Raw genomic sequence first — 72,089 nt, 5'->3', positions numbered from 1 at the left:
TGCTTGCCTAGATTGTAAGGTGGTACCTAAAGAGAGTGTTGTCCCTCAGCATAAGCTTGTGGTGGTTGACTACTGCTTTCGGATCCGAGTACAGCGGGATAAGCATGCCAAAGTCGTTAGAACGAAGTGGCGGAATCTCAAGGGGGAGGTAGCTCAGGCGTTCAAGGAGAGGGTCAGTAAGGAGGGGCCTTGGGAGGAAGGAGGTGATGCAGACAATATATAGATGAAGATAGTGACTTGCATTCGTAAAGTAGCCTCAGTGGAGTTTGGAGTGTTCAGGAAAGTAGATGCGAAGCTAAAAATACCTTATGATGGAACAATGATGTCCAGAAAGCTATTAAGGAAAAAAATATTGTTTCAGGCGCCTTTACTATGATAGGAATAAAGATGATACAACCCTCGTAAAATCTATGAAGAATTTTATTTCAGCTGATACAGATAGTTATTTGGCCATGAAGTCCGACCGAGGAAAGGAAAATGGTGTCATGGATGATTTAGCACGTGAGGTACAAGAGCAAGCTATGCATGATCTAATTGGTGGAATCAAGGATCCCATACCAGAAGCTATTAAACCTACCTTTCGTACACCTCCTGGCCGGTTAAAAATCGGATCAGTAGAAATACGTATTCTGTGAGATTATTGTTAGGAGTAGACCTCATCGTAGAAGGAAAGTACTAGTTGTCTATCTAGGAGTATTACATAGTCGCTTTTGAGTACAGGCTGGTTTCCTAGGTGATTAAGGTGTCCGGTACTTAATTAAAGATATACTCCCTCCGTACACTAATACAAAAATATTTAGATCACTATTTTAGTAATTTAAACATTTTTATATTAGTTTACAAAGGAAATACATTTGATTAGTTTAAACATGAGAGAGAGAGTTCATATCTAATAGGTTTATTTGCTAGTCGGTTGAGAAACGGAAGGTTCATGTCGCCTATAAAAGAGGCTGGCTACGGCCATTGTAAGAGAGTTGATTTTGTTATAATAAAACGACCAGAAAACACCCATGTCGGGGTGACCAAATACCATGCATGGTTTTCAGTTTTTCCCATCTAGGATTTGTGTGTGTTGGTGCAAGCTAGGGGAGTATCTGTGAGAAAGGCTGGGAACGTCGTGCCTTTGCCAGGGCCGACGGCTTTATGTTTATAAGCAGGATCGCGACCTCCCTGATAGCGTACAAGTTGTTGGGATTACAAACTTGGAGAACAAGGGATAGACTAAGAGATAGATATCTAGTTTAACAGGAAAATAAACCATAACAGATTCCTAGTCTATCCTATACTAGAAGCTTCGGTTGTTAATCCCGCGCATACGATGAGGGCTGTCACGTTGTTTAACACCCTTCCTTAATCACAACTTTGCAAGTTGAGATTACGCTTGAACTCTTCAAGATTTCTTGTGGGTAAAGCCTTGATGAAGCCATCTGCAACCTGGTCCTTTGAATGCACAAAACAAATTTCCAACTGTTTGTTAGCAACACGTTCTCTTACAAAATGGAAATCTATATCAATGTGTTTTGTCCTTGCATGAAAGACCGGATTAGCAGACAAATAGGTGGCACCAAGATTGTCACACCATAAACAAGGAGCCTGAATGTGTTTTATACCAAGTTCTCTTAACATGAACTGAACCCAGATGATCTCTGCTGTGGCATTTGCCAGTGCCTTATATTCAGCCTCTGTACTCGACCTTGATACAGTTGCCTGTTTCCTTGCACACCATGATATAAGGTTGGGTCCAAAAAATACTGCAAACCCACCAGTAGAGCGTTTGTCATCTAGACAGCCTGCCCAGTCTGAGTCAGAAAAAGCACTGACAAGTGTAGATGAGGACTTGCTGAATGTGAGACCAAGATTCATAGTATGCTTTACATATCTCACAATACGCTTTGCAGTAGTCCAATGAACTGTGGTAGGTGCATGAAGAAACTGGCATACTTTGTTAACGGCAAAGGAAATATCAGGTCTTGTCAGAGTAAGATATTGAAGTGCTCCTACTAAACTTCTATACCTGGTACTGTCTTCTTGATTCAAAAGATCTCCTTCTGTAAGAGACAATTTTTCTGTGCTAGACAAGGGAGTTGGAATAGGCTTACACCCTTGCAAACCAACCCTCCTTACCAAATCATTAGCATATTTTTCTTGGGAGAGATGAAGACCATCCTCAAGTTTTCTTACTTCAATTCCTAGGAAGAAGTGCAAGTCACCCAAATCCTTGAGAGCAAACTCAGCACTCAGATCCTTCAACAATCCTGCCACTGCCTCATCAGATGAACTAGTGACAATAATATCATCAACATAGATAAGCACAAATATAGATGTATTTGCCTTTGTATAAATAAATAGTGAGGTATCTGATTTTGATGGAACAAAGCCAAGTGCCTGTAACTTTTGACTGAGACGTGAGTACCATGCTCGGGGTGCCTGCTTCAGTCCATAAAGAGCTTTATCAAGTTTACAAACATGAAAAGGTGAGTTTTTATCGACGAACCCGGGAGGTTGTTTCATGTATACTTCATCTTCTAGAACACCATGAAGGAACGCGTTCTGTACATCTAGTTGTCTGAGACTCCAGCCCCTGGAAACAGCAATAGATAGCACAAGATGAATAGTAGCAGCCTTGACAACATGGCTAAAGGTATCTTCATAGTCGACGCCATATCGCTGTTTGTAACCCTTAGCCACAAGTCTGGCCTTATACCGATCAATGGTTCCATCAGTCTTCCTTTTAATTCTGTAGACCCACTTATAGTCAATTAAATTTTTACCTCGTGGTGGGGGAACCAAATGCCACGTTTTGTTCCTCTGAAATGCCACATGTTCTTCTTCCATAGCTTTCCTCCACCGTGCATCTCCTAGGGCCTCATCCAGGGTGCGTGGTTCACCTGTGTAGCATGCAAGACCAAACTTGGTTTTATAATTTATAGGTTGAATCACTCCCTTTTGTAGACACGTGCGTGGAAGGCGTGGAGAAGAAACGGGCACAGAAGATCCAGGCGAATCTGCATCAGCCGATCCCGAGGCGGATTCTTCTGGTGTTGCAGCCGCATCGGTTTCGGTGGGATTTTCTGCGGCTGCTGTAGATGACGGAGCGGGCGCTGGAGGCACAGAAGATATCGCACCAGCTCCTATGGCCGCGACAGAATCGGCCTTGGATCACGCGCCTGGGCCCCTGACCGAATCAGCGCCGAGTCCTGTGCTGATTTGCTGGCGGCGAGCGTAGCAGTGAGGCCCACTCGCTGGCCAGCGGCCCCCGGCCTGCCGCGTGGGGGAGCCAGGTTGGCGCGGGCCTGGCGGAGCGTCTGGGACGGTCAGTGGCGACCACGTGGCGGCTGCGGAGTCGTCGCTGCGGCCCCTGGTAGGTGCGCGTGCGGGCGACACGTTTTCTGGGTTGCCGCCGCCCTGCTGCCGCACGGATCCCGGGGCGGATCCGCTGCCAAACTGCTGCTGCGCCGATCCCGAGGAGGATATGTCCCCCCAGGGTTTGTGTAACACCCCGGATGTAACTTTCCCAATTTATACTCCAACTCTTGCCGTTTCCGGCGTTAAGTTATTTTATTTTCCCGGGTTCGGGTCTTTGTCTCTGTGTGTTGTTGTCGTTGTCATGCATCTCATATCATGTCATCACGTGCATTGCATTTGCATACGTGTTCATCTCATGCATTTGAGCATTTTCCCCGTTGTCCGTTTTGCATTCCGACGCTTCGTTCTCCTCCGGTGGTCATTTCTACCTTTCTTTCATGTGTGGGGATTAAACATTTCCGGATTGGACCGAGACTTGCCAAGCGGTCTTGGTTTACTACCGGTAGATTGCCTGTCAAGTTTCGTATCATTTGGACTTCGTTTGATACTCCAACGGTTAACCGAGGGACCGAAAAGGCCTCGTGTGTGTTGCAGCCCAACACCCCTTCAATTTAGCCCAAAACCCACCTAAACCCTCTCCATCATCTAGAGCGTTCGATCACGATCGCGTGGCCGAAAACCGCACCTCATTTGGACTCTCCTAGCTCCCTCTACCTATAAATATAGCCTCCTCCCTGAAAATTTCGGATCAAGTCGACCATAACCCTAGCTCCCCGCTCCTCTCCACGCGCCGGACGTGTCCGCCGGCGCCGGACAACGTCCGCCGCCGCTCGCGCCCTCTCAGCGATCACCACGTGGCGCGCCGCCGCCTCCCACCGCGGCCCTCCCGGCCCGAGTCCCCGCGCCGCTTCGGCCGCCTCCCCGCCGCCCGAGCGCTGCCTCCGCCTCGTCGCCGGGACCCCGCCACCACCGTGCGCCGCCACCTCGCCGGCGCTGCGTCCCGCCGCCCGCCGCCGTCAACGCCGGCCGACTCCGGCGCCGCAGGCCGCCGCCCCGCCACTCGCCGCCTCGGCGCCGTCTGCCGCCTCCCGGAGCCAGATCCGGCCGCCCCCGCCGGAGTCCGGCCGCTCCCCGGCCTCCCTCGCCGTGTTCGGACCTCGCCGTCGCCGGAGAAGACGGATCCGGCCTCGACCCATCGGAGTTGACTTTTTCTGCGAGGTGGTTTTTTTCTTCTAAGTCCCAGAAATCCCAGATCCATGTGCTCATGTTCATAGCCTCGACGCCACCCAGTACTGGGGCGGGAGTTCGGGAGTATCGCCATAACTTGTATAACGGATGCTTTTCGAAGGTTGAGGTAGATGTTTTCCGAAGGTTTCTTGGTTATGTGTTGAAGGATGGATACAACTGGATGTAGGATTTGCTAGTTTGGGTGAGATATTATGCTTCCCCTGTATCCCCAACACCTGATTGCATAACCGGAAAGGTTCGGGAGTTTCATAGGTGGGAATTCTAGTAGCTCTAGTTCTTCTTCCACGGATATTGGTTTGAGATTGGGATTTCTTACCGATTATTCGTTCTTGATCCGTACCTTGTTGATTTATTTCTCTACCTTAATTCTAAGTGGCTTCTCAATTTATGGATATGTGACCATTTCAAGAGGAATGCATTCGTTCATTTTGTTCGGATGTGAAGACTATATGTTGCAATTTTCATTCCGTTGGATTCAGCTTCAATATTTATCTGTCAATGTGCTAATGGTGGTCAACCTCTTCAGGATGGCTCCTCCAACGCGCATGACTCCGAATCCTGATCCGCCACCACCTCCACCTCCTCCAGAGGCATGGCAAGCTGTGATGGCCGCAACCAATGCAAACACACAGTTGATCATGCAAATTCTCCAAGAGCGCAATCAAGGCAACCAAGGGAACCAAGGCAACAATCAGAATCACTTTGCTTCACTCAACCAGTTCCTTGCTAACGGGCCAAAGACTTTCAGCAATTGTGTTGAGGCAACCGATGCTGACGATTGGCTAGTGGATCTGTGCAAGCATTTCGAGTGCAGTAACGTCAGGCATGAGGACTTTGTTAAGTTCGCTTCCTTCCAACTCAAAGATCAAGCTGCAGATTGGTTCCAGCAATACAAGGATTCCAGAGGTGGACGTGTTATCACCTGGGATGAATTCCGTCGAGATTTCCGAGCTCATCATATCCCTTAGAGCGTGGTTGAAAGAAAGCGTGAGGAATTCCGCAACCTGAAGCAAGGCTCTTTGTCTGTCTATGACTACAACAAGTTGTTTCAGAAGCTCGCCCGCTTTGCCAAGCAGGACGTCCCTGATGAGAAGAGCATGATATACCAGTTCAGGGGTGGTCTCAGAGAAGAAATTCAGCTAGCTCTTGTTCTCTTTGAGCCCTTGAGGTACGATGAGTTCTACAACATGGCATTGAAGCAAGAGGCCGCTCAATTGAGGTGTGATGCTTCCAAGAAGCGAGTCAGAGATGTTACTCCTTCTTCCTCTACTCAAGTGGCCAAGCAGCAGAAGTATTGGCTTCCTCCTCCTCCGTTCCGTCAGCCGTATCAGCAGAAGAGCAAAGGTGGCAGTGGATCTTCCCACCCACCCAACCCTGGCTTTCAGAACAAGACTTCGTCTCAAGCTCCAAGATCGAGTGCTCTGTATCACCGTCCGCTTTCAGAGGTCACATGCAACAAGTGCCAACAGAAGGGTCACTATGCCAACAAGTGTTTCAACCAGAGGCGTCTTCCTCCTCCTCCTGTCAGATCGGCAAGTACAGCTGTGGTCAAGCATAACCCCAAGCACGCCAAGGTCAATTTGATGAATGCAGCCCAGGCAGAGGACTCGTCAGATGTGATCATGGGTAACCTTCCTATTAACGATGTTCCTGCAAAAGTTCTTTTTGACACTGGTGCATCGCATTGTTTCATCTCGAAGCCTTTTGCATCTAAGCATGAGTTGACTTCCCAAGTTATGCATAAACCGTTAGCAGTTGTCTCTCCGGGTAAATGTTTGCTCGCTAACCACGAAATTCCGGATATTTCTATCATGATGGGTGATTTCAAGTTTCTGGCTTCTCTAATGGTTCTTGGTAACTCGGATATTGATTTTATTCTCGGAATGGATTGGCTTTCTAAGCACAAGGCTCAGCTTGATTGTGCTGCCAGGGAGATTCAATTGACTCATTCGTCTGAGGATGTAATTGTCTTTGCCACTCGGGATAATACCATCCGTCTGTTTTCTCTCAATGAGAAGGGTGAACTGGATGCTATCTCGCAAATTCCAGTCGTTTGCGAATATCAAGACGTCTTTCCAGAAGAGCTTCCAGGAATGCCTCCGCACCGGCCAGTTGAATTCGTTATTGATCTTGAGCCTGGCACGGAACCTGTGTGCAAACGTCCTTACAATATCGGACCTGAAGAGTTGAAGGAGCTGAAGAAGAAACTCGATATTCAAGAGAAAATGGGTCTCATCCGGCCTAGTTCTTCTCCGTGGGGTTGTGGTGTTCTTTTTGTGAAGAAGAAGGATGGAACGGACCGACTTTGTGTTGATTACCGTCCATTGAACAAGAAGACCATCAAGAACAAATATCCACTTCCTAACATCAATGAGCTGTTCGAACAACTCAAAGGTGCTCAAGTATTCTCCAAGCTTGATCTCCGTATGGGTTATCATCAGATTCGAATCCGTGAGCAAGATATTTCCAAGACGGCTTTCAAGACAAGCTATGGTTCATATGAATACACTGTCATGTCTTTTGGTCTCGTCAACGCTCCTCCGACGTTCTCTCATATGATGAACTTCATCTTCAACGTCTACACCAATGACTTCGTTTTGGTCTATCTCGACGACATTCTGGTTTTCTCGAAGAACAAGGAAGATCATGCCAAGCACTTGCGTTTGGTACTCGATAAGCTCAGGGAACATCAGTTCTACGCCAAGTTCTCCAAGTGCGAATTTTGGCTCGATAAGGTTCTTTATCTTGGTCATATCATCTCTGCCAAGGGCATTGCCGTGAATCCTGAGAAGGTGTCTGCAATTGTGAATTGGGAACCTCCTCAGAACGTGAAGCAACTCCGTAGCTTCCTCGGTCTCGCAAGCTATTGCCGAAGATTCATTGAAAACTTTTCTAAGATCGCGAAGCCTCTCTCTAATCTTCTCTAGAAGCACGTCAAGTACGTTTGGTCTTCGGAGTGTGACATTGCTTTCAACACTTTGAAAGAGAAATTGATCACTGCTCCAGTTCTGACTCAGCCTGATGAATCAAAGCCGTACGAGGTCTTTTGTGATGCCTCTCTCCAAGGTCTTGGCGCAGTATTGATGCAAGAGAAGAAAGTTGTTGCTTATACCTCTCGCCAGTTGAAGCCTAATGAGAAGAACTACCACACTCATGATCTCGAGTTGGCGGCAGTTGTGCATGCTCTTTTGACTTGGAGACATCTTCTATTGGGAAGAAAAGTGAACATTTTCACTGATCACAAGAGTCTCAAGTACATCTTCACTCAGCCTAATCTCAACCTCAGGCAAACTCAATGGGTCGAAATGATTCAAGAGTATAATCCGAGTATCGAGTATACTCCAGGCAAGGCCAATGTGATTGCTGACGCATTGAGCAGGAAAGCTTATTGTAACAGTCCGATTCTCAAGCCTCATCAACCCGAGCTTTGTGAAGCTTTCCGCAAACTTAATCTGCAAGTTGTTCCTCAAGGTTTCCTCGCCAACCTTCAAGTCTCTCCTACCTTCGAAGACCAGATTCGCCAAGCCCAGCTTCTTGATGCTATGGTGAAAAAGGTGAAGATTGGGATTGCCAAGAGTCAACCCAAGTACAAGTGCTACCGCCTTGATGACAAGGATACTCTCTTCTTCGAGGATCGTATTGTTGTACCCAAAGGTGAACTTCGTAAAGTGATCATGAACGAGGCTCACAATTCTCTCCTGTCCATTCACCTTGGGAGCACGAAGATGTATCAGGACCTCAAGCAAGCTTATTGGTGGACTCGAATGAAGCACGAGATTGCTCAATTCGTGAATGAATGTGATGTCTGCAGAAGAGTGAAGGCAGAACACCAAAGGCCAGCTGGTCTCCTCCAACCTCTTGCCATTCCAGAATGGAAGTTTGACCACATTAAAATGGACTTCGTGATTGGGTTTCCAAAGTCCAAGCATGGCAATGATGCTATATTCGTTGTCATCGACAAACTCACTAAAGTGGCTCACTTTCTGCCTATCAAAGAGTCAATCACTGCAGCTTAATTGGCGGAACTCTATACCTCTCGGATTGTCTCTCTGCACGGTATTCCACAAGTGATCTCTTCAGACCGTGGAAGCATCTTTACGTCCAAGTTTTGGGATTCTTTTCAGAAGGCCATGGGCACTAACATCCGCTTCAGCACAACTTTCCATCCTCAAACTAGTGGTCAAGTCAAGCGTGTCAACCAGATTCTTGAAGATATGCTCAGGGCTTGTGTGATCTCCTTCGGCATGAAGTGGGAGGATTGTCTTCCTTATGCCGAATTCTCCTACAACAACAGTTTTCAAGCAAGTTCGGGCAAGGCCCCATTTGAAATTCTGTATGGCAGGAAGTGTCGTACCCCTCTCAACTGGTCTGAAACCGGCGAATGTCAGCTTTTGGGTAATGACTTAATCACAGAGGCAGAGGAAATGTGCAAAGTCATTCGTGATAACCTCAAAGCAGCCCAATCCCGCCAGAAGAGCTACTATGATAGTAAGCACCGTGATTTGGCTTTCGAGATCGGAGATCATGTTTACCTCCGCGTCTCTCCTATGAAAGGTACTCGTCGCTTCGGTATCAAAGGGAAGCTTGCCCCTAGATACGTGGGACCTTTCAAGATTGTCAACAAGAGAGGCGACCTTGCCTATCAACTCAAGCTTCCTTCAAACTTTGCAAATGTTCATGATGTGGTCCATGTCTCTCAGCTCCGAAAGTGCTTCAAGACTCCTGACCGCACCGTCAACTTCGAGGACATTGAGCTCTAAGAAGATCTCTCTTATCGTGAGCACCCAGTTGCTATTCTTGAAGAAACTGAACGCAAGACTCGCAATAAGTCAATCAAATTCCTCAAAGTCAAGTGGTCACACCATTCCGACCGTGAAGCTACCTGGGAATGCAAGGATCACCTCCGTTCTGAGTACCCGGCATTCTTTCAGTCCTAGATCTCGGGACGAGATCCTTTCGTAGTGGTGGAGGGTTGTAACACCCCAGATGTAACTTTCCCAATTTGTACTCAAACTCTTGCCGTTTCCGGCGTTAAGTTATTTTATTTTCTCGGGTTCGGGTCTTTGTCTCCGTGTGTTGTTGTCATTGTCATGCATCTCATATCATGTCATCACGTGCATTGCATTTGCATACGTGTTCATCTCATGCATTCGAGCATTTTCCCCGTTGTCCGTTTTGCATTCCGGCGCTTCGTTCTCCTCCGGTGGTCATTTCTACCTTTCTTTCGTGTGTGGGGATTAAACATTTCCCGATTGGACCGAGACTTGCCAAGCAGCCTTGGTTTACTACCGGTAGACCGCCTGTCAAGTTTCGTATCATTTGGACTTCGTTTGATACTCCAACGGTTAACCGAGGGACCGAAAAGGTCTCGTGTGTGTTGCAGCCCAACACCCCTCCAATTTGCCCCGAAACCCACCTAAACCCTCTCCATCATCTAGAGCGTTCGATCACGATCGCGTGGCCGAAAACCGCACCTCATTTGAACTCTCCTAGCTCCCTCTACCTATAAATATAGCCTCCTCCCCGAAAATTTCGGATCAAGTCGACCCTAACCCTAGCTCCCCGCTCCTCTCCGCGCGCCGGACGTGTCCGCCAGCGCCGGACAACGTCCGCCGCCGCCCGCGCCCTCTCAGCGATCGCCACGTGGCGCGCCGCCGCTTCCCACCGCGCCGGCCCGCGGGGCCCGACCGCGGCCCTCCCGGCCCGAGTCCCCGCGCCGCTTCGCCCGCCTCCCCGCCGCCCGAGCGCCGCCCGCGCTGCGCTGCCTCCGCCTCGTCGCCGGGACCCCGACGCCACCGTGCGCCGCCACCTCTCTGGCGCTGCGTCCCCCCGCCCGCCGCCGTCAACGCCGGCCGACTCCGGTGCCGCAAGCCGCCGCCCCGCCACTCGCCGCCTCGGCGCCGTCTGCCGCCTCCCGGAGCCAGATCCGGCCGCTCCCCGGCCTCCCTCGCCGCGTTCGGACCTCGCCTCGCCGGAGAAGACGGATCCGGCCTCGACCCGTCGGAGTTGACTTTTTCCGCGAGGTGGTTTTTTTCTTCTAAGTCCCAGAAATCCCAGATCCATGTGCTCATGTTCATAGCCTCGTAACTCCTCATCCGTAACTCCGTTTTGGGCATATAGCATATTAAAATGTTCATCTCAGAGAGTACATCATTTCATTCCATTGCATCATTTTCATTTGAGTTCATGTTGATGCCCGAAATGCTGTTAGAAGAGGGCTACTTGAGATATTTGTCAGATCTGCTACTCCATTTAGATATTTGTCATTTTTGCCATGATTATTATGTGCATGATATGCCCTGATGCTCTACATATGTTTTGTTAAGGGTTTTGCCATCTTTCCAGAGGTGCAACCCATGTATTTTTTGTGATGTGTATGGTGACTAGCACAAGCTTGCAAGTGGTGCACTTGGTAATTCTGATTTCAGGGACTTAGCATCTCCACTAAGTCCCTGATTTGTTTATCTCATGTGGCCATATGTTCATGTTGTTTCCTTGAGATACGTGCCTCTTTTGAGGATGATCAGTAAGGATGTTTTGTTAATCTTTTAGTGCTCTATCCATCCATGTCTTTGTTTGCAATTATGGAGCACCCTAGCTTGAGTCAATCGAGCTCTACTTTTGCTACTTTGTGAATCTGGGCAGATTGTCAACTTGTTTGCAATTTTGCCGATGATGTTGTAGTTGATCCATGCATGCTATGCTATTGTTCTTGCCATATCTAGCTTGCATTTTGTGTATATTTGATGGGTGTATGCTTATCTTGTCATGACTTGCACCGTAGTGAGTGCATCGAGCTCGTAAACATGCCTACTTGAGATATGTTTCAGCATGCTCCAGTTTGCACTAAGTCTGTGATCTGATTATGTTTTTGCTATGTTCACATGCTTGCAATTGTATTTTCTGATCCCTTTTGGCTCAAGGTCACTAAGGGACTTTTGTTAAGCTCTTTGAGTAGCTCCATGCCATGCTTTACTTTGTCATGTTTGGGTCCTGTAGCATGTAGTTTTGTTGCTCCGAAGAGTGCTACCTGATCTGAAATTTTCTAGACAAGTGTTAATTTCACTAAGTCTGAGATCTGTTTGCCATATGCATTTTTGCCATGCTTGTTTGAACCTATTAATGGATGAATTGGCCGCAGCTCAGTGCTAGACTTTTGTTAAAAATCTTGAATGCATCCCGGCCATGTATTTTGTTGTCTTGTTTGGGTGCTGTAGCATGTTCATCTCATTGCATTTAGATGGCTACTTGCTGTAAATCGCAGACCAGTGTCATATTTGAATCGCTTGCCATTTCCAAACCGTAACTCCGATTCCGGCGTTCTTTATATCGTTTTCAAGCAATTTCATCTCATATTTCCAGTGGCACACTTGGATTTCCAAGCTGAGGCCAGGTTCTTGCATTTCCTGTCATGTCTTGCATATGCATCCCGCATCGCATCCCGCATAGCATACCATCCTTGCATCATATTGTTGAGTCTTGCACGTGGTTGATTGTGTCCTTGTTGCTTGTTTGTCTTGTTTGGGTAGAGCCGGGAGACGATTTCGCTAACGAGGAGCCCGTTGAATTTGCTTTCGAGGATCCAGTCAACTCTGACAACTGTGCAGGCAAGATGATCATACCCTCGAAATCACTACTATCTTTGCTATGCTAGATTGCTCGCTCTTTTGCTATGCCAATGCTACGATGCCTATCACTTGCTTTCAAGCCTCCCAAATTTCCAATTTCAAACCTCTAACCCACCATTGTCCTATTAAACTGTTGATTGGCTATGTTACCGCTTTGCTCAGCCCCTCTTATAGCGTTGCTAGTTGCAGGTGAAGATTGGAGGCCGTTCCTTGTTGGAACATTTATTTACTTGTTGGGATATCATTATATTATCATGTTATCTTAATGCATCTATATACTTGGTAAAGGGTGGAAGGCTCGGCCTCTCACCTAGTGTTTTGTTCCACTCTTGCCGCCCTAGTTTCCGTCATATCGGTATTATGTTCCTGAATTTTGCGTTCCTTACGCGGTTGGGTTATAATGGGAACCCCTTGATAGTTCGCCTTGATTAAAGCTTTTCCAGCAATGCCCAACCTTGGTTTTACCATTTGCCACCTAGCCCTTTTTCCCTTGGATTTCCGGAGCCCGAGGGTCATCTTATTTTAACCCCCCCCCCCCCCCCCCGGGCCAGTGCTCCTCTGAGTGTTGGTCCACCTCGTCAGCCGCCGGTGGCCACCAGGGGCAACTCTAGGCTGGCCTACCGGAAGTTTGGACAATCTGTGTGTGCCCTGAGAACGAGATATGTGCAGCTCCTATCGGGATTTGTCGGCACATTCGGGCGGTGTTGCTGGTCTTGTTTTAACCTGTCGAAGTGTCTTGAAGAACCGAGATAGAGTCTGATCGGAACGTCTTGGGAGGAGGTCTATTCCTTTGTTGACTATGAGAGCTTGTCATGGGCTAAGTTGGGACTCCCCTGCAGGGATTTGAACTTTCGAAAGCCGTGCCCGCGGTTATGGGCAGACGGGAATTTGTTAATGTCCGGTTGTAGATAACTTGAACCTTAACTTATTTAAAATGAATCAACCGAGTGTGTTACCGTGATGGCCTCTTCTCGGCGGAGTCCGGGAAGTGGACACGGTGTTGGAGTAATGTTTGCGCAGGTTGCTCTCTAGTTTCTCGCTCGCGCTTTGCCTCCTCTTCTCGCTCTCTTTTGCGAATAAGTTAGTCACCATATTTTTCTAGTTGCTTGCTGCAGCTCCACATATTTACCTTGCCTTACCTATAAGCTTAAATAGTCTTGATCGCGAGGGTGTGAGATTGCTGAGTCCCTGTGGCTCACAGATTACTATTACACCAGATGCAGGGCCCGATGATTCTGCTCCAGGAGACGCGCTTGAGCTCAAGTGGGAGTTCGACGAAGACTCTCAACGTTACTATGTTTCCTTTCCTGATGATCAGTAGTGGTGCCCAGTTGGGGGTGATCGGGACCGTGTCGCATGTTGGGTTATCTTTTATTTTGGTGCCGTAGTCGGGCCATGAGTGTTTGGATGATGTAATGTTATTTATGTACCTTGATTGACGTGGCGAGTGTAAGCCAACTATGTTATCTCCCCTTTATTATTTATATTACATGGGATGTTGTGAAGATTGCCTTACTTGCGACATATGCCTTCAATGCGATTATGCCTCTAAGTCGTGCCTCGACACGTGGGAGATATAGTCGCATCGAGGGTGTTACAGTTTGACACATAAAATGTCGTCTGTTTGGATTGATTTCTGCATCATTTTCGACGATTTCTTCACTATTTTCTTCATCTGCTATTGTATCTGCATCATCATAGGACTCATGCACCGGGTTATGAGGATTAGTCAATGTATGATCATCACAATTATTCCCCCCCCCCTTGATCAATACCAGAGAGATGCGATGGAAGAAGGAGAATTTCTTTCCTAAGAAGTGCACCGACATTGGGATGAAGATCAGCAAAAGGAAATTTGGTTTCATCAAACACGACATCGCGTGAGATGTAGACACGGCCGGTGGAGACATCAAGGCACTTGACTCCTTTGTGGTGTGCACTGTATCCGATGAAAACACATTGTTTAGATCGATACATGAGCTTGCGGTTGTTGTATGGTCTAAGATTAGGCCAACAAGCGCAGTCAAACACACGAAGAGAATTGTAGTCTGGCTTGACATGGAGGAGTCTTTCAGTGGGGGTGTCATTATTAATGACACGACTAGGCAACATGTTTATAAGGTGAACTGCCGTAAGGAACGCTTCGTCCCAAAACTTAAGCGGCATGGATGCTCTTGCCAGAAGAGCGAGGCCAACTTCTACGATGTGCCTGTGTTTGCGTTCGGCTAACCTATTTTGTTGATGGGCATGTGGACACGACACATGATGAGAGATGCCAAGGTTTTGGAAAAATGAGTTTAGCTTCTCATATTCGCCTCCCCAATCAGATTGGAGGGCGATGATTTTGGTGTCAAATTTTCGTTCAACGAGAGCTTGGAAGTTAAGAAAAACTGGAAACACGTCGGATCTTTTCTTGAGAAGATAGATCCAAGAGAATTTGCTAAAATCATCGATGAAACTCGCGTAATATGTATGTCTACCAACAGAAGTAGAGGCAGGTCCCCAAACATCAGAAAAAATGAGTTGTAGTGGTTTGGTAGAAATACTAGTAGAAATTGGATACGGTAACTGATGACTTTTAGCTTTCTGACATGAATCACAAATTGTTTCGACATCACGCTCTCCAACATATGAGAGTTTATTCTTCCTAAGCAAACGTTCAACTAAAGGAAAAGTTGCATGCCCTAATTGATCGTGCCACCGTGTTGAAGATAGCTTGGTGGCACTAAAAACTTGTTTATTGAATCTTCTAATCTCCGGAATCAAAGGGTAGAGCCCACGAATGCATCTACCTCGATAGAGCACTTTCTTCGTTGCTTGATCCTTGATCAAAAAATAAAAGGGGTGAAACTCAAGGAAGACATGATTATCGATAGCAATACGATGAACGGAGAGAAGATTTTTGTTAGCACTAGGAACATGTAAAATTTTCCGAAGATGAATTTTCCTATGAGGGGTATTAATGATCGTGTGACCAACGTGACGAATCTCCATACCTTCTCCACTGGCAGTGTGGATGTGGTCCTTGCCGCGGTACTTCTCATGCATGGTCACCTTCTTGAGTTCACCGGTGATGTGGTTGGTTGCACCGCTGTCCACTGTAGCGACCAGACCTCAAACAGTCTGATCTCTGTGCTCCGGTGTCATCCCTGGATCAGTAATGCTGACACCACACAGTACTCGGAGGATTTATAGCATAGTAGCAATCACACACTTATTACATCGAGTGTCTCATAAGAGAACTTATTACAATAAATATGGCTTAAGGCCATCTAATAACGATAACAGCGGAAGGCTTGGAAGATAAGTGAGTCCATCAACTCCAACGGCATCACTGAGTATAGAACCACGACCTAAAACTCCTTAATCGTCGTCTGAAAAGTCTGCAACATTAACGTTGCAGCCTGAAAACGGGTCAGCACATGGAATATGCTGGCAAGGTAACACATAGAGAGTAATGGAATGGAACAGCTATACTATATGCATATTTGGCTGGTGCAAAGCTATATGGTTACAGTTTTGCGTAAAGCCAATTTTTCCCTACTTTAAAGGAATAAATTATTTAACTATCATGGTAGTTGTTAAACATTGAGAATGGTTGACAGCATCCTCAATCCCAATTAAGCATCATCATTAAACATAACCCAACAAAATTAATTTAGAGTAACATGTTGAGATTCACATGAAAATCCAAGTACTAGATACTCAAGATGTCCATAACCGGGGACACGGCTAACCATGATTAGTTTGTTACACTCTGCAGAGGTTTGCACACTTTTCCCCACAAGACTCGATCGCCTCCGTTTGGTTTCTCGCACTACAGGGTGTTTGAGAAGACGGATGACCGAGACATAGTCTTTCAGAAGCGCTAGCACCTTACGATCGGGTAGACCGTACTACCTACATCCCTACATCTGCTAGTCTACCATTGTAAGAGTTCGCACAACTTAGTCAACTATGCTAGAGCCCATAATAGCTTGTGGCTGCACACGGAAGTTTCTAGTATGAATAGTCTCATGATCCCTTTGAGCCTGGGTGGCGGTCCAAAAGAAAACAGGCAAGTCCTGGAATACCCAGGTGCCTCAATCCACCCAGATGTATGTTTAAGTTGCCACCTTAGATAAACCATTAATTAACAATCTCACATCTGTCATGGATATCACTCACCCAATCCACGTCTACTAGCATAGCATGGCATAATAAGCAAACGTAGAAGTAACTCCCAAAGGTTTGATAATAACAGGTAATAGGTACTACCTCAACTACTTCCCATCCCACAATTTAATTAGATCCTAATCATGCAATGTGTGAGGATTGATCTAATGCAATAAAACTGGGTAGTAGAAAAGGTATGATCAAAGTGTTACTTGCCTTACTGATGATCCGCGAAACCTAATGATTCGAAGTAACAGGTGGCGCACTCCGGGTATTCTATCGCAGACAAACAAACAAGCATACAATAAGTACTCATCTAATGCACAGGTAAAACTCAAATAAAAGATCTAACTAGAAGGTTCAACTTAAGAACTCCGGTTGGCAAAAAGAATCAAATCGAACGAAGCAATGAAAATCAAACGGCGAAAGAAAACAACTTCGTTCTAGTAATCTGGATCTAGGGAAAATTTTATAGTAGCAAAATCTTGTTTAAGTTGGTTAAACGGATAGAGGGTTTCGAGACGAATCCCTAGGCGCTTGAATCGCCTGATTCCGATAAACGAGCGAAAAGTTATACTAAAACGAAAATCGGATCAGGAATCGCGATCAGAAAAATCACGGATTTAATCCGAGAAAAAGAAAAACGACGAACGCCGATTTTTTCTCTTTTTTCGGCACGGAAATCGAGGCGCGACGAACCTCGGCGGCGGAATCCGGCGGCGGCGCTGGCTAGGGTTTCCCTCGGGGTGGGCTGCCCCGGCTTATAAAGGCCTCCCGGGTCGGTGTCCAGGTCGGACACGGCCCGTTAAGTCGGTTCATTTTTTTTAAATTATTCCGCTCGGAAGAAAAATAAAAAGAAATACTAAACGGACTCCAAAAATTTCGAAATAAATTTTCACGGACTTCTAAAATCAAGCCGCACAAGGTGAACATTTATTTGGGACCTAAATGAAATTTTGAAAAATGCACTTTTTTCCTAAATTCAAATAAAAACAGAAAAACTCCGAAATAAAAATCTTATTTGATTTTATTATTAAATCCTCAATATTTCTTTATTCTGGGAAAGTCATTTTATTCCCTCTCTCATATTTTTGTATTAGAAATAATTGACGATAAAATAATTAAAATCAAATGATCCTATTCTCAAAATTTGAGAAAACTCAAATATGAAAATAACGAAATCCCCAACTCTCTCCGTGGGTCATTGAGTTGCATAGAATTTCTAGGATCAACCAAAAAGCAAAATAAAATATGATATGCATTGATGATCTAATGTATAACATTCCAAATTGAAAATTTGGGATGTTACAAACCTACCCCCTTAAGATGAATCTCGCCCTCGAGATTCGGGTTGGCTAGAAAATAGGTGAGGGTGGTCTTTGAGCAAATCTTCCTCTCGCTCCCAGGTGGCTTCATCCTCCGTGTGGTGGCTCACTGAACTTTGCAAAACTTGATAACCTCGTTGCGAGTAACTCGGCCGGCAAATTCGAGGATCTTAATTGGTTTCTCCTCGTAGGTCAAATCATTATCCAACTGAATAGTTTCCAAATGCACTGTATCTCTCAACGGTATGTCAGCCATCTCCGCGTGACACTTCTTCAACTGGGAAACATGGAACACATCATGTACTCCTGACAATCCTTCGGGAAATTCCAACTTGTAGGCCACTTCTCCCATACGCTCCAAAACTCGATATGGTCCTACAAATCGTGGCGCTAACTTCCCTTTAACTCCAAAACGCTTTGTTCCCCGAAGCGGTGATACTCGAAGATAAGCTCTATCTCTAACTTCGTAAACTGTCTCCTTGCGTTTAGAATCCGCATAACTCTTCTATCTGGACTGGGCTACCTTGAGCCTTTTGCGAACCAACTTCACCTTCTGTTCAGACTCTTTAATCAAGTCAGGTCCAAACAACTGGCGGTCTCCAACTTCGTCCCATGACAACGGTGTCCTACACCTCCTTCCGTACAAAGCTTCGAAAGGGGCCATCTTCAAACTGGTTTGGTAACTGTTGTTGTAAGAGAACTCTGCATATGGCAAATTATCGTCCCTACTAGATCCGTAATCTAGCGCACAAGCTCTCAGCATATCCTCCAAAATCTGATTGACTCTCTCGGTCTGTTCATCTGTCTGTGGATGAAAAGCTGTACTGAATTCTAGCCTGGTACCCAAAGTTTCATGTAACTGCTTCCAGAACTTTGAGGTAAACTGGGTTCCTCTATCTGATACGATACTCCTTGGAACTCCATGCAGACATACGATCCTGGTCATGTATATCTTTGCCAACTTAGCACTGGTGTAAGTGGTCTTTACTGGGATGAAATGAGCTACTTTCGTCAATCGATCAACTACAACCCAAATCGAGTCATAGCCTGAACGAGTCCTAGGCAATCCCGTGATAAAATCCATGCCTAGCTTATCCCACTTCCATTTGGGTATCGGCAATGGTTGTAACAATCCTGCTGGCTTCTGATGCTCTGCCTTTACTCTCTGACATACATCACAAACTGCTACATACTCCGCAATATCCTTCTTCATTCAGGTCCACCAGAAAATATCCTTCAAATCCAGATACATCTTGGTATTTTCTGGGTGAATTGAATACATTGAGTCGTGTGCCTCTTGCAAAATCAACTTCCTGATCTCCGGGTCATTGGGCACGTAAACACGGTCTTCAAACCATAGGGTGTCGTGCTCATCCTCAGGAAATCCTTTAGCTTTTCCTTTGCTCAGTTTCTCCTTTATAGCGGCAATCTCTTTGTCAGCTTTCTGAGCTTCCCTGATTCTATCCATCAAAGTTGACTGAATCTCCAATGCTGCTACATAACCTCTCGGAACTATTTCCAAACATAGTTCACGAAGATTTTCTGCTAACTCCTTGGTATTTCTCCCATCATTAACGTGTTGACATGGCTCTTACGGCTTAATGCGTCAGCTACTACATTAGCCTTTCCAGGATGATAATGCAATTTCATATCATAATCCTTGATAAGCTCCAACCATCTCCTTTGTCTAAGATTTAACTCCGTCTGGGTGAAAATGTACTTCAAACTCTTATGATCCGTGTACACCTCACAATGATTTCCAATGAGAAAATGTCTCCATGTCTTCAATGCATGCACTACGGCTGCTAACTCCAAATCATGCGTAGCATAATTCAACTCATGAGGCTTCAGTTGTCTTGAGGCATATGAAACAACTCTCCCTTCCTGCATAAGCACTGCTCCAAGTCCTCGACGTGAAGCGTCATAATACACCTCATAATCCTTGGTCTGGTCTGGCAAGATCAATACTGGTGAGGTAACTAAGCGTTTCTTCGACTCCTGGAAACTAGCCTCACATTCCTCTGTCCATATGAACTTGGTATCCTTCTTCAACAACTCAGTCATAGGCTTCGCAATCTTTGAGAAATTCTCAATAAATCTCCGGTAGTATCCTGCGAGTCCAAGAAAACTCCGGATCTCTCCAACTGTTGTTGGGGCTTCCCACTTGGTCACAGTTTCAACTTTAGCGGGATCTACTGCTATACCTTCTCCAGATATAACATGTCCGAGGAATCCTACTTCCTTCAACCAAAACTCACATTTGCTGAACTTGGCATATAATTGATGTTCTCTAAGCTTTCCAAGTACCAAACGCAAATGCTCCTTATGTTCCTCTTCATTCTTCGAATAAACCAGGATATCATCAATGAACACTACGACGAACTTATCCAAAAACTCCATAAACACTTTGTTCATCATGTTCATAAAATAGGCAGGTGCGTTAGTCAGACCAAATGACATAACGGTATACTCGTACAACCCATATCTGGTGGTAAAAGCTGTCTTTGGAATATCCTGTTCTCGAATCTTCAACTGGTGGTATCCTGATCGCAGATCGATCTTGGAAAATACCTTAACTCCTTGCAATCGATCAAACAGATCGTTGATCATTGGTAGTGGGTACTTGTTCTTGATAGTTACTTCATTCAATCCTCGATAATCAACAACCATCCTTAACGATCCATCTTTCTTCTCCACTAGAAGTACTGGCGATCCCCAAGGCGAAGAACTTGGGCGAATATATCCTTTATCCAGTAATTCCTTAATCTGCTTCTTAATTTCCACCAAATCCTTTGCTGGCATCCTACATGGTCTCTTTGATATTGGCCCTGTGCCTGGCAATAGCTCAATCAAAAACTCAATATCTCTATCCGGTGGCATGCCTGGCAACTCCTCTGGAAATACATCAGGGAAATCCCTTACCACTGATACTTCCTCCTGCACAACTCCTGTTAAGCAATTTACTTGAGTCCTCTTTGGCACATGCCGGGATACATACTTGATCCTTCTCCCTTCTGGTGTGGTAAGCAAAATTGACTTACTAGCACATTCAATATTCCCTCCATACTTTGATAACCAATCCATGCCTAATATCACATCCAATCCTTGAGATTCCAATACTATTAGGTCTGAGGGAAAAACATAGTTACCAATCCTTAATGGTAACTGATCACACCATAGACTAGCCACATACTCTGCTCCGGGCGAGGTTACTAACATGGGTGACCTAAGGGCTTGGGTTGGTAGGTTATACTTATCCACAAATCCCCTTGAGATGTATGAATGCGATGCGCCAGTATCAAAAAGAACGAGTGCAGTAAATGACTTAACCAAAAACTTACCTATTACTGCATCGGGCTGAGCTTCAACCTCCTCCACGCTAACGTGGTTCACCTGTCCCCTGTTAAAAGGGTTCGGCTTCTTTCCAGAACTTCCATTGCTATTTCCATTTTGCAATTCAGGACATTCATTTGCATAATGTCCTGTCTTCGAACACTTAAAGCAAGTGACTTGGTTTAAGTCCTTCTTGGCTGGGGTTGATGGGTTGGTGCGATTCTGGCCGTTGCTTCCTCCATTGCCATTACCATTCTTGATGCCATTGTGATTGTGCGAGCTACCTCCTCCATGGGTATGCTGAAAATGTCCTCCCGGTCTAGGGGTAAAACGTGGCTTCTGCTGAGCTCCTGAATTGTACTTTCCTTGTCCATACTTCCTTTTGCGATTCTCAATTTGCTGTTGCTTCCCTTCAATCATAAGAGCACGATCTACCAACTCCTGGTAGTTGTTGAAGGTTGCTACCATCAACTGCATGCTCAACTCATCATTCAGTACTTCCAAAAACTTCTCCTGCTTAGCTGCATCCGTAGCGACGTCATCTAGGGCATAACGTGCTAGCTTACTAAATTCCTCCACGTACTGGCCAACTGTCCTTCCTCCTTGGCGCAAGTTCCGAAACTCACGCTTCTTCATGGCCATAGCTCCTGCTGAAACATGGGCAGTATGAAAAGCCTGCTGAAACTGGTCCCATATGACAGTGTCTACAGGGGAAGTGGCTGTGAAATTCTCCCACCATGATGCTGCGGGTCCTTCTAGCTGATGTGCGGCAAACTTCACCTTCTCCGCATCTGTGCATCCTGCTGTGGTCAACTCCCTAGCTGTCTTGCGGAGCCAATCATCTGCTACTATTGGTTCGGTGCTACTGGAAAACACCGGCGGATTCAGCCTAAGAAAACGGGCTAAGTGGTCAACAAGTGGTGGTGGTGGTGGGTTGTTGTTGTTCCCCTGATTCTGATTCTGGACTAGCAACTGCATCAATGTGTTCTGCTGCTGGATCAACTGGGTGAGCTCCAGTGGAAAGGCAAATCCAGGGTCACGTCTCGGAGGCATCTGAGGGTTTAGAAAAGATTAGATATAAGAATAGAGGGGGGTCTAAAGAGAAAACACTACCCATATGCACATGAGGCAAAAGCAAACAATTCACTTCAATCAATCAAACAAGGACATATAATCGATCTACCAATCGCAAAAGTGCTCGGACTACTATATTTACATGGTGGACTACTACTACTAATGAGGTGGTCTACTAGAAATATTCTTCGGTTGCAGACTCCATGATATCTACTCCAGCTTCATCAACATAGTCATCATCGCTACTATCCGCTTCTGAGTCGGTGCCGTCGATGATGATGTAGTCTTCTGGGCTAATCTCCTTGGGTTCTTCGCCTTCATCTACTGGCGTAGGGCCTCCCATAAATATTCCAATCTTCTTGATTAGGTCGTCATTCTTCTCCACCAATACTTCAATTTCTTCTTCATAATCTTCACGTGTAGCCTTGAGTTCTTCCTCCAGTTCCTTAATTCTAGTCTTTGCCTTCTTCAGGTCTATCATGTCGGCGCACATCTGGTTCTCCTGTCGTCGAATGTGCTGGTTTAGCTCCTGGATAAAAGCTGCAATTGATCTATCCTTCCTCGTGCTGATCATCTCCTAGTGTTCATCTCGGTGCCCACAAATCTGGTAGATAGTATCCTTGAGATCCTTGCGGTAGACTTCTCCAATGCGTCCCATGGCGATGTGAGCTGCCATGCTCTTTCCTAGACTCCAAGTTGGTGCATCAAAAGAAAACTCTATGGGCTCAGTGACTGGCATGAACGTCCTTCCTGGAACTTGAACTTGAATCATCTAGCGCTCTTCTTCAGGTAAAGTGGCGTTGTAGGTTCCGGTGAAACTTGGTACTCCTATGTTCAGGTATCTAGTGACTTCCTTCAAGTGTCGTCCAAAGGGTGTATCTTCATCTGGTTGTGTGAACTTGTTCCTTGCATCCGCCATCCTAAAGAGTAGAAAAGATGAGAGGTCAGAAGAGAAGAGAGTGAATAGTGATCTATGTCTCTAACTTAGTGGTCATGTCCTACAGTCAGCGTGTGCTCTGATACCATCTCTGTAGCGACCAGACCTCAAACAGTCTGATCTCTGTGCTCCGGTGTCATCCCTGGATCAGTAATGCTGACACCACACAGTACTCGGAGGATTTATAGCAGAGTAGCAATCACACACTTATTACATCGAGTGTCTCATAAGAGAACTTATTACAATAAATATGGCTTAAGGCCATCTAATAACGATAACAGCGGAAGGCTTGGAAGATAAGTGAGTCCATCAACTCCAACGGCATCACTGAGTATAGAACCACGACCTAAAACTCCTTAATCGTCATCTGAAAAGTCTGCAACATTAACGTTGCAGCCCGAAAACGGGTCAGCACATGAAATATGCTGGCAAGGTAACACATAGAGAGTAATGAAATGGAACAGCTATACTATATGCATATTTGGCTGATGGAAAGCTCTATGGTTACAGTTTTGCATAAAGCCAATTTTTCCCTACTTCAAAGGAATAAATTATTTAACTATCATGGTAGTTGTTAAACATTGAGAATGGTTGACAGCATCCTCAATCCCAATTAAGGATCATCATTAAACATAACCCAACAAAATTAATTTAGAGTAACATGTTGAGATTCACATGAAAATCCAAGTACTAGATACTCAAGATGTCCATAACCGGGGACATGGCTAACCATGATTAGTTTGTTACACTCTGCAGAGGTTTGCACACTTTTCCCCACAAGACTCGATCGCCTCCGTTTGGTTTCTCGCACTACAGGGTGTTTGAGAAGACGGATGACCGAGACATAGTCTTTCAGAAGCGCTAGCACCTTACGATCGGGTAGACCGTACTACCTACATCCCTACATCTGCTAGTCTACCATTGTAAGAGTTCGCACAACTTAGTCAACTATGCTAGAGCCCATAATAGCTTGTGGCTGCACACGGAAGTTTCTAGTATGAATAGTCTCATGATCCCTTTGAGCCTGGGTGGCGGTCCAAAAGAAAACAGGCAAATCCTGAAATACCCAGGTGCCTCAATCCACCCAGATATGTATTTAAGTTGCCACCTTAGATAAACCATTAATTAACAATCTCACATCTGTCATGGATATCACTCACCCAATCCACGTCTACTAGCATAGCATGGCATAATAAGCAAATGTAGAAGTAACTCCCAAAGGTTTGATAATAACAGGTAATAGGTACTACCTCAACTACTTCCCATCCCACAATTTAATTAGATCATAATCATGCAATGTGTGAGGATTGATCTAATGCAATAAAACTGGGTAGTAAAAAAGGTATGATCAAAGTGTTACTTGCCTTGCTGATGATCCGCGAAACCTAACGATTCGAAGTAACAGGCGACGCACTCCGGGTATTCTATCGCAGACAAACAAACAAGCATACAATAAGTACTCATCTAATGCACAGGTAAAACTCAAATAAAAGATCTAACCAGAAGGTTCAACTTAAGAACTCCGGTTGGCAAAAAGAATCAAATCGAACGAAGCAACGAAAATCAAACGGCGAAAGAAAACAACTTCGTTCTAGTAATCTGGATCTAGGGCAAATTTTACAGTAGCAAAATCTTGTTTAAGTTGGTTAAACGGATAGAGGGTTTCGAGACGAATCCCTAGGCGCTTGAATCGCCTGATTCCGATAAACGAGTGAAAAATTATACTAAAACGAAAATCGGATCAGGAATCGCGATAAGAAAAATCACGGATTTAATCCGAGAAAAAGAAAAACGACGAACGCCGAATTTTTTTTTTCTCTTTTTTTTCCGGCACGGAGATCGAGGCGTGACGAACCTCGGCGGCGGAATCCGGCGGCGGCGGCGGCGCTGGCTAGGGTTTCCCTCGGGGTGGGCTGCCTCGGCTTATAAAGGCCTCCCGGGTCGGTGTCCAGGTCGGACACGGCCCGTTAAGTCGGTTTGTTTTTTTTAAATTATTCCGCTCGGAAGAAAAATAAAAAGAAATACTAAACGGACTCCAAAAATTCCAAAATAAATTTTCACGGGCTTCTAAAATCAAGCCGCACAAGGTGAACATTTATTTGGGACCTAAACGAAATTTTGAAAAACGCACTTTTTTCCTAAATTCAAATAAAACACCGAAAAACTCCGAAATAAAAATCTTATTTGATTTTATTATTAAATCCTCAATATTTCTTTATTTTGGGAAAGTCATTTTATTCCCTCTCTCATATTTTTGTATTAGAAATAATTGACGATAAAATAATTAAAATCAAATGATCCTATTCTTAAAATTTGAGAAAACTCAAATATGAAAATAACGAAATCCCCAACTCTCTCCGTGGGTCATTGAGTTGCATAGAATTTCTAGGATCAACCAAAAAGCAAAATAAAATACGATATGCATTGATGATCTAATGTATAACATTCCAAATTAAAAATTTGGGATGTTACATCCACATACCAGTTTGTGTCCACTCCATATGAGCCATCAGCAGCCCCGGCCACCTTCTCATCTGAGGATGAGTCACTGTCATCATCATACCTGTACCAGCAGCCTTTCGCTGTGTGGCCAGGTTTACCACAGATCTGGCAACATGTGGCGTCGGGACGCTTGTTGGAGGAGTTACGGCGGTCGCCCCTATTGTTGGTGTAGGAGGGCCGGTCACCATTGCCGCGAGAGTCGTCGCGGTCACCGCGATCACCGCGGTCGCTACGGGTGTTGTTGTTGTTCCCCTTGCCGTGGGTTGGCCCGCGGTAGCGTGAGCCCCCACCTCGGCCGCGCATGGCGGCGTTGGCGGAGGACTTGAAGCCGCCACCACCTGAGTTTGTGCCCTGGAACAGTGCCACCCTTTGATCGAAGTTGCCCATCTGAGCATACAGTTCATCAAGGGTGACAGGCTGAGTGCGGGCGTCGAGGGCGGAGATGAGGGGTTGATACTCCATGTCGAGGCCGGCCGTGATGTAGGAGATGAGCTCGTCGTCGTCGAGTGGCTTGCCTGCAGCAGCAAGCTCGTCGGCGAGGGAGCGCATGTGCGCGAAGAAGGCCGCTACCGACTGGTTCCCCTTCTGTGCGTTCGCAAGTGCGACGCGGATGTTGTTGATGCGGGACAGTGACTAAGACAAAAACATGTTCGCCAGCACTGTCCAGAGCTCGTGTGCATGGCAGATCGAGGTCACCTGCACGAGTACCTCCTTGGAAAGATTGTTCAGAAGATAACCAAGTACCTGCTGATCTTCCCGGAACCAGATCGGATGAAGGGGGTTTGGTGTGGTCGTCTCCTTCCCATCCTTGTCCTTGGTGACGACGGTCTTGGCTGGTTCCGGCGTGGTGCCGTCAACATAGCCATAGACGCCCGCGCCTCTGAGCTGCGGAGTGATTTGTGTGCACCAGAGGATGAAGTTTGTGCGGGTGAGCTTCTCGGTAATTTGGCCGGTGAGGGTGGAGTTGGATGAGCTGGAGGATGCCATGGCGGAAGCTAGTGCAATGGAGGGCTAGGGCTAGATGAATGGAAGAGTTAGGCTCTGATTACCATGTGAGAAAGGCTGGGAACGTCGTGCCTTTGCCAAGGCCACGGCTTCATGTTTATAAGCAGGGTCACGACCTCCCTGATAGCCTACAAGTTGTTGGGATTACAAACTTGGAGAACAAGGGATAGACTAAGAGATAGATATCTAGTTTAACATGAAAATAAACCATAACAGATTCCTAGTCTATCCTTCGCTAGAAGCTTCGGATGTTAATCCCTTGGCGCATACGATGAGGGCTGTCACGTTGTTTAACAACATCATCTCCTGGAATTTGCCCATGGAACCTATACAGTTCACTCTTGTCGGACGCCGGTGATCTAACTTGATACCGGGCTGCGGGATTTGGCAGCTTCGACTTTCTCAACTTTTGTGGAGAAAGAGTTGCACTAGTTGAAAGAATTAACCTGCTATTGGATGTACCATGAAAGGTCGGGCCAACGAATGACTCGTCATCTAGTCGAGTCTCTATCAACAGAAAACATAGACAACTACAAGATGGCAAAGAAGGACGCGAAGCGAGCTGTGAGTGAAGCAAGGGGTTGGGCGTATGAGGACCTTTACCGGTGCTTAGACACGAAGAAAGGCGAAAGGGACATATATAAGGTGGCCAAGATCTAAGAGGGGAAGACGAGGGATGTTGACCAAGTCAAATGCATCAAAGACGGAACATGCCAGCTCCCGATGAAGGACGAGGAGACTAAGCATAGATGGCGGGAGTACTTCAACAAGCTGTTCAATGGGGAGAATGAGAGCTCTACCATTTAACTAGATGACTCCTTCGATGATACCAGCAAGCGTTTTGTGCAGTGAATCAAGGACTCTGAGATCCAGAAGGCTTTAAAAAGTATGAAAGGAGGCAAGACGATGTGCCCTGATTGTATCCCCATTGAAGTGTGGATAGACCTCAGAGGCATAGCGATAATATGGCTAACTAAGCTTTTCAACCTCATTTTTCGGGCAAACAAGATGCCAAAATAATGGAGACGGAGTATATTGGTACCAATCTTCAAGAACAAGGGGATGTTCAGAGTTGTACTAATCATCATGGAATTAAGCTGATGAGCCATACAATGAAGCTATGAGGGAGAGAGTCATTGAGCACTGCTTAAGAAGAATGACAAGAATGACCAAAAATTAGTTTGGTTTCATGCCTGGAGGTCAACCATGTAAGCCATTTTCTTGGTATGACAACTTATGGAGTACAAGGAGCAAAAGGAGGACCTCCATATGGTGTTCATTGACTTAGAGAAGGCCTAAGATAAGATACCGCAGAATTTCATGTGGTGGACCTTGGAGAAACACAAAATCCCAATAAATTACATTACCCTCATCAAGGATATGCACAGTAATATTGTGACAAGTGTTCGAACAAGTGATGGCGACACTGATGAATTTTCGATTAAAATAGGACTGCACCAAAGGTCAGCTTTGAGCCCTTATCTTTTTTGCTTTGGTGATGGATGAGGTCACAAGGAATATACAAGGAAATATACCATGGTGTATGCTCTTTGCGGATGATGTGGTGCTAGTCGATGATAGTCGGACGGGGTTAATAGGAAGTTAGAGCTATGGAGACAAACCTTGGAATCGAAAGGTTTTAGACTTAGTAGAATTAAAACCGAGTAAATGAGGTGCAGTTTTGGTACTACTAGGCACGAGGAGGAGGAGGTTAGCCTTGATGCGCAGGTGGTGCCTCAGAAGGACACCTTTCGATATTTGAGGTCAATGATGCAGAAGGATGGAGATATCGATGAAGATGTGAACCATCGAATCAAAGCCGGATGGATGAAGTGGCGCCAAGCTACTGGCGTTCTCTGTAAAAAGAGTGTCACAATAGCTAAAAAACAGGTTCTATAGGACGGTGATTTGACACACAATATTGTAGGACGTTGAGTGTTAGCCAACTAAAAGGCGGCATGTTTAACAGTTAGGTGTAGTGGATATGTGTATGTTGAAATGGATGTGTAGCCAGACAAGGAAGGACCGGGTCCAAAATGATGCTATACGGGATAGTGTTGTGGTAGCACCAATAGACCAGAATGCTACCTCGGTACAGTTTGATCATATGGGTGGCTTTCTGCGTGCGAGGGTTGCTGTTGATGTTTCCAAACCCCTTAGGTGGTGGATCATAATTGACTCAGCAAGAAGGAAGAAGCAAGATTTATATGACATACAGTATGAGAACGTACCTCACTTTTGCTTCATCTGTGGCCGGCTTGGGCACTCTGAAATTGTATTGCCCAGCTCCAGGACAGCGTGACAAGAACGGAGATCTGCCGTTTGGACCGAAGTTGAGGGCACCTGATGATAGAAAGAGGGCATCCTCGGGTGAGAACTCAAGCAAGGAACAGTTTTCAGCAAACAGCAGCAAGAAAGAATCTAAGAACTCGAGCAATGCTGCAGCAGCAAGGTCTTCTGCTACTATTAACCCCCAAAGGAGGAAGGAGTGCAGAAAGATCAAAACTTGTTGAGCTTGAGCAACATTATTATAACCAATCATGTGATTGTAAATCAGGATCAAGAAGCTCTGACTTGTACAGAGTATCGACAAATCAGAAACAAATGGATGGCAAATTGGCATGATACGAGGCCAACAAGTCATAGGCTATACCAATGTTCTAAATCCGAAACAGGCAGCCATGCATGCCCACCTTGTGCTCCGCCTGGTAACTGATTACCCAGGTAATTGCTTGGTTTTTCAGTTTATCCTGTTAATTACTCATTTTTTGCTATCTTACTTGCTGAGTAAACCGAGTTTTAGAAGATTGTTGCCTGTTATATTCCAGCAAAAGAGAAAGCTTACGTTAGGGGCATGGCCAATCTTGACTGTCGTCCTCATTTTGCAGCATCCTCACCTGAATCAACTGAACAGAAATAGCTTTCTGGCAAGCTGCATACAAACAGCCTCGGATAAAACATTAGCATAATGTGCCTAATTGCATCACACAACACAACATAGAAATACCTTTCTGGCAATAATAAAGCTTGACTGTTTGTAATCCTGCATTCTCATGGTCGAAGGATATGTACCAGTCAAATGACTCATGAAAGGATAATAAAATTTCGACTTCAGAATTTGGAATTGCATTTAGCTAGGAAATTTTGTTCCCCTTACGAACTTTCTTATATATACAACCATTGCTATCACCGCAGAATATGTTCAGCTATTTTATGAAATGCAGATGATTGCTAAAACTAAGAGGCTAATTAAAAGAAGATGTTCAGCCATTTTTCAAACATGTTTCCAGCTAATTCAAACAAGTCGAAACTGGAACATAACCATATAAGCCAAACCTTAACTGCGTCATTAAAGATAAGTTCCAAGTAAAGTCATAGAAAACCAGGATTCATTTCCTAAAGGGAAGTGCAGACCAACATCTCACCAAAATCACGACATCACGAGAAATGAACTAGTTTCAGAACAGAAGACAAACAACCAAGGATCAACCAATAGATATTTAAGAAATGAACCTTAGTTAACAAATAAGATTTGAAATCATTTGGGTGAAGATTTCATGAATTATTGGTCCAGCCCACACAAACCAAAAAGAAAATAAAACTAAAAGGCTTCATATAGTGCTTTATTGATTGATCGGGGCTTATCCCGTGTAGCGCATACATTTTTCTGTTACAGCCGTTGTTGCCAAGGAAAGAATAAAGAGGTAAGAAAAGCAACAGTGAAAAGTAAATAAGCTAGAGGTAGACGGTGAGTGAATGCAAGCCGTCCGATCTTCTCCATCGTCAATCCCCAGCCGTTCATTATCTGAACCGGTACAGTTAACTGAAGACTAGAACACCTTGCAAGTTCAGTCTGACAATGCCCCCTTGCGAGCGCGATCTTGCCTTCAAGAAGCTGAAGGTTGACGACACCATCCTTCGACTGTCTTCCTGAAAAAGGCTGAGAATGTATGCTTCATGAAATCCACGGCTTCCCAAGTTGCATCATCCAGTGGAAAATTCTCCCGTTGTACAAGCCATTGGACAACCGGTAGATTGTTGCGAGGGATCTGTTGGGTCTGAAGTACGATAACAGGTTCAGTTCTGGTACACCGTTCAGGATCACCTAGAGGTAAATCAGCACAGGGAACTACATTGGGTCCAATTTGTTCCTTCAGCTAGCTGATGTGGAACACTGGGTGGATACCCACGCTTGCAGCTGCAGGTGATATGCCACATTGCCCACATGATACAGTACTCGAAATGGTCCGTAAAACTTCCTTTGCAGCTTGATGTGAGAACGAAGGCCGAAAGCATTCAGACGATATGTCTGAAGCTTCAAGTAAACCATGTCACCTACTGCAAGAGTCCTTCCAACTCGCTTGCGATCTGCATATTTCTTCATGAGTTGCTGGGCAATTAAGAGATTGTGCTTCAGTGTTGACAGCAGTTGTTGTCTGTGCCTCACTGTCAGTAGTGCCTACCGTTGAGAACTCACTGATTTGTGGCTGTGGATATCCATATAAGGCCTCGAAAGGAGTCTCTTGGAGAGAAGAATGAAAAGAACTGTTGTACCAGTATTCAGCCATGGGTAAATGCTGAACCCGTTTCTTCGGATCAGTAGAAACCAGGCAGCAAGGTAATTTTCAATACACTCGTTCACATGTTCAACTTGCAAGGTCAGTTTGACAATGTCGCATTCTCCATTGGAGATGCATTTTGATGTATGAGTTCCATATCAAGAAAGACTTTCCAAAGATGTTTCCAGCTAATTAAAACAAGTCAAAACTGGAACAAAACCATATAAGCCAAAGCTTAACTGCATCATAAACCAAGATTCATTTTTTATAGAAAAGCCAACAAAGTGTAGACCAGCATCTCAATCCAATAGTTTCAGAATAGAAGCCATACAACCATAAGGATCAGCCAATAGATACTTAAGAAATGTACCTCAATCAACAAACAAGATTTGAAATCATTTGTGTGAAGCTTTCACTGATTAGTAATCCAGCCCACACAGGTCCAAAAATAAAATAAAATAAAGAGGCTTCATGTCGTGCTCCAGCTAAGCATTACAAATTCAACTGATCTAAGCCCAACTGTTAAGCCAAAATCATTCAAGGAAAAAAAGTCATCCAATTTTAGCAAAAGAACCGATATTAAAGCACCGTGTCACGTGCTGAGTATCAAGGCAAAATGAACATAAATCTGTTCTTAACAGTTCAAGATGGAAAAAGAAGGACAGCAAGAGCTTGAATAGCGAAAACAAACTGCTAACTATCGATAGGGAAAATGCTCTCAGGTTATTATTATACTCCCTCTTCTAGTTCTGGAAAAGTTGTTGGTTTAGGCATGGGTTTAATTAACTTTTTCCAAACTTTGACTCACTATATTTCATAATATTTTTGGATTGGATATGTGAAAACAATGTGTAGGTTTATCTCATAAAGTATTTTCAAAACAATATTGTCTTGAAGAGCTTTACAGTAATAATGTATAGTTAAAATAAAGGTTATCTCTCATAAAGTATTTTAAATAAGTACTGTATAATTTTGAAGAGTTTTATAGTTAACGAAAATAAGAAGTAAAAGTTGCATTTTGGGGGCTTTTTCAGAACTAGACTAGAGGGAGTATGTTCATCATTGAGCAACACACACGTACTGTGGTGCTTCCCCATCAACCTAAGCCTATTTAAAAGGTGTATACCATCCAATTTAAGAGATAATTTCTAATTCTGGAAAACTTAGTGGTTTTGATTTACGTTTTGTTAGTGTAAATAAACAGAAATTACTATGTAAAAGAGGGGGAGGGGTGGTAGATCTTACCCGTGTGTGTTACCTGATCTGACTGGAGCTAATGAGGGTTCCCAAATCCGACACCGAACCATCTTGCAGTCAACAGCTTAAGGATATTGTCTTTAACCTCGCAGTATTTTTGGGCCCAGCCTTCTGGTTCGACGTCATTAACTCCTAAGCCAGGAGCCCGGTCCTTTGAGTCGAGGTTGATCGGATCTTTCCAATCTGCCACGTAAGCGGACACACGCCTCTTGAACTTGACTTTGAACTCCGGCCAAGCTTGGTATTTGTAGTGGTTAACACGTGCGAACGCAGTCCAGATGCTTTTGAAAGCAGGCTTGAGCTTAAAATGATGGACCACATTCATGAAGGATGGTTCCACGGCGTCGAGACGGACCAAGGATTTGTGCCGCTGCGGGCTCTTCAACCGGCAAGTGTAGCCCTGGCAGACCCCCTCCGGTGGATGTGCTGTTTGGCCCGAGGGGGCAAAATCATAACAAGCAAGGTATATTTGGCCAACGCTATCATCAACAGAAATAACGGGCTCTAGCAAAGATTTTGATGGCTTCTCTAATCCTGCCCAGCTTGTTGAGAAGATGAATTCATCGACATCTATGACAGCCATCCATTGGCACGAAGCTTGCTGTGTGGCCGCGCAATGAGACAGACCAGCTTCTTGGACCTTGGTCCAAGGCCATGGCACGGTTGTGATGTTGAGCCCGGAGGATATGAGCTGCGCCACTAGGCCTGCCAAGTTGTCCTCGCTGCCATTATCATAGATAAAGAACTGATCCACCCCAATCGCACTATGGTAGAGTGCCCACTCCCTGAGAAACTTGGAGATGTTGCGTCCCATTGTGCAGGCGCAAATTGAACTCTTTTGAGGAGTCACCAAAGAAGATTCAGCTTGCTGTCGACGAAAGGTTGCAACGGAGGGCATGGGATCCTCGCCGGTGACCCCTAGTGTGACAAGAACCTTGGTGCTTCCTCCTGACTTGACAGGTGTCGGCGGCGAGGGGCAGCGAGTAACTTGCTGTACTGAGGTGATTGCCGGTGTAGTTGCCAGCATGGTATCGGCGCCGTCGCTGTAGCGATACAGGCACTGAAGGCCTTGGCGGCGGCTGATTCCCTTAGCGAAGACGAGCAAGTCGCCTCCGTCCAGAAGAGCCGAGTCAAACACTATCGGGTCGCTGCTCCAGTTAAGCAATGCGCGGCCCGGAGAAGGAGAAGGGGAATCTGGAGCAGCTGCGGCGACCGAGGAGGTGGAGGAGTGGAGTAAGAGCGGCGCTTGGAGCTGCTGGAAGCTCTGCGCTGGGTCGGGAAGGCGGCAGACGTATGCGTGAAGTCCGGACGCCGGCAGCCTCCCGAGCGGTCTCGCCGGGGAGGAAGCCCCGCCCTGGAAGGCGCAGATGGCGTCGCCGGTAGGCTCAGCGTCGTCCAGGATCAGGACCTCCTGGTCGGGAAGGAGGACCGCATCCGCGTCCTGCTGCGGCGGCGATTGGCTGGCGCGGAGGCGGAGGGGCAGAAGGCGCCGCGCGAGGCTGTCATCGCTGAGGCGGAAGGGCGAGTGTTGGGATTGCGGGGACGGCGACGGAGAAAAGTCGGCAGCGAACGGGAAGGGCGGGGGCGCCGGACTGTCGGCGACGAGCGGGAAGGGGGCGCCGAGGCCGAGGGGCAGCGAGAAGACCGGGCGGCCCGAGTAGGCGTTGTGGCCTCCGCTTCCGGCTAACAGCAGGAGAGCTCCGACTGAGACGCCGCCGACGATGCGGCGCAGCCGGCTGCAGCGGCGGTGTCGCGGCATATTGGATTCGGCGGGAGCAGGGCGGGAGCTCGATTTCGCGGGAGCAGGAGCGTGATTTGGCGGGAGCTCGACGGCGAAAGATTGAGATTTCGCGGGGGCAGGGAGCAGAGCTTCGATTGCTGGCTTGCGACCGAGAAGACGGTCTCGAACTCTCGATCGATCGATCTGGGTTTAGGGTTTTCGACCCGACCCGAACACGGATTGGTTTTTTTTTCGAGTCAGTCTGGCGTTTAGGGTTTTCGACCCGACCCGAACACGGACTGGTTTTTTTTCCCGAGTCAGGCTGGCGGGCCGCTCGGTCGGTTCCACTTCCCGCGTCGGCAGGCTATTTTTTACGATGCGAAACGTGCTGTCTTCTTTTTTTGTTCTCCTTTTTTGGCATGAGTGGTAAGCTAGTATATCAAAAACGTGTTTTTTAACCAATATATCAAAAACGTGTTGCCTTCTCTATTACTACGTAGGACTACCTTCTAACTCCAAGAACCTCATCACGGTGGACGAGCGGTTAGGGTTAGCCAGGCGAGCGGGTCCCTTTGTGTGCCATCGGCGCTGTCGCTGGTTCCATCTCCCTCCGCCGGCCTCTCCGATGGCGGGACGGAGGTGTAACCTCGGATCTGCGCTTCAGATGGGTTCTCAGTAGCGTTAGAATTGAGAGAGTTCCTGCCGACACTGTTGCAACAGCGTGGCGTCTGAATAAGTTTTTCTAGGCTCCATTCGCGGTCAGACGGGCTCTTGCCTTCATCTAGGAGCCAGCAGGGCAGGGGATCCCCGAATGTCGTCGAGGTCATGGGCTATGGTGTTTGGAGGTTGACCCACACTGGTCAGGTTGGTCCTCAGATGGACTCGAAGAACACCCATCTCTTTCGAAATGATGTCCAATCAGGTGGCCTCACTGTTAGGAAAAAAGACTTCACCCTTTGGTCCTTTATTAGATTCAAATATCCAAGGTCTTCACCACCTTGTCTCGGTGTCAATGCCTCTCCCTGTGCTCAAATTTTCGGGTGTTTGAAAGCAATCTCTTCCACCGGAAAATGACCTCCGGGTAGCTCATGCCCCAGCTGCGAGGATGTGCTATACATGTTCATCCAATGCCCACATGATACTCGTGTTTGGCAAGAGTTGGGCCTTTTGAAGCCCGCCACATGGACCTCATCTGGGACGTCCACCCGCTCTCCTGTTGGCCTCGTCAATGACATTTGGCGGTCTCTCCATTCTATGTAAAATTTGGGATTCGAGGAACACTTGTGTCTTCCTCAACGAAGACCAACTCGTTGGCCTCACTTCACTCTTGGTCCTTAAGACTCAAAGATCCCGCTTGGAAAGGCCGCCGCCTTGTCTCGGCATCAATACCTCTCCTAGCAGTCTAGCGCACCCTTGTGAAGGCTTGTCGTGTTTCGTACCTTTTAGGAATATATCCACCGCACATCCCCCTCCTCTTGATTGTTCAAAAATATGAAAGAGGTTGCAAAGAACGTTGGCAGAAAATGGCAATTTTTACATCGCAAGCCCCCCAAAACAAAATCTCCCCTACCTCGCTCCGACCCTGCGCCACCATAAGTAATGGTAAGGTAAGATCACACAGAGAAAAAACGAGAACAAAACTTCTGCACTTAGATGTGCTAGATGCTTATGTTTTTACCGTTAGTACTATTTCTGGTCTATTATGTGAACAGAATATAGAAGTTACCACATGTCCGGCTTCAACCTTTCCTCGGTTCTGAACATTCTCCACCAAAATGGCATGCTTCCTTGCAGCGTAAACAAATGACGTCGGACAAATCCAGGGGCTTCCTGCTACCTCCTTGGGTTATTTGCTTCTTTTCTGGGCAATTACTGGCATAATGTCCTGTATTCTTGCACTCAAAACAGGTAATATGGCTCTTATCCTTCTTTGTGAAATCTGGGTTGTTTGGGAGATTCATTCTCTTTCTCTTCTTGGACTTCTTCATTCCGATCAATCCTTCTATTTCCTGTGGACCAATCTCCACTTCTTCTGTCGGGAAGTCTCTCAGATACTCTTGGCTTTCCTTCATGCAATACTGTAAAACATTCCTTCTTCACCACATGAATAGTAGGCATAGGCGAAAAATCTGTTTAGGCTTTCTCCATCGGGGTCTTCAACAACTTCCCTCATCCCAGGTTCTTCAAAATTTTCCTTGAGGGCTTCTTTCTTGGCTTCCTTCCGCTGATTGGAAATTTCTTGTACCTTGGGGTAAATTTGGCATTGAGTTGGGTAATGAGTAGTTCCTTCACACAAGAAACAAGTGACCTGCCTAGTGATAACCCACAAGTATAGGGGATCGCAACAGTATTCGAGGGTAGAGTATTCAGCCCAAATTTATAGATTCGACACAAGGGGAGCCAAAGAATATTTGAAGGTATTAGCAGTTGAGTTGTCAATTCAACCACACCTGGAGATTAATTATCTGCAGCAAAGTGATCAGTACAAAGTAATATGATAGTTTTGATAATAGTAGCAGTGGCAATGGTAACGGTAACAGTGATAGCAGTAGTTTTGTAACAAGTGCAACATTAACGATAGCAATAGTAACCTAGCAAGAACAATATAGGATAAATTCGTAGGCATTGGACCGGTGACTTGTTGGATGATATTCATCATGAGACAATTATAACCTAGGGCGATACGACACTAGCTCCAGTTCATCAATATAATGTAGGCATGTATTCCGTAAATAGTCATACGTGCTTATGGAAAGAACTTGCATGACATCTTTTGTCCTACCCTCCCGTGGCAATGGGGTCCTATTGGAAACCAAGGGATATTAAGGCATCCTTTTAATAGAGAACCGGAACAAAGCATTAACACACGGTGAATACATGAACTCCTCAAACTACGATCATCACCGGGAGTGGTCCCGATGTTGGGGATCGTAGCAATAATTCAAAAAATTTCCTACGCATCACCAAGATCAATCTATGGAGTCATCTAGCAACGAGAGAGAGGGAGTGCATCTTCATACCCTTGAAGATCGCTAAGCGGAAGCATTCAAGAGAACGGTGTTGATGGAGTCGTACTCGTCGTGATCCAAATCACCGATGATCCTAGCGCCGAACGGACGGCACCTCCGCGTTCAACACACGTACGGAGCGGAGACGTCTCCTCCTTCTTGATCCAGCAAGGGGGGAGGAGAAGTTGATGGAGATCCAGCAGCACGACGGCGTGGTGGTGGAAGTAGCGGGATCCCGACAGGGCTTCACCAAGCACAAACGGGGAGGAAGAGGTGTCACGGGAGGGAGGGAGGTGCCAGGGCTTCAGGTGCGGCTGACCTCCCTCCCCTACACTATATATAGGGGCCCAGGGGGGGCGCCGACCCCTTGTAGATCCCATCTAGGGAGGGGGCGGCAGCCCTAGGGGTGGCTTGGCCTCCAAGCCAAGTGGAGGCCCCCCCACCCCTTAGGGTTTCCAACCCTAGGCGCATGGGAGGCCCAAGGGGGGGCGCACCATCCCACCAGGGGCTGGTTCCCACGCCCCTTCATCCCATGGGGCCCTCCGGGATAGGTGGCCCCACCCGGTGGACCCCCGGGACCCTTCCGGTGGTCCCGGTACAATACCGATGACTCCCGAAACTCTCCCGGTGGCCGAAACTGGACTTCCTATATGTAAATCTTTACCTCCGGACCATTCTGGAACTCCTCGTGACATCCGGGATCTCATCCGGGATTCCGAACAACTTTCGGTTAACCACATACTAATATCTCTACAACTCTAGCGTCACCGAACCTTAAGTGTGTAGACCCTACGGGTTCGGGAGACATGCAGACATGACCGAGACAACTCTCCGGTCAATAACCAACAGCGAGATCTGGATACCCATGTTGGCTCCCACATGCTCCACGATGATCTCATCAGATGAACCACGATGTCGAGGATTCAATCAATCCCGTATTCAATTCCCTTTGTCTATCGGTACGATACTTGCCCGAGATTCGATCGTCGGTATCCCGATACTCGTTCAATCTCGTTACCGACAAGTCTCTTTACTCGTTTCGTAACACATCATCCCGTGATCAACTCCTTGGTCACATTGTGCACATTATGATGATGTCCTACCGAGTGGGCCCAGAGATACCTCTCCATTACACGGAGTGACAAATCCCAGTCTCGATTCGTGCCAACCCAACAGACACTTTCGGAGATACCCGCAGTGCACCTTTATAGCCACCCAGTTACGTTGTGACGTTTGGTACACCCAAAGCATTCCTACGGTATCCGGGAGTTGCACAATCTCATGGTCTAAGGAAATGATACTTGACATTAGAAAAGCTTTAGCAGATGAACTATACGATCTTGTGCTAGGCTTAGGATTGGGTCTTGTCCATCACATCATTCTCCTAATGATGTGATCCCGTTATCAACGACATCCAATGTCCATGGTCAGGAAACTGTAACCATCTATTGATCAACAAGCTAGTCAACTAGAGGCTTACTAGGGACATGGTGTTGTCTATGTATCCACACATGTATCTGAGTTTCCTATCAATACATTTCTAGCATGGATAATAAACGATTATCATGAACAAGGAAATATAATAATAACTAATTTATTATTGCCTCTAGGGCATATTTCCAACACCCGACTATTGTCACTCTAGGGTTGCCGGATCATAACACGTAGTAGGTGACTATAACTTGCAAGATCGGATCTAGAACATGGATATAATGGTGATAACATAAACGGTTCAGATCTGAAATCATGGCACCCAGGCCCAAAGTGACAAGCATTAAGCATGGCAAAGTCATAGCAACATCAATCTTAGAACATAGTGGATACCAGGGATCAAGCCCTAACAAAACTAACTCGATTACATGATAAATCTCATCCAACTCCTCACCGACCAGTGACCCTACGAAGGAATTACCCACTCCCGGTGGGGAGCATCATGGAATTGGCGATGGAGAAGGGTTGGTGATGATGAAGAACAAAGATCCCCCTCTCCGGAGCCCCAAACGGACTCCAGATATGGCCTCCCGATGAAGAACAAGAGGTGATGGCGGCTCCGTCTCGTGGATCGTGATAATTCTTTCTCCCTCATTTTTTTTGGAAAAATAGGATTTTAGAGCGTCGGTTTCAGGGTCCGCGGGGCCACCAGGTGGGGACAACCCACCTGGGTGCGCTAGGAGAGGGGGGCGCGCCCTGGTGGGTTGTGCCCACCCAGGTGGCCTGCTACCTCTTGAGCACTGCATTGAATTTCCTTGAAGAGGAAAGGATGATGCAGCAAAGTAGTGTAAGTATTTCCCTCAGTTTTTGAGAACCAAGGTATCAATCCAGTAGGAGGCTACGTGCGAGTCCCTCGTACCTGCACAAAACAAATAACTCCTCGCAACCAACGCGATAAGGGGTTGTCAATCCCTTCAGGGTCACTTACGAGAGTGAGATCTGATAGATATGATAGAATAATATTTTTGGTATTTTTGTGATAAAGATGCAAAGTAAAATAAAAGGAAAGGAAATAACTAAGTATTGGAAGATTAATATGATGAAGATAGACTCGGGGGCCATAGGTTTCACTAGTGGCTTCTCTCAAGAGCATAAGTATTTTACGGTGGGTGAACGAATTACTGTTGAGCAATTGACAGAATTGAGCATAGTTATGAGAATATCTAGGTATGATCATGTGTATAGGCATCACGCCCGAGACAAGTAGACTGACTCCTGCCTCCATCTACTACTATTACTCCACTCATCAACCGCTATCCAGCATGCATCTAGAGTATTAAGTTCATAAGAACGGAGTAACGCTTTAAGCAAGATGACATGATGTAGATGGATAAACTCATGCAATATGATATAAACCCCATCTTTTTATCCTCAATGGCAACAACACAATACGTGCCTTGCTGTCCCTACTGTCACTGGGAAAGGACACCGCAAGATTGAACCCAAAGCTAAGCACTTCTCCCATTGCAAGAAAGATCAATCTAGTAGGCCAAACCAAACTGATAATTCGAAGAGACTTGCAAAGATAACCAATCATACATAAACGAATTCAGAGAAGATTCAAATATTGTTCATAGATAATCTTGATCATAAACCCACAATTCACCGGTCTCAACAAACACACCGCAAAAAGAAGATTACATCGAATAGATCTCCACAAGAGAGGGGGAGAACATTGTATTGAGATCCAAAAAGAGAGAAGAAGCCATCTAGCTAATAACTATGGACCCGAAGGTCTGAGGTAAACTACTCACACTTCATCGGAGAGGCTATGGTGTTGATGTAGAAGCCCTCCATGATGGATGCCCCCTCCGGCGGAGCTCCAGAACAGGCCCCAAGATGGGATCTCGTGGATAAAGAAATTTACAACGGTGGAATTAGGGTTTTGGCTCCGTATCTGATCGTTTGGAGGTACGTAGGTATATATAGGAGGAAGGAGTACGTCGGTGGAGCAACAAGGGGCCCACGAGGGTGAGGGCGCGCCTGGGGGGGGGGGGGGGGGTAGGCGCGCCCCCTACCTCGTGGCCTCCTTGTTGGTTGCTTGACGTAGGGTCCAAGTCTCCTGGGTCTTGCTCGTTCCAAAAATCATGTTCCCGAAGATTTCATTCCGTTTGGACTCCGTTTGATATTCCTTTCCTTCGAAACCCTAAAATAGGCAAAAACAGCAATTCTGGGATGGGCAAAAACTATATAACTCAAATGATATAAGTGAAGTACTAGAGCAAAAACTATATAACTCAAATGATATAAGCGAAGCACATAGAGTATTCTAACAAATTCCAAATCATGTATGGCTCTCTCAAAAGGTGTGTACAGCAAGGATGATTGTGGTAAACTAAAAAGCAAAGACTCAAATCATACAAGACGCTCCAAGCAAAACACATATCATGTGGTGAATAAAAATATAGCTCCAAGTAAAGTTACCGATAGAAGTAGACGAAAGAGGGGATGCCTTCCGGGGCATCCCCAAGCTTTGGCTTTTAGGTGTCCTTGGATTATCTTGGGGGTGCCATGGGCATCCCCAAGCTTAGGCTCTTGCCACTCCTTGTTCCATAATCCATCAAATCTTTACCCAAAACTTGAAAACTTCACAACACAAAACTTAAAGTAGAAAATATTGTGAGCTCCGTTAGCGAAAGAAAACAAAAGACCACTTCAAGGTACTGTAATGAACTCATTCTTTATTTATATTGGTGTTAAACCTACTTTATTCCAAATTCTCTATGGTTTATAAACTATTTTACTAGCCATAGATTCATCAAAATAAGCAAACAACTCACGAAAAACAGAATCTGTCAAAAACAGAACAGTCTGTAGTAATCTGTAGCTAGCACAAGATCTGGAACCCCAAAAATTCTAAAATAAATTTCTGGACGTGAGTAATTTATCTATTAATAATCTTCAAAAATAATTAAATAAATAGTACTTTCCAAATAAAAATGGCAGCAGCTCTCGTGAGCGCTAAAGTTTCTGTTTTTTACAGCAAGATAATAAGACTTTCCCCAAGTCTTCCCAACGGTTCTACTTGGCACAAACACTAATTGAACACAAAAAACACAACCAAAACAGAGGCTAGGTAAATTATTTATTACTAAACAGGAGAAAAAAGCAAGGAATAAAAATAAAATTGGGTTGCCTCCCAACAAGCGCTGTCGTTTAACGCCCCTAGCTAGGCATAAAAAGCAAGGATAGATCTAGGTATTGCCATCTTTGGTAGGCAATCCATAAGTGGCTCTCATAATAGATTCATAAGGTAATTTAATTTTCTTTCTAGGAAAGTGTTCCATGCCTTTCCTTAACGGAAAATGGAATCTAATATTTCCTTCCTTCATATCAATAATTGCACCAATCGTTCTAAGGAAAGGTCTACCAAGAATAATAGGACATGAAGGATTGCAATCTATGTCAAGAACAATAAAATCTACGGGCACATAATTCATATTTGAGACAATAAGAACATCATTGATTCTTCCCATTGGTTTCTTAATAGTGGAATCCGCAAGGTGCAAGTTTAAAGAGCAATCATCAAAATCACGGAAACCTAACAAATCACACAAAGTCTTTGGAATCCTGGAAACACTAGCACCCAAATCACATAAAGCATAGAACTCATGATATTTAATCTTAATTTTAATAGTTGGTTCCCACTCATCATAAAGTTTTCTAGGGATAGAAACTTCCAACTCAAGTTTTTCTTCATAAGATTGCATCAAGGCATTAACGATATGTTTAGTAAACGCTTTATTTTGACTATAAGCATGACGAGAATTTAGCACGGATTGCAACAAGGAAATACAATCAATCAAAGAGCAATTTTCATAATTAAATTCCTTGAAATCCAAAATAGTGGGTTTAGCAACATCTAGGGTTTTAATTTCTTCAATCCCACTTTCATCAAATTTAGCATCAAGATCTAAAAACTCTGAATTTTTGGAACGCCTTCTAGGTAAAGGTGAATCATATTCAGTCCCATCATTATCAATATTCATACTGAAAAACAAATATTTAATAGGGGACACATCAATAACTTTTAGATCTTCATCTTTATTTTCATAGGAACTAGAAGGACACGCTCTTATAAAGGCATCTTTCTTAGCACGCATCCTAGCGGTCCTTTCTTTGCACTCATCAATGGAAATTATCATGGCTTTGAGAGACTCATTGATATCATGCTTAGGAGGAATAGATCTAAGTTTCAAAGAATCAACATCAAGAGAAATTCTATCAACGTTCCTAGCCAACTCATCAATCTTAAGCAATTTTTCTTCAATCAAAGCATTGAAATTCTTTTGCAAAGTAATAAATTATTTAATATTAGATTCAAAATCAGAGGGCATCTTATTATAATTTCCATAAGAATTGTTGTAGGAATTACCATAATTATTAGAGGGATTACTAGGATAAGGCCTAGGATTAAAATTTCCTCTATACGCGTTGTTACCAAAATTGTTCCTACCAACAAAATTCACATCCATAGATTCATTATTATTCTCAATCAAAGTAGACAAGGGCATATCATTAGGATCAGAAGAAACACTCTTACTAGCAAATAATTTCATAAGTTCATCCATATTTCTACTCAAAACATTAATTTCTTCTATCGCATGCACCTTTTTATTAGTAGATCTTTCAGTATGCCATTGAGAATAATTAACCATAATATTATCTAGGAGTTTAGTAGCTTCTCCTAAAGTGATATCCATAAAAGTGCCTCCCGCGGCCGAATCTAAAAGATTTCTAGAAGCAAAATTCAATCTGGCATAAATTTTTGTATAATCATCCACAAATTCAAACCATGAGTAGGGCAATTACGTATCATTAATTTCATCCTCTCCCAAGCTTGTGCAACATGTTCATGATCAAGTTGCTTAAAATTCATAATATCGTTTCTAAGGGAGATGATCTTAGCGGGAGGAAAATACTTAGAGATAAAAGCATCTTTGCACTTGTTCCAAGAATCAATACTATTTTTAGGCAAAGACAAAAACCAAGCTTTAGCATGATCTCTAAGCGAAAAAGGAAATTGCTTCAATTTAACAATATCATTATCCACATCTTTCTTTTTTTGCATATCACACAAATCAACGAAGGTATTTAGATGGGTAGCGGAATCTTCACTTGGAAGGCCGAAAAACGGATCTTTCATGACAAGATTCAGCAAAGCGGCATTAATTTCACAAGATTCAACATCGGTAAGAGGAGCAATCGGAGTGCTAATAAAATCATTGTTGTTGGTATTGGTAAAGTCACACAATTTAGTGTTATCTTGAGCCATCGTGACAAGCAAGCAATCCAACACACAAGCAAACAAAAAGCAAGCGGGCAAAAAGAGGCAAATAGAGAAAGAGAGGGAGGATAGAGAGAGAGGGTGAATAAAACGCCAAGGGTGAAGTGGGGGAGAGGAAAACGAGAGGCAGGGCCGTCTCCAGAAATTCGGGGGCCCGGTGTGAAGTCCGAATGGGGCCCTAAAATCTCAAAGATTTCTATAGCTAAAAGCACACTCTCACTTCTTGAGACAAAAAAACACACTACTACTTAAATTATAGAAGCTTAAATATATGTGTTATTTCATATAATAGCTTGATATATACTCATATGTCGTACTAACTATTCCCCCAAACAGTCCGACCACTGAGCAACGAACATATAGCAATTTGTTAATTAACTGGAGAACTGATGCACATATTCAGTATACACATTAGTCAGTAAATTCTTGGATAGATAAAATAGCCACATAAATCAGCTTTTGAGCACCTGATGGACATGGATAGATGGTCGGCGATGGTAAATTTAATCTCCCGATCGATCTGGCCAGCGTTGGTGCTCAACCATCGGCTGCTTTCTGCTTTGCTTGGAGGCGTTTGACCCCAGCTAGCCCGGCACTGATTTCTGATCAAATTCATGGGCAAGTTCTGCCGCTTGGCCCTGCCCTCTTGTCCTTGCGATCGCGCCGGCAGCAAGCATGTACGATCAGGTTGGGGAATTCGGGAGGACCCGAAAAGAAGCGACGACCAAATTATCGGGGGCAGGCCCTGATCGGAAGGGATCAAGGGAGTTCGTTCGGAAGAGAATTGGGCTATCGGACCATATTGGCAGGCCCAAAACTTGCAAACAAAGAAAATAGTCTACCGGAAACTAAAACTAGGCCCAAGACGGGGCCCCTGAAATTTGGGGGCCCTGTTCGAGCGCACAGCTCGCACAGGCCCTTGGACGGCCCTGACGAGAGGCAAATGGCAAATAATGTAATGCGGGAGATAAGTGTTGTGATGGGTACTTGGTATGTTGACTTTCGCGTAGAAACAAAGGCCGGAAAAACAAAGGCAACTTGGAGACAGATGAAACAAACACCGTTGAGAAAACCGAGAGGTGATCTTGCGATGTTAAAATGATCGGATCCACTTGAAGAGAAGCACACCGGTCGAAAAGGATTAACATGACAATCTCGATTATCATGAAGGATTAGTATTCACATAGAAATATGAGAACACCGCTTAGGAAAGGGATGGAATCCACATTTTTCTCTGAAGCAACTCGAATACCACAACTCAAAACAAAACAAAGGATTGGCTTGCAGAATAAGCCGGAACAAACATATGATAGAGATTTCGTCCGAAGTTTTCATGGTGGGGCCTACACGGGCTCGATCGTAGAGCACCATCATGTACAAGGCAGTGCACATGACATACGAAGCATCCCCAAGTCGGCATAGCCAAGGACTCTTTAAGACACAACGAGACCACTGTAAAACCAACCGTGGATAGGCGGACCACTAGACGTCGAACCCCAATTTCATATCATACATCTGTCGGAAAGATATCCTAAGAGCTACTTGAATTCCCACTTATAAACTCCCGACATTTTCCAGTTATGCAATCAGGTGTTGGGGATACATGGGAAGAATAATATCTCACCCAAAACTAGCAAATCCTACATCCAGCTGTATCCATCCTTCAACACATAACCAAGAAACCTTCGGAAATCATTTACCTCAACCTTCCAAAAGCATCCGTTATACGAGTTATGGCAATACTCCCGAACTCCCGCCCCAATACTGGGTGGCGTCGAGGTTATCTCACCAACAACTGCATAAAAGAGATTTTCGATGTCGGCGAAACTAAACTCAGGTATTCCAGAACTGCAACGATAAAATTGTGACGACAACACCTCGGAACTCAACTCCCCGGGACATTGCCACAACCCCTAAATGTCAGGAGGCACCAAGAACAATGTTCTCGTCACAAAACCATAGGAACGATTCCAAGATACCCGCGTGTTCCTAAATTTTTTTTAGTGAAATTTGAGAAGAGAAGAGTCAAAACTCTACGTCAGGATGCCTCACCAGAGCGATGAAAGGGACTGAGGAGTAAAAAGAATTCCTAACTCTCCGATATATATAATTCCTAAATGACTCAAAACATTTCTAGACTCAATAACGCCAGCGATTCGATCAAGCAGGGGGCTCCTAAGGTCGGGGAAGGCTCTGATTACCAACTTGTAACGCCCTCTATGCGGCTATATCTCCCAAGTGTCGAAGCACGACTTAGAGGCATAACCGCATTGAAAGCAATGTCGCAAGTGAGGTAATCTTCACACAACCCATGTAATACATAAGGGAAAGAGATACATAGTTGGCTTACAATCGCCACTTCACACAATTACATGAATAAAGCATTACATCAAACAGATACAATCAAGGTCCGACTACGGAACCAAAATAAAAGAAGACTACCCCCAAAGCTACACAGATCCCCGATCGACCCCAACCGGGCTATAGTACTGATCGACTAGAACGAAACAACACAAAGGACAAGATCTTCATAGAGCTCCTCCTTGAGCTCGGTTGCGTCACCTGCACGGTTCAACGGCACCTGCAAGCTGGTTTTGGAAGTATCTGTGAGTCACGGGGACTCAGCAATCTTACACCCTCACGATCAAGACTATTTAAACTTATAGGACTGGTAAAAGGTAATATGTGGAGCTGCAGCAAGCGACTTGCATATATGGTGGCTAACCTGTTCGCAAAAGAGAGCGAGAAGAGAAGGCAAAGCACGAACGGAGAACTATGATCAAGAAGTGATCCTAGAACAACCTACGTCAAGCATAACTCCAACACCGTGTTCACTTCCCGGACTCCGCTGGAAAGAGACCATCACGGTAACACACACGGTTGATGTATTTTAGTTAAGGTCAACTTCAGGTTTTCTACAACCGGATATTAACAAATTCCCATGTGCCCATAACCGCGAGCACGACTTTCGAAAGTTCAAATCCCTGCAGGGGTGTCCCAACTTGGCCCATCACAAGCTCTCACGGTCAACGAAGGATATTCCTTCTAGCGGGAAGACCCGATCAGGCTCGGAATCCCGGTTACAAGACATCCTCGACAATGGTAAAACAAGTCCAGCAAGACCACCCGATGCGCTGACATCCCGATAGGAGCTGCACATATCTCATTCTCAGGGCAACACCGGATAAGCAATCCGTACAACTAAAACCAGCCCTCGAGTTTCCCCGAGGTGGCGCTGCAAGGGGCTCTAGTTTGGACCAACACTTAGACAAGCACTGGCCCGGGGGGTTTAAAATAAAGATGACCCTCGGGATGCGCGACTCCCAAGGGAAAAAAGGCTAGGTGGCGAATGGTAAAACCAAGGTTGGGCCTTGCTGGAGGAGTTTTATTCAAGGCGAACTGTAAGGGGTTCCCATTATAACCCAACCGCGTAAGGAACGCAAAATCCGGGAACATAACACCGATATGATGGAAAACTAGGGCGGCAAGAGTGGAACAAAACACCAGGCATAAGGCCGAGCCTTCCACCCTTTACCAAGTATATAGATGCATTAATTAGATAAGATATATTGTGATATCCCAACAAGTAAACATGTTCCAACAAGGAACAACATCTCCATGTTCCAACAAGGAACAAACTTCAATCTTCACCTGCAACTAACAACGCTATAAGAGGGGCTGAGCAAAGCAGTAACATAGCCAAACAACGGTTTGCTAGGACAAGGTGGGTTAGAGTCTTGGTTCAACAATATGGGAGGCATGATAAGCAAGTGGTAGGTATCGCATCATAGGCATAGCAAAAGAGCGAGCAACTAGCAAGCAAAGATAGAAGTGATTTTGAGGGTATGGTCATCTTGCCTGAGATCCCGCAAGGAAAAAGAATGAGTCCATGAGGAAGACAAACGGACGTAGTCAAACGGGTCCTCACAAACGCGACGTTATCGGAACCAACCCGAAGAAGCAACACCGGAAAGAAGCACACAACATAGTAAACAACCACCACATGAACATGGCATGATGCACAACCAAGTATGATGCATGTCCGGTTTAAATGAAGCATGGCATGGCAAAATGCACAAACAATCCTACAAATTAAGTGGAGCTCAACATGCAACCCCGTTGCATATTGACGAAACACCACATTCAAGTTATTTAGTTTGATATCGTTTATGTACCCAACAATATTAAATGTTGTTAAACATGGCAAGAGGGTGAAGCAAAGTAAAACTACCTATCTAGTCAAGTTTAAATGAGGCCGGAACAACAAACAACAAGTCCGGAAAAATCCCCATGTGCAATTTAAGGATTTGGTACTGTTCTGTCCTAAACCATATTTTAGAGTTGTTAAACATGCAAAGTGATGCCACCAAGTTAAACTATGCATTTTTCTACCCCATTTACATATAAAGTTTGTTAGGTTTGGAGCTACGGTTATTTAGTTATGAATTAAAGCATTTTAGCAAGTTATTTAAGCAAATTTAAAAAACAACATTTTAAACATTTTGAACATGGATGGAAATGACATATTATGAAACTGCACAAAATTCTAAGCATCTTTCATATAAAGTTTGTTTTAAAATGATGCACCGTTTGCGAGTTATTATATGCATGTTGTGTAAGGGGTTTTCTGTAAAACTGCAAAACCTGGGATAATAGCTAAATTCGCAGAGCCACAAAAAATAGATACTGGGCCGGATCTGCTGGCCCAACAACAGGAAAAAAAGGGTGGGGCGCCAGGGGTGTTCTCACCATGGGCCAAGCCCAGTCGGTGATGAGAGGGGCTGGCAAGGGAGGCACGGGGCCGGCTGGATCTGGGAAGCCCACTGGCGGTCGCTCGCAGCCGCAGCGCAGTCAACGGGTACGAGCGGGCGAAGCAGAGTAGCTCGACAGGGCGCACCGGGCATGGCGGCACGGCGTGAAGCAGAACGACGGCGAGCAGGTGATGGACTCCGGCGCGGCAGGGCTCATCTGCTGAGTGCGCCGGCGATGTGGATGGCCGGACAGAGGCGGTGACGCAGGGCTCCGGGCAGGCGAACAGGGGTGCGGTGACGGGACTTGACGCAGTTCTGGCGGCTCCAGGCGATGGAGGATGAGGCGGACGCAGGCTGGATCCGGCGGCTCTGCTCGGAGAAGTGGCCGGCGACATTGCATCGTTGAGGGGGGTCCTAGTGGCCTTGGCCACCGGCGACGTGGCTGACGAGGAGGCAGGGGACCGGCTCGAGATGATCGTGCTCTCGGTCAACGGGCGAATGGGAGAAGCCAGGCAACACGACAGGGCCAGCAGGCACGGCGGCGCGACGCAGAGCAGTGCACGAGCTCTGGCGAGCGGGCAAGGCGGAGGGAGAAGGGCGGCTCAGGCCGGCCATCGCTTGAGGCGGATCCTGGCAGAGAAGGCAAACGCATGGAGAGGGAGAAGGATTAGAGAGAGAGCACGAGAGAGAAAAATAAAGGGAAAGGAGGAGGAGAAAAACGAGACGGTGACCTTATGGCGTGCACCGATGAGGCGAAGAGGAGGCTGGGGTCCATCGGGAGGCTTCCATGGTGCTGGTCTCCTGTTCAGGTACAGAGAGATGAGGGATTAGGAAGAGAGATTTGCAGGGACGAGGGAACGGAAAAATAGGGTTGCGAGGATCTGGCCTGGTGGTTCCGGTAGAATTCCGGCGAGGTCGCCGGCCGGTGGTGGCGCGCGGGGTCGAGCGAGGCTCTCGGGCCGAAGCAGTTGGATGGATTGGTGGAGGCTTGATGGGGATCGAGAAGGTGGAGCCTTGGCTGTGCGTGGTTGGACGATGAGATCTGGGAGGATTCCGAGGACAAGTGGCAGCGGCGAAGGGATGGGACAAACCTCCTAGGTTTTAGGGTTAGTCTAGATTAGGTATGAGGTTGGACTATAAATAGAGAAAAGAGGGAAATTTGGATCACCCGATCAAAATCGGACGGTCCCGGATAAATAGGCTAGGGCGCCCAAATAAGAAAACGGAGATATTTTGTAGATGTTTGGGGATGATCCGGACCCAACGGTGGCGACAGTCCGGGTCGGGTTCGGGACAGCTATCGGACGCGTGCGCGAGGAGGACCGCGGGCTGACAAGAGAGCTTAGGTTGGATCTGGCGGTAGGTAGTGGGCTGTGTAGACGGTCTCGAGCTGAGAGAAGAGAAGAGAGGGAGGCCCGATGACTATTTCCGGAGACCAAAAACGTCCGACGTTAGACCGGCTATATTGCCGCTATATTTAATCGTTGGGCATAAAACAGACTCCGGATGCGATGAAACTTGACAGGCGGTCTACTGACAATAAAACAACACCGCACGCCAACTTTCATCCCATTCCGAGAACATTTTCCGGCCACTTATAAAATACTATTTCGGACATGTCGCGGGTGCGTGCAAGTGTGTCTGGGCTCAGAACGGACAACGGAAGGAACTGGGAGACCCGAACTAATGCAAGTTTTGAAAACATGATGATGCAATGCACAACACGCAAGCAATGACAACGCAACAACAGCGAATAACTGGAGGACACCTGGTACATCGGTCTCGGGGCGTTACAACACTCCACCACTACGAGAGGATCTCGTCCCGAGATCTAGAATGGCACCGGAGGAACAACGGAAAAGAAAGAGAAGAGGTAAAACTAAGTTGCTCCTTTGACAAACGAGTGAGACCAAAGAACCTTGCAAAGGTTGAACAAATTGAAAGAAAGAATGCAACGAGAAAGAGTGAAGTTGAAAGCACTCTGTTAGGAAAAAGGAACAAGGAAGAACAAATTCGAACAACACTCCGGTTGAGAAGGGATGCATGACTTTATAAGATGAAAAGAACTAGAAGAGAAGACACAACACTCCGGTTAGTTGAAATAGCACAGGAAAGAACACGATCCTGACAAAACAGAAGACGGTTGAAGAGAGCAACACCACAATGCCTCCGGGAGAAAGAAATAGAAGATAGATAATTGAAATAAAAGAATGGAGAAGAAAATGCCAACTTCTGCCACCAAAGAGTTTGAAATGCATCCTTAGAAGAAGGGTCGAATGGAGTAGTTGAAAAAACAACAACAACGAAAAGAGCAAGGTTGTAGTGGGCTTATGGAAGCAACTCAACACTGAGGTGAAAATCTGCCACTGACAGAAAACAATAGATTTGATTGATATCAACAAGGAGACGAGAGACTATTCCACCGGGAGGATAAATGAAGAACTTGGGTCATTTATGAGTACCACAATTAGCAACAATCCTTAGGGAAGGCTTTAGGTGAAATATAACCCAAGATAACTCCAACAAAGCGATTGATGGATTGAGAAGAGCTCATGCTCGAAGAAATTGGTGTGTTTAACTATCTCATTCTTGACAATTGTTGTATCATGAAACACGATCCAAAATTGTCACGAATGGAATAACACCACCTCAAATGATAAGGTTGAAAGAATTGCACTTTGAAATGCAAGATAAAGAATACTTGAGCTCCTCTGAAAAGAATCTCAATGAACACTTCGAGAAGGAATTAAATCCTTGATGAACCACCATGTTGAGCCACCATGAAGAACTCCGGAAACAAAAGGATGATCAAACGAAAGGAAAGAGAAGTTGAAAAAACACAAAGTGAAGCCTTATGATGATTTAGATGGATCTCCATGGTGATATAATTGTGGGAGCTTGGAACTCCGGGAAAGAAAGATGAGCACTTGAAACCAAGAATTTAATCATCGTGAACAAACTCCGGAAGAAGGGATTAACATATGGATGAAACAAGAATAAGAATTACATTATGCGTATCCTTCACCAATTAAATTGATGACAAGCAACGGATTTGGCATACTACTTATTCTTGTAGAAAAGATTAAGATAGATATAGCGTAAACTTGAGAAGGTCTTCAACGAACCACCGGAAGGATTGAAACAACGAATAAATTGATATGATAACCAAGGAAGAGAACTCTTGAATGAACCAACGGTAGAATTTGGAAAGCACTAATGCATTGATATGATAAACGAAGGAAGAAGAATCTTGGAAGAAACCACCGTAAGAATAGAAAATGAACAAAGGAAAGATAAAGAAACACTGGGAAGAATTAGCAAATGAACGAAGATGCTTGAGGGAATTTAGATGCAAGTGACCGAAGAGATCCTGATCTTATTAGCGAATACTTGAATGATGCCCCAGTAAGATTTGGGGAAAGAGAGCTGAAAGCTGGAAATGAACAATCTGAAATGATGGCCTTCAGAAAATCAAGCTGAAAAGACTCCTGAATTGCTCCGGAAGGGTGAAAAGAATTCTCACAATCGAAAACAATTATGAGAGGATGGCAACAAGCTAGAACCATGAATCTTGAAGAGAATGGAGCAAGATTGAGAGGAAAATCTTCTTCAGTCCTCAAAGTCCGAGAATGACGACGAGAAACACCACCAAGACTTGTTGAGATACTCCAGGATGACGAATAGAAAGGTTGAGCCAATGGTGAAAGAATTTCAAAAATCTTGGAGGAAGAAATATGACTGATGACAATTCATTCTTACGTCAAACTTGGAAAAGAATTTGATAATATCTCTGAGAAAAATTAGAAGAGTCAGGTAAGATCCTGGAAAAAAGACCTGTGGGCTAGGGCCCACTGAAAAGATACACCATTGAACGATTTTTTGAAGAGAGATTGCACCGGTTGATTTAAATGGCTTGAATGAGATAACAACCTCGAAATAGGTTGAGCGGATCTTGAATGACAAGACGATCCTTCTGAGATATCTTTAGCACTCCGGAATAATAGAATAGCAAGAGGTGAATGATAAAGAGGTGCACCAGTAAGAAAAGGTATTTGAAATGAGGAAAAAGGATATGATCCACAAAGCTTGACTTGGTTCCACCGGAGAAGAAAAAAGAATGAATAATGGTGAACTAGAAACTCCGTTAAAATCTTCATGAGCATCACCGGGTAAGAACATTGATTGAAAAGAAAGAAGGAGGTTCACATGAATAAGATGGATAGTTGATTAAGAAATGTTAGTCCATGAAGAAAAAGGGTGGGTGGGCGGGAAAAAGAAAGGCAACTTGGAGACGGATGAAACAAACACCGTTGAGAAAACCAAGAGGTGATCTTGCGATGTTAAAATGACCGGATCCACTTGAAGAGAAGCACACCGGTCGAAAAGGATTAACATGACAATCTTGATTATCATGAAGGATTAGTATTCACATAGAAATATGAGAACACCGCTTAGGAAAGGGATGGAATCCACATTTGTCTCTGAAGCAACTCGAATACCACAACTCAAAACAAAACAAAGGATTGGCTTGCAGAATAAGCCGGAACAAACATATGATAGAGATTTCGTCCGAAGTTTTCATGGTGGGGCCTACACGGGCTCGATCGTAGAGCACCATCATGTACAAGGCAGTGCACATGACATACGAAGCATCCCCAAGTCGGCATAGCCAAGGACTCTTTAAGACACAACGAGACCACTGTAAAACCAACCGTGGATAGGCGGACCGCTAGACGTCGAACCCCAATTTCATATCATACATCTGTCAGAAAGATATCCTAAGAGCTACTTGAATTCCCACTTATAAACTCCCGACATTTTCCAGTTATGCAATCAGGTGTTGGGGATACAGGGGAAGCATAATATCTCACCCAAAACTAGCAAATCCTACATCCAGCTGTATCCATCCTTCAACACATAACCAAGAAACCTTCGGAAATCATTTACCTCAACCTTCCAAAAACATCCGTTATATGAGTTATGGCAATACTCCCGAACTCCCGCCCCAGTACTGGGTGGCGTCGAGGTTATCTCACCAACAACTGCATAAAAGAGATTTTCGATGTCGGCGAAACTAAACTCAGGTATTCCAGAACTGCAACGATAAAATTGTGACGACAACACCTCGGAGCTCAACTCCCCGGGACACTGCCACAACCCCTAAATATCAGGAGGCACCAAGAACAATGTTCTCGTCACAAAACCATCGGAACGATACCAAGATACCCGCGTGATCCTAATTTTTTTAGTGAAATTTGAGAAGAGAAGAGTCAAAACTCTACGTCAGGATGCCTCACCAGAGCGATGAAAGGGACTGAGGAGTAAAAAGAATTCCTAACTCTCCGATATATATAATTCCTAAATGACTCAAAACATTTCTAGACTCAATAACACCAGCGATTCGATCAAGCAGGGGGCTCCTAAGGTCGGGGAAGGCTCTGATTACCAACTTGTAACGCCCTCGATGCGGCTATATCTCCCACGTGTCGAAGCACGACTTAGAGGCATAACCACATTGAAATCAATGTCGCAAGTGAGGTAATCTTCACACAACCCATGTAATACATAAGGAAAAGAGATACATAGTTGGCTTACAATCGCCACTTCACACAATTACATGAATAAAGCATTACATCAAACAGATACAATCAAGGTCCGACTACGGAACCAAAATAAAAGAAGACTACCCCAAAAGCTACACAGATCCCCGATCGACCCCAACCGGGCTATAGTACTGATCGACTAGAACGAAACAACACAAAGGACAAGATCTTCATAGAGCTCCTCCTTGAGCTCGGTTGCATCACCTGCACGGTTCAACGGCACCTGCAAGCTGGTTTTGGAAGTATCTGTGAGTTACCGGGACTCAGCAATCTTACACCCTCGCGATCAAGACTATTTAAGCTTATAGGACTGGTAAAAGGTAATATGTGGAGCTGCAGCAAGCGACTAACCGGATATTAACAAATTCCCATCTGCCCATAACCACGGGCACGGCTTTCGGAAGTTCAAATCCCTGCAGGGGTGTCCCAACTTAGCCCATCACAAGCTCTCACGTTCAACGAAGGATATTCCTTCTAGCGGGAAGACCCGATCAGGCTCGGAATCCCAGTTACAAGACATCCTCGACAATGGTAAAACAAGTCCAGCAAGACCACCCGATGCGCTGACATCCCGATAGGAGCTGCGCATATCTCGTTCTCAGGGCAACACCGGATAAGCAATCCATACAACTAAAACCAGCCCTCGAGTTTCCCCGAGGTGGCGCGACAAGGGGCTCTAGTTTGGACCAACACTTAGACAAGCACTGGCCCGGGGGGTTTAAAATAAAGATGACCCTCGGGATGCGCGACTCCCAAGGGAAAAAAGGCTAGGTGGCGAATGGTAAAACCAAGGTTGGTCCTTGCTGGAGGAGTTTTATTCAAGGCGAACTGTAAGGGGTTCCCATTATAACCCAACCGCGTAAGGAACGCAAAATCCGGGAACATAACACCGATAAGACGGGGCCCCTGAAATTTGGGGGCCCTGTTCGAGCGCACAGCTCGCACAGGCCCTTGGACGGCCCTGACGAGAGGCAAATGGCAAATAATGTAATGCGGGAGATAAGTGTTGTGATGGGTACTTGGTATGTTGACTTTCGCGTAGAAACAAAGGCCGGAAAAACAAAGGCAACTTGGAGACAGATGAAACAAACACCGTTGAGAAAACCGAGAGGTGATCTTGCGATGTTAAAATGATCGGATCCACTTGAAGAGAAGCACACCGGTCGAAAAGGATTAACATGACAATCTCGATTATCATGAAGGATTAGTATTCACATAGAAATATGAGAACACCGCTTAGGAAAGGGATGGAATCCACATTTGTCTCTGAAGCAACTCGAATACCACAACTCAAAACAAAACAAAGGATTGGCTTGCAGAATAAGCCGGAACAAACATATGATAGAGATTTCGTCCGAAGTTTTCATGGTGGGGCCTACACGGGCTCGATCGTAGAGCACCATCATGTACAAGGCAGTGCACATGACATACGAAGCATCCCCAAGTCGGCATAGCCAAGGACTCTTTAAGACACAACGAGACCACTGTAAAACCAACCGTGGATAGGCGGACCACTAGACGTCGAACCCCAATTTCATATCATACATCTGTCGGAAAGATATCCTAAGAGCTACTTGAATTCCCACTTATAAACTCCCGACATTTTCCAGTTATGCAATCAGGTGTTGGGGATACATGGGAAGAATAATATCTCACCCAAAACTAGCAAATCCTACATCCAGCTGTATCCATCCTTCAACACATAACCAAGAAACCTTCGGAAATCATTTACCTCAACCTTCCAAAAGCATCCGTTATACGAGTTATGGCAATACTCCCGAACTCCCGCCCCAATACTGGGTGGCGTCGAGGTTATCTCACCAACAACTGCATAAAAGAGATTTTCGATGTCGGCGAAACTAAACTCAGGTATTCCAGAACTGCAACGATAAAATTGTGACGACAACACCTCGGAACTCAACTCCCCGGGACATTGCCACAACCCCTAAATGTCAGGAGGCACCAAGAACAATGTTCTCGTCACAAAACCATAGGAACGATTCCAAGATACCCGCGTGTTCCTAAATTTTTTTTAGTGAAATTTGAGAAGAGAAGAGTCAAAACTCTACGTCAGGATGCCTCACCAGAGCGATGAAAGGGACTGAGGAGTAAAAAGAATTCCTAACTCTCCGATATATATAATTCCTAAATGACTCAAAACATTTCTAGACTCAATAACGCCAGCGATTCGATCAAGCAGGGGGCTCCTAAGGTCGGGGAAGGCTCTGATTACCAACTTGTAACGCCCTCTATGCGGCTATATCTCCCAAGTGTCGAAGCACGACTTAGAGGCATAACCGCATTGAAAGCAATGTCGCAAGTGAGGTAATCTTCACACAACCCATGTAATACATAAGGGAAAGAGATACATAGTTGGCTTACAATCGCCACTTCACACAATTACATGAATAAAGCATTACATCAAACAGATACAATCAAGGTCCGACTACGGAACCAAAATAAAAGAAGACTACCCCCAAAGCTACACAGATCCCCGATCGACCCCAACCGGGCTATAGTACTGATCGACTAGAACGAAACAACACAAAGGACAAGATCTTCATAGAGCTCCTCCTTGAGCTCGGTTGCGTCACCTGCACGGTTCAACGGCACCTGCAAGCTGGTTTTGGAAGTATCTGTGAGTCACGGGGACTCAGCAATCTTACACCCTCACGATCAAGACTATTTAAACTTATAGGACTGGTAAAAGGTAATATGTGGAGCTGCAGCAAGCGACTTGCATATATGGTGGCTAACCTGTTCGCAAAAGAGAGCGAGAAGAGAAGGCAAAGCACGAACGGAGAACTATGATCAAGAAGTGATCCTAGAACAACCTACGTCAAGCATAACTCCAACACCGTGTTCACTTCCCGGACTCCGCTGGAAAGAGACCATCACGGTAACACACACGGTTGATGTATTTTAGTTAAGGTCAACTTCAGGTTTTCTACAACCGGATATTAACAAATTCCCATGTGCCCATAACCGCGAGCACGACTTTCGAAAGTTCAAATCCCTGCAGGGGTGTCCCAACTTAGCCCATCACAAGCTCTCACGGTCAACGAAGGATATTCCTTCTAGCGGGAAGACCCGATCAGGCTCGGAATCCCGGTTACAAGACATCCTCGACAATGGTAAAACAAGTCCAGCAAGACCACCCGATGCGCTGACATCCCGATAGGAGCTGCACATATCTCATTCTCAGGGCAACACCGGATAAGCAATCCGTACAACTAAAACCAGCCCTCGAGTTTCCCCGAGGTGGCGCTGCAAGGGGCTCTAGTTTGGACCAACACTTAGACAAGCACTGGCCCGGGGGGTTTAAAATAAAGATGACCCTCGGGATGCGCGACTCCCAAGGGAAAAAAGGCTAGGTGGCGAATGGTAAAACCAAGGTTGGGCCTTGCTGGAGGAGTTTTATTCAAGGCGAACTGTAAGGGGTTCCCATTATAACCCAACCGCGTAAGGAACGCAAAATCCGGGAACATAACACCGATATGATGGAAAACTAGGGCGGCAAGAGTGGAACAAAACACCAGGCATAAGGCCGAGCCTTCCACCCTTTACCAAGTATATAGATGCATTAATTAGATAAGATATATTGTGATATCCCAACAAGTAAACATGTTCCAACAAGGAACAACATCTCCATGTTCCAACAAGGAACAAACTTCAATCTTCACCTGCAACTAACAACGCTATAAGAGGGGCTGAGCAAAGTGGTAACATAGCCAAACAACGGTTTGCTAGGACAAGGTGGGTTAGAGTCTTGGTTCAACAATATGGGAGGCATGATAAGCAAGTGGTAGGTATCGCATCATAGGCATAGCAAAAGAGCGAGCAACTAGCAAGCAAAGATAGAAGTGATTTTGAGGGTATGGTCATCTTGCCTGAGATCCCGCAAGGAAAAAGAATGAGTCCATGAGGAAGACAAACGGACGTAGTCAAACGGGTCCTCACAAACGCGACGTTATCGGAACCAACCCGAAGAAGCAACACCGGAAAGAAGCACACAACATAGTAAACAACCACCACATGAACATGGCATGATGCACAACCAAGTATGATGCATGTCCGGTTTAAATGAAGCATGGCATGGCAAAATGCACAAACAATCCTACAAATTAAGTGGAGCTCAACATGCAACCCCGTTGCATATTGACGAAACACCACATTCAAGTTATTTAGTTTGATATCGTTTATGTACCCAACAATATTAAATGTTGTTAAACATGGCAAGAGGGTGAAGCAAAGTAAAACTACCTATCTAGTCAAGTTTAAATGAGGCCGGAACAACAAACAACAAGTCCGGAAAAATCCCCATGTGCAATTTAAGGATTTGGTACTGTTCTGTCCTAAACCATATTTTAGAGTTGTTAAACACGCAAAGTGATGCCACCAAGTTAAACTATGCATTTTTCTACCCCATTTACATATAAAGTTTGTTAGGTTTGGAGCTATGGTTATTTAGTTATGAATTAAAGCATTTTAGCAAGTTATTTAAGCAAATTTAAAAAAACAGAATTTTAAACATTTTGATCATGGATGGAAATGACATATTATGAAACTACACAAAATTCTAAGCATCTTTCATATAAAGTTTGTTTTAAAATGATGCACCGTTTGTGAGTTATTATATGCATGTTGCGTAAGGGGTTTTCTGTAAAACTGCAAAACCTGGGATAATAGCTAAATTCGGAGAGCCTCAAAAAATAGATACTGGGCCGGATCTGCTGGCCCAACAACAGGAAAAAAGGGTGGGGCGCCAGGGGTGTTCTCACCATGGGCCAAGCCCAGTCGGTGAGGAGAGGGGCTGGCAAGGGAGGCACTGGGCCGGCTGGATCTGGGAAGCCCACTGGCAGTCGCTCGTAGCCGCAGCGCGGTCAACGGGTACGAGCGGGCGAAGCAGAGTAGCTCGACAGGGCGCACCGGGCATGGCGGCATGACGTGAAGCAGAACAGCGGCGAGCAGGTGATGGACTCCGGCGCGGCAGGGCTCATCTGCTGAGTGCGCCTGCGATGTGGATGGCCGGACAGAGGCGGGGACGGGGGGCTCCGGGCAGGCGAACAGGGGTGCGGCGACGGGACTTGACGCGGTTCTGGCGGCTCCAGGCGATGGAGGACGAGGCGGGCGCAGGCGACGGCTGGATCCGGCGGCTCTGCTCGGAGAAGTGGCCGGCGACGTTGCACCGTTGAGGGGGGGTCCTGGTGGCCTTGGCCACTGGCGACGCGACTGACGAGGAGGCAGGGGACCGGCTCGAGATGATCGTGCTCTCGGTCAACGGGCGAATGGGAGAAGCCGGGCAGCACGATAGGGCCAGCAGGCACGGCGGCGCGACGCAGAGCAGTGCACGAGCTCCGGCGAGCGGGCAAGGCGGAGGGAGAAGGGCGGCTCAGGCCGGCCATCGCTTGAGGCGGATCCCGGCAGAGAATGCAAACGCATGGAGAGGGAGAAGGATTAGAGAGAGAGCACGAGAGAGAAAAATAAAGGGAAAGGAGGAGGAGAAAAACGAGACGGTGACCTTATGGCGTGCACCGACGAGGCGAAGAGGAGGCCGGGGTCCATCGGGAGGCTTCCATGGCGCTGGTCTCCTGTTCAGGTACAGAGAGATGAGGGATTAGGAAGAGAGATTTGCCGGGACGAGGGAACGGAAAAAGAGGGTCGCGAGGATCTGGCCTGGTGGTTCCGGCAGAACTCCGGCGAGGTCGCCGGCCGGTGGTGGCGCGCGGGGTCGAGCGAGGCTCTCGGGCCGAAGCAGTTGGATGGATTGGTGGAGGCTTGATGGGGATCGAGAAGGTGGAGCCTTGGCTGTGCGTGGTTGGACGATGAGATCTGGGAGGATTCCAAGGAGAAGTGGCGGCGGCGAAGGGATGGGACAAACCTCCTAGGTTTTAGGGTTAGTCTAGATTAGGTATGAGGTTGGACTATAAATAGAGAAAAGAGGGAAATTTGGATCACCCGATCAAAATCGGACGGTCCCGGATAAATAGGCTAGGGCGCCCAAATAAGAAAACGGAGATATTTTGTAGATGTTTGGGGATGATCCGGACCCAACGGTGGCGACAGTTTGGGTCGGGTTCGGGACAGCTATCGGACGCGCGTGCGAGGAGGACCGTGGGCTGACGAGAGAGCTTAGGTTGGATCTGGCGGTAGGTAGTGGGCTGTGTAGACGGTCTCGAGCTGAGAGAAGAGAAGAGAGGGAGGCCCGGCGACTGTTTCCGGAGACCGAAAACGTCCGACGTTTGACCGGCTATATTGCCGCTATATTTAATCGTTGGGCATCAAACGGACTCCGAATGCGATGAAACTTGACAGGCGGTCTACTGACAATAAAACAACACCGCACGCCAACTTTCATCCCATTCCGAAAACATTTTCCAGCCACTTATAAAATACTATTTCGGACAAGCCGCGGGCACGTGCAAGTGTGTCTGGGCTCAGAACGGACAACGGAAGGAACTGGGAGACCCGGACTAATGCAAGTTTTGAAAACATGATGATGCAATGCACAACACGCAAGCAATGACAATGCAACAACAACGAATAACTGGAGGACACCTGGCACATCGGTCTCGGGGCGTTACAGCAAAGTAGCGTAAGTATTTCCCTCAGTTTTTGAGAACCAAGGTATCAATCTAGTAGGAGGCTGCGCGTGAGTCCCTCATACCTGCACAAAACAAATAACTCCTCGCAATCAACGCGATAAGGGGTTGTCAATCACTTCACGGTCACTTACGAGAGTGAGATCTGATAGATATGATAGAATAATATTTTTGGTATTTTTGTGATAAAGATGCAAAGTAAAATAAAAGCAAAGTAAAAAGCAAAGGAAATAACTAAGTATTGGAATATTAATATGATGAAGATAGACCCGGGGGCCATAGGTTTCACTAGTGGCTTCTCTCAAGAGCATAAGTATTTTACGGTGGGTGAACGAATTACTGTTGAGCAATTGACAGAATTGAGCATAGTTATGAGAATATCTAGGTATGATCATGTGTATAGGCATCACGTCCGAGACAAGTAGACTGACTCCTGCCTGCATCTACTACTATTACTCCACTCATCGACCGCTATCCAGCATGCATCTAGAGTATTAAGTTCATGAAAACAGAGTAACGCCTTAAGCAAGATGACATGATGTAGAGGGATAAATTCATGCAATATGATAAAAACCCCATCTTGTTATCCTCGATGGCAACAATACAATACGTGCCTTTCTGCCCCTACTATCACTAGGAAAGGACACCGCAAGATTGAACCCAAAGCTAAGCACTTCTCCCATTGCAAGAAAGATCAATCTAGTAGCCAAACCAAACTAATAATTCGAAGAGACTTGCAAAGATAACCAATCATACATAAAATAATTCAGAGAAGATTCAAATATTGTTCATAGATAATCTTGATCATAAACCCACAATTCATTGGTCTCAACAAACACACCGCAAAAAGAAGATTACATCGAATAGATCTCCACAAGAGAGGGGGAGAACATTGTATTGAGATCCAAAAAGAGAGAAGAAGCCATCTAGCTAATAACTATGGACCCGAAGGTCTGAGGTAAACTACTCACACTTCATCGGAGAGGCTATGGTGTCGATGTAGAAGCCCTCCATGATGGATGCCCCCTCCGGCGGAGCTCCGGAACAGGCCCCAAGATGGGATCTCGTGGATATAGAAAGTTACGGCGGTGGAATTAGGGTTTTGGCTCCATATCTGATCGTTTGGGGGTACATAGGTATATATAGGAGGAAGGAGTACGTCGGTGGAGCAACAAAGGGCCCACGAGGGTGGAGGGCGCGCCTGGGGGGGGGGGGGGGGGTAGGTGCGCCCCCTACCTCGTGGCCTCCCTGTTGGTTGCTTGACGTAGGGTCCAAGTCTCCTGGGTCTTGTTCGTTCCAAAAATCACATTCCCGAAGGTTTCATTCCGTTTGGACTCCGTTTGATATTCCTTTCCTTAGAAACCCTAAAATAGGCAAAAACAGCAATTCTGGGCTTGGCCTTGTTGGGGAACATAGTAATTTCAAAAAATTTCCTACGCACACGCAAGATCATGGTGATGCATAGCAACGAGAGGGGAGAGTGTTGTCTACCTATCCTCGTAGACCGGCAACGGAAGCGTTGACACAACGTAGAGGAAGTAGTCGTACGTCTTCCCGATCCGACCGATCCAAGTATCGAACGTACGGCACCTCCGAGTTCTGCACACGTTCAACTCGGTGACGTCCCTCAAGCTCTGATCCAGCCGAGTGTTGAAGGAGAGTTTCGTCAGCACGACGGCGTGATGAGGGTGATGATGTTCTACCGACGCAGGGCTTCGCCTAAGCACCGCTACGATATGACCGAGGTGGAATATGGTGGAAGGGGGCACTGCACACGGCTAAGGAACGACCACGAAGATCAACTTGTGTGTCATGGGGTGCCCCCTGCCCCCGTATATAAAGGAGGGAGGGGGGAGGTGCGGCCGGCCCCTAGGGGTGCGCCTGGAGGAGTCCTACTCCCACCAGGAGTAGGACTCCCCCTCTTGCCTTGTTGGAGAAGGCAAGGGGAAGGGGGAAAGAGGAAAGGGGGGGGGGCACCGCCCCCCTTCCTTGTCCTATTCGGACTAGGGGGGGAGGGGGCGCGCGGCCTGCCCTCCTCTTCTCCCTTAGGGCCCATGTAGGCCCATTAACCCCCCCCCCCCTCCGGGGGGGGGGGGGGGTTCCGGTAACATATCTCTTGTTGGACTAACGTTTCTATATAGCATGTTTCAGATAAGTTCAACAATGGAGTGGCATGGACTAAAGGTTGTGGGAACTCCTTCAAGATGCTAAGGACAAAGGATTGGCTAAAGCTTAAAGCTCAAGACTCTTCATTTTACATTTTAGTGATCCAAGATCACATTGAGTCCATAGGAAAAGCCAATACTATCAAGGAGGGATGAGGTGTTGCTTAATGAGCCTCTTGCTTCATGTGCTTAATGATATGCTCCAAAATCCTCAGCTACTTTCCCACTTCCACATATGACCTAAACCCTAAGCCAAACTCGGTCCTACCGATTCTTCCTATCCGGCGCCACCGAGTTTCACTTGTCATAAGCCACTGCCAAACCCTAATCAGTTCGGTCTCACCGATGGGATCTCGGTCTCACCGAGATGGGCTTGCAAACTCTCTGTTACCCATTGCAATATTCTCGGTCCCACCGAGATATGCAATCGGTCCCACCGAGTTTACTTGACCAAATCTCAGTTTCACTTATTACCCAAATCGGTCCCACCGAGTTTGAGTAATCGGTCAAACCGAGTTTTGGATTTACCCTAACCCTAGCACATCGGTCCCACCGAGTTGATCCAGTCGGTCCCACCGAAATCTCTAACGGTCACTAGGTTTACCTTTTCGGTCCGACCGAGTTTGTTGATTCGGTCCCACCGAGATTGGAAAACTGTGTGTAACGGTTGGATTTTGTGTGGAGGCTATATATACCCCTCCACCTCCTCTTCATTCGTGAAGAGAGCCATCAGACTAAGCCTACACTTCCAGCATCCTATTTATGAGAGAGAACTACCTACTCATGTGTTGAGGCCAAGATATTCCATTCCTACCATATGAATCTTGATCTCTAGCCTTCCCCAAGTTGCTTTCCACTCAAATCTTCTTTAAATCCAAATCCTATGAGAGAGAGTTGAGTGTTGGGGAGACTATCATTTGAAGCACAAGAGCAAGGAGTTCATTACCTACACACCATTTGTTACTTCTTGGAGAGTGGTGTCTCCTAGATTGGCTAGGTGTCACCTGGGAGCCTCCGACAAGATTGTGGAGTTGAACCAAGGAGTTTGTAAGGGCAAGGAGATCGCCTACTTCGTGAAGATCTACCGCTAGTGAGGCAAGTCCTTCGTGGGCGATGGCCATGGTGGGATAGACAAGGTTGCTACTTCGTGGACCCTTTGTGGGTGGTTGCTTCTTCGTGGACCCTTCGTGGGTGGAGCCCTCCGTGGACTCGCGCAACCGTTACCCTTCGTGGGTGGAGCCCTCCGTGGACTCGCGCAACCGTTACCCTTCGTGGGTTGAAGTCTCCATCAACGTGGATGTAGGATAGCACCACCTATCTGAACCACGGGAAAAACATCCGTGTCTCCAATTGCGTTTGAATTCTCCAAACCCTTCCCTTTACATTCTTGCAAGTTGCATGCTTTACTTTCCGCTGCCTATACTCTCTTTGCATGCTTGCTTGATATGTATTGTGAATGATGAAATTATGCCTAAACTCCACTTAAACCGAAAAAGCTTAAAAATTGCAACTTTAGCATTAAGTGTCTAATCACCCCCCTCTAGACACATCTACTTCAAGATCCTACAAGTGGTATCAGAGCTTTGGTCTCCATTGCCTTGGTTTAATCACCATTGGAGGAAGATGGATGTGTCTACTTTAGGGAGTCTTAGACATAGAGTGCCTATTCTTGATGGAGAGCATTTTCATGAGTGGAAAAATGAGATGCTTGTAATCTTCAATCAATATCATTTGAACAAGCATATTGCTAGTCCTTGTGCTCCTCATATTGATCCTTTGCATCCTACCCTAGATGAAGATATTGACATGATTCGCAATCTTAGAACTATTGAGCTCATCATTAGAGGATTGCCCAAAAATTTGACTGCTAGTTTGCCTACTCTTAATTGTGCCTATACTATATGGAAATTTCTTGAGGAACGATTTCCCGATCATTCCTTGAAAACTTTGGATGAAATTCTCCATAAATCTATTGCCTTGAGTAAGATGAACTCTAGTGATCCTAGTTTTGGTAATTGTCTTGTTGAACTTACCAATCTTAAGCATGCTAAAGGAGATGTTGGAATCATTAGTGATATCATATTCGAAGCTATAAGAATTCATAAAAGTGACCACTTTGATGATCATTTATCTAATGAATTACCCTCTCTAGGAAATGATGAGTCACAAGATCATGATGAACATGGATACTATGATGATGATGATAGTGACTTCGATCTTGATGATCCAATGAGACATTTTGGTCTTATGGCAAATCTTCGGGGATATGAATCAGGAGGAAAGGAATGGGTTCTTGATAGTGGATGTACTGATCATATGACCGAAGATGAAGAGATGTTTCGTGAGCTTGCTGAAAACAACGGCCCTCGAAAATATGTCACCTTTGGTGATAATTCAAAGGGTAAAGTGGTTGGCCTTGGTAAGGTGGCCATCTCACATGATAGTTCCATTCAAAATGTCATGCTCGTTGAATCTCTTGGCTACAACTTACTTTCAGTATCTAGACTTGCTGATTTCGGTTTGAATGTCCTATTTACTGAGGTAGATTGCCAAGTATTTCGTCAAGACAATCATAAAATGGTCTTTACGGGTATGCGTAGAGGTGATCTTTACATTGTCAATTTCTCTAAAAAGGCACAACCTAAAACTTTCTTTGTTGCTAAATCCTCAAAAGGTTGGTTGTGGCATAGATGACTAGGTCACGTTGGCATGAGAAACCTTGACAAGCTTATTAAAGGAAATCATATCCTTGGAGTTAACGATGTCATATTTGATAAGGATAGACTTTGCAGTGCTTGTCAAGCAGGTAAACAGGTTGGAGGAAGACATCCCGTGAAGAACATCATGACCACAAGGAGGCCACTCGAGCTACTTTATATGGATCTTTTTAGTCCCAACGCCTACAAGAGTCTCGGTGGAAATTCTTTTGGTCTAGTTATAGTTGATGATTTTCAAGATTTACGTGGGTGTTCTTTCTTAATGAAAAGTCGCAGGTCCAGAAGATCTTCAGAAACTTCGCTAGGAAGGCCCAGAATCAGTTTGACGTGAAGATCAAGAAGGTTCGGAGTGACAACGGAACGGAGTTCAAGAACGCAAATGTGGACACCTTCCTTGACGAAGAACGGATTTCACACGAGTTCTCGGCTACGTACACACCTCAACAAAATGGAGTTGTTGAGAGGAAGAACCGGGCGCTCATCGAAATGGCAAGAACGATGCTTGATGAATACAAGACGCCGAAACACTTTTGGGCAGAAGCGGTTGAGACAGCTTGTCACACAACAAATCGCTTGTATCTTCACAAGCTACTCGGCAAGACGGCATACGAGCTTCTCACCGGTAACAAACCCCAAGTTGGATACTTTCGAGTATTCGTCTCAAAGTGCTACATTCTTGATAAGCATCGTCGTTCAAAGTTTGCTCCTAAATCTCATGAAGGTTTTCTACTTGGTTATGGCTCAAACTCTCACACCTACCGTGTCTACAACAATTTCACTCGAAAGGTTGAAGAGACGGTAGATGTGAAGTTTGATGAATCTAATGGCTCGCAAGTAGAGCAATTACCAATTGATGTAGGAGACAAAGACCCTTCAGAAGCAATCCAAGACTTGTCCATTGGCAAAATTCGTCCAACGGAGGTGAAGGAGAGTACTTCATCCGTCCAAGTGGAAGCTTCTACTTCACGACAAGGTGAACCAAGAATCGACACGGAAGCATCCACAAGTGGGACACACCAAGATGAAGAAGACAAGGAAATGCATCAGGACGAACATCAACAACCTCTTTCTCCACCACGACAAGAGAACGACGACGTCAACAATGAAGAAGGCCAAGAAGAAGAACAAGATGAAGAAGATGTTCAACGAAGACCCAAGCAAAAGCTCTCATGAGTTCGAGCAAGAATTGCCAAAGATCATCCCGTCGAGCAAATCCTCAATGATATACAAACCGGGAGAATCACTCGCTCAAAAACTCGTTAAGCTAACTTTTGTGAAAACTATTCATTCATCTCTAGCATTGAACCTATGAAGGTTGAAGAAGCATTGGAAGATCCGGATTGGATAAATGCTATGCATGAAGAGCTACACAATTTTGAGAGAAACCAAGTTTGGACATTGGTTGAGAAGCCCGACAACAACCACGACATCATTGGTACCAAATGTGTGTTTCGCAACAAGCAAGATGAAGATGGACAAGTGGTTCGCAACAAAGCACGTCTAGTCTCCCAAGGGTACACACAAGTCGAAGGTATGGACTATGGTGAGACATATGCTCCCGTTGCTAGACTTGAGTCCATTCGCATCTTACTTGCCTATGCTAATCACCATAATATCACCTTGTACCAAATGGACATTAAAAGTGCTTTTCTAAATGGTGAAATAGAGGAGGAAGTTTATGTCAAACAACCTCCCGGCTTTATCAATCCTAAGAAACCAAATCATGTTTACAAACTTCACAAAGCTCTTTATGGTCTTAAACAAGCTCCTAGAGCATGGTATAAATGCTTGACCAAGTTCCTTACTACAAGTGGTTTTGAAATTGGTAAAATTGATTCTAATCTTTTTACTAAAAGGGTTAATGGAGAACTATTTGTATGCCAAATTTATGTTGATGATATCATATTTGGTTCAACTAACCCTCTCTTTAGTGAAAAGTTTGGAAAGCTAATGTCAGAGAAGTTTGAGATGTCTATGATGAGTGAACTCAAATTCTTTCTCGGTTTGCAAATCAAGCAAACTAAGGAAGGTACATTTGTCTCTCAAACAAAGTACACCAAGGACTTATTCAAGAAGTTCAATATGCAAGAATGCAAAGGTATGTCTACACCCATGCCTACTAGTGGACATAATGATTTGACCAAAGATGGTGAACCGGTTGATCAAAAGGTTTATCGCTCTATGATTGGTTCATTGTTATACCTATGTGCTTCACGTCCTGATATTATGCTAAGTGTGTGCATGTGTGCACGATATCAAGCTGCTCCTAAAGATTGTCATCTTAAGGCTGTGAAAAGGATAGTAAGATATTTAATCCATACACCAAATTTTGGCATTTGGTATCCTAAGAGGTCTTCTTTTGATCTTGTTGGCTATTCCGACTCGGATTATGCCGGAGACAAGGTTGATAGAAAGTCCACTTTGGGTACTTGTCAATTTCTTGGTAGATCTCTTGTGTCTTGGTCTTCCAAGAAACAAAATTCGGTATCCTTATCCACCGCCGAAGCGGAATACATTGCCGCTGGTTCATGTTGTGCTCAATTACTTTGGATGACCCAAACTCTTAAAGATTATGGGATTTATGTGAAACATGTTCCACTGCTTTGTGACAATGAAAGTGCTATCAAAATTGGTCATAATCCTGTACAACATTCTCGAACTAAGCATATTGAAGTTCGTCATCATTTCATTCGAGATCATGTTGCTAAGGGTGACATTAATCTTAAGCATGTACGCACCGATAAGCAATTAGCGGATATATTCACTAAACCACTTGATGAGAAAGTGTTTTGCAGGTTGAGAGGAGAATTGAACATCATTGATGCTTCGAACTTGGAGTAGAAACTCCATTGGATACATGCAAGACATGAGCTTATGACTAATCCATGATATATCTCTTATGATAACTATCATATATCTTGGATATATTTGCACCTTGCATGTTGTCTAACCCATGTAGGTGCTTGGTTGAATCTAATTCCATGAGATTGCGACTCACTCACATCTTGAGCAATCTCTACATCACCAAGACTCTATACAATAGTGGTTGAAGACAAGGAAGCACAAAACCATTCAAACATATCCTTTGACAAATTCTATGTTAAGCTTCATGATTGTCATTTTTGGATACACAAGTGCTCTTCCTTGCAAGAACTAACCCATGTAGGTAGATGAACTCAAACTCCAAGTGGTGCTCCCAACTCTTGATGAGCTACATCAACCTTGAGCACCCACAGAAGTTCAACTACATGAGCAAGAACCACACCACCACCCAAGGTATGTTATTCCATCTTAGAGAAGCTTTACTCCAAGACATGAGTCAAAGCAACTCAACAAGATGTGAATACATCAAGATGCTTAAATGAAAAATGGTAACCCCATTTTGAGCTTAAACGATGAGTATGACCTATGATCAAGTGTTCTCACTTGACTCCTAAGTCAATATACTCTAACATAGGTGACTATGTCACCGCCCAACTCTAGATGAAGCTCTCTTGTGTTCTTTCTTTGCGTTATTGCATCTGTCTCATGCATGTTTATTTTCTTTCTCTTTTTCAAAAAAAAACTTCATCTAGATCTTTCAGTTTCTTATTTTTTCTATTTGTTTTTGTTCTGCATTTTCTGCATTTAATTCCTTGCAAATCCTTCAGGTAATTCATTGCAAATCTTTGTGAGATCCTACATGTCTAGTGAGCTGAGGTGACAAGTGTTTTTCTCTGTGTAAACTCGGTTTCACCGACTTGCAATTTTCGGTCCAACCGAATCTTTTCGGTACCACTGAAATATGCCACTCGGTGCCACCGACTTTGCAATCAGAAAAACAGTTTGCCACTTGTTCTACATTTCTTCTGATCCAGCTCCACTCAATGAATCTTGTCCTCTACAAGCATCACAATTTTATCCTCTGCTTTGTGCTGAATCTCAAGGACCAAACCTATTCGACGGATTCCAGGAAAAACCTTCTTGGAAATTGATGTCAAAGGGGGAGAGAGAGATCACATCAAAGCTTGTAGGAGAGATCACATCAAGGGAGAGAAACAGTCTCAAGGACCAAACCTACAAGAGAGAAAGTATTAAGGGGGAGAGAGAGACCTCAAGGGGGAGAGAAAGTCTCAAGGATCCCAGATGTTGTTAAGGGGGAGAGAGAGATTTCCAGGGAGAGAAAATACTCAAGGATCCCAGATGCTTGATGTTCAAGAGGAGAGATGTCACATGCCTTTTTGGGGGAAAGACATGTATTTGCATTAAGTTCCATCCATTTGTATCTTTCAGCTCTGATTTTCTGTTCCCTATCTTCTCCCAATATCCCATGTAAGATTCAGGGGGAGCAAGACACCTAAGGGAAAGAAATCAGTCAAATTCATTGCATATCTTTATTCTTGGGGACATGTTGAATCCAATGTGGTACCTAGTACTTACTCTCTACATGTCATCCCAGTCTTGGTATTCTTGTGGTTTCTTTTGTTTGCTCTGGCTAGTGGATGTACCTATGTTATCTAACTTTGTTTGTGCAGGTTCATTCCATCCTAAGCCAACTCAAGACCACAATAAGTATATGCATCAAAATCATGAGTATGAGGAGTTCTTGCTTATGTACATACTGTTTGCAAGAAGGACTCATGAGCATGAAGGTATTTTCCTTGATAATATTTTGCTCTGATGCATATGGCCAAGATACATGTAACACATTGCCTACTCTGTCATGGTTATGCTCTCACATGCCTCTATATTTCATATTTACATGAGTGCATACATGTAGGGGGAGCCTATGCTTGTTACATGTTCTTCCAAAGCTTTACTTGCTGTTCTTTATATCTTTATCTAAAGCTTTGATGTATGTTGCCATCAATTACCAAAAAGGGGGAGATTGAAAGCACAAGTGCTCCCTAGGTGGTTTTGATAATTGATGACAACATATCTCTTGTTGGACTAACGTTTCTATCTAGCATGTTTCAGATAAGTTCAACAATGGAGTGGCATGGACTAAAGGTTGTGGGAACTCCTTCAAGATGCTAAGGACAAAGGATTGGCTAAAGCTTAAAGCTCAAGACTCTTCATTTTACATTTTAGTGATCCAAGATCACATTGAGTCCATAGGAAAAGCCAATACTATCAAGGAGGGATGAGGTGTTGCTTAATGAGCCTCTTGCTTCATGTGCTTAATGATATGCTCCAAAATCCTCAGCTACTTTCCCACTTCCACATATGACCTAAACCCTAAGCCAAACTCGGTCCTACCGATTCTTCCTATCCGGCGCCACCGAGTTTCACTTGTCATAAGCCACTGCCAAACCCTAATCAGTTCGGTCTCACCGATGGGATCTCGGTCTCACCGAGATGGGCTTGCAAACTCTCTGTTACCCATTGCAATATTCTCGGTCCCACCGAGATATGCAATCGGTCCCACCGAGTTTACTTGACCAAATCTCAGTTTCACTTATTACCCAAATCGGTCCCACCGAGTTTGAGTAATCGGTCAAACCGAGTTTTGGATTTACCCTAACCCTAGCACATCGGTCCCACCGAGTTGATCCAGTCGGTCCCACCGAAATCTCTAACGGTCACTAGGTTTACCTTTTCGGTCCGACCGAGTTTGTTGATTCGGTCCCACCGAGATTGGAAAACTGTGTGTAACGGTTGGATTTTGTGTGGAGGCTATATATACCCCTCCACCTCCTCTTCATTCGTGAAGAGAGCCATCAGACTAAGCCTACACTTCCAGCATCCTATTTCTGAGAGAGAACTACCTACTCATGTGTTGAGGCCAAGATATTCCATTCCTACCATATGAATCTTGATCTCTAGCCTTCCCCAAGTTGCTTTACACTCAAATCTTCTTTAAATCCAAATCCTATGAGAGAGAGTTGAGTGTTGGGGAGACTATCATTTGAAGCACAAGAGCAAGGAGTTCATTACCTACACACCATTTGTTACTTCTTGGAGAGTGGTGTCTCCTAGATTGGCTAGGTGTCACCTGGGAGCCTCCGACAAGATTGTGGAGTTGAACCAAGGAGTTTGTAAGGGCAAGGAGATCGCCTACTTCGTGAAGATCTACCTCTAGTGAGGCAAGTCCTTCGTGGGCGATGGCCATGGTGGGATAGACAAGGTTGCTACTTCGTGGACCCTTTGTGGGTGGTTGCTTCTTCGTGGACCCTTCGTGGGTGGAGCCCTCCGTGGACTCGCGCAACCGTTACCCTTCGTGGGTGGAGCCCTCCGTGGACTCGCGCAACCGTTACCCTTCGTGGGTTGAAGTCTCCATCAACGTGGATGTAGGATAGCACCACCTATCTGAACCACGGGAAAAACATCCGTGTCTCCAATTGTGTTTGAATTCTCCAAACCCTTCCCTTTACATTCTTGCAAGTTGCATGCTTTACTTTCCGCTGCCTATACTCTCTTTGCATGCTTGCTTGATA

At 45.4% G+C, this 72,089-nt stretch overlaps 1 protein-coding gene and 1 pseudogene across 1 annotated transcript; both read right to left on the bottom strand.

The window, feature by feature from the left end:
- Positions 1-25,879: 25,879 nt before the first annotated feature.
- On the bottom strand, positions 25,880-26,018 carry LOC125517755 (small nucleolar RNA Z247; annotated as a pseudogene).
- A 4,091-nt stretch (positions 26,019-30,109) lies between these two features.
- Positions 30,110-34,250, bottom strand: LOC125517610 (glycosyltransferase family 92 protein Os08g0121900-like). Its single transcript, XM_048682820.2, has one exon. The coding sequence runs from the start codon at positions 34,086-34,088 to the stop codon at positions 32,346-32,348; it is 1,743 nt and encodes a 580-aa protein (XP_048538777.1). The 5' UTR covers positions 34,089-34,250; the 3' UTR covers positions 30,110-32,345.
- Positions 34,251-72,089: the final 37,839 nt, after the last annotated feature.

This window comes from Triticum urartu, chromosome 6A (assembly GCF_056163025.1).
Source record: "Triticum urartu cultivar PI428250 chromosome 6A, HENAU_Tu73, whole genome shotgun sequence".
Taxonomy (NCBI): Eukaryota; Viridiplantae; Streptophyta; class Magnoliopsida; order Poales; family Poaceae; genus Triticum; species Triticum urartu.
This window is presented reverse-complemented; position numbering and strand designations above follow the sequence as displayed.

Coding starts and splice junctions, on each gene's coding strand:
- LOC125517610 (XM_048682820.2), bottom strand. CDS start 34,088: ATGCCGCGACACCGCCGCTGCAGCCGGCTGCGCCGCATCGTCGGCGGC.